At 42.8% G+C, this 72089-nt stretch overlaps 1 protein-coding gene across 10 annotated transcripts; it reads left to right on the top strand.

Annotated features, from left to right (window-relative positions):
- The first annotated feature begins 1832 nt into the window (after positions 1-1832).
- LOC134485166 (uncharacterized) lies at positions 1833-54486 on the top strand. Of its 10 annotated transcripts, XR_015655321.1 has the most exons (11): positions 1866-2057; positions 12525-12728; positions 13966-14097; positions 14445-14544; positions 14649-14785; positions 19717-19874; positions 46349-46464; positions 49204-49341; positions 49708-49791; positions 50920-51131; positions 51273-54486. XR_015655321.1 is itself a non-coding variant. In XM_087610319.1 (10 exons), the coding sequence occupies exons 6-10, from the start codon at positions 19777-19779 to the stop codon at positions 51294-51296; spliced, it is 528 nt and encodes a 175-aa protein (XP_087466445.1). In that variant the 5' UTR covers positions 1866-2057; positions 12525-12728; positions 13966-14097; positions 14445-14544; positions 14649-14785; positions 19714-19776; the 3' UTR covers positions 51297-53002. The 10 variants fall into 10 exon arrangements, 7 of the variants coding, with proteins under 7 accessions (XP_087466449.1, XP_087466442.1, XP_087466451.1 ...); XM_087610319.1 differs by lacking the exon at positions 49204-49341 and having other exon boundaries at positions 19714-19874; positions 50926-51131; positions 51273-53002; XM_087610328.1 differs by lacking the exons at positions 12525-12728; positions 46349-46464; positions 49204-49341 and having other exon boundaries at positions 50926-51131; positions 51273-53002.
- The last annotated feature ends 17603 nt before the right edge of the window (positions 54487-72089 follow it).

Consider the following 72089-nt stretch of genomic DNA (forward strand, 5'->3'; position numbering starts at 1 on the left):
GTTTTACTGCAAAGGCATTTACAAAGTAACGATTTCTAGATAAAATATCCAGAAATATTTGAAAGAACGTACTTTGGAAATTTCTAAGACTATAGCGCCTTCCAATTCTGGGATTTCTGTTGACCTGAATCCTCTTGGTAACCGTCAGGGTTACTGCTTACCTGATCTTTCGCTTGGTGTTCTTAGGTGCCCAGTTAAAGCAGCAAGTGTTTATTACATAAGCCAGACCTTTTAACCAAGACCCCAGGGGCTTCTCTGAGTTCTTTTCCGGTTAGGGGGGGATTTTATTGTTTCAGCTATTGACTGCAGCACGTGCGTCACTGGCTGGGAATCTTAGGCTAGAGAGAGAGCTTGAGGCTTTATGGAAATAGGATTCAAGCGGGTCCCGGGGTGCATTACAGTTGGTCGGTTTTGCACTTGGGTTTATAAGGTAATTATAGTCCTACTGGTTTTATGCCCTCAGTGGATGATGGACTTTCTAAACACAGGAACTGGCTCTCCTTTTTTTCCTGTCTGTCAGTTCATCTGCTGGAAGATACATGGCCACCTGCTCCTGGGCTACATGGAAGCCTCTTCCTATCCTTAAGACTGTGTCCTTTAAAGTTGTGAATTTGTAGCTCTGCTGGTGTGAACATGGCATCATCTTTTCCTCCCACTAGCTTTATCTTCAAGCTTAAATGTATTACTTGTCTTGACTGTATACTAATAGACTTGTCTTGACTATATACTAGAAGAATGTTCTAGAAAAACCCCATATTTAATCATAGTTATACTATATTTAACTTGAGGATGTTACTTTCTGTTCTGTCTCTCAAATCTTGGCCCAATTCCTATCTCATCCTATTACATACATAGCTCCTGTCAGTAGTTTAGCAAGACAAATTTGAGCATGGCATTGTGGTCAATGAAAGCTCCAAGGGAGAAGATTTGAGACTGAAAGCATGGAGAACTAATAATCATGAAAATGTGGGCGGATACCAAGAGTATGTTTTCCTCCTTCCCATCAGCTCACACATTTGAAGTTATTTCATTTACAAGACCCACAGTAAAGAGCAGAGACAGCTAAGGCTCTTCCCAGAGTGTCACAGGGACCTCCCACTCAGTGAACTGGAGCTACCAGTTCCAGGGCGGCATGGTTCAATTACAGCTCTGTGAGGTGTGTGTTTAGGAGTCTCTATGGCTCAAAGTATAACAGGCCATCGTTGCCCCTAATGCATTCCATATGTCCTGTGGGAGAAAAACATACGAAGGAAATGTGGGTCCTTCTCTTGCAGTCTGAGCTACAACAAAAGGAGGTACCCAAATAGGTGTGCCTGTAACCAAACCATAATGGTAGAAAGCAGAAAGGTTTGGAGCATGGGACATGAATGGGGTGGGTGGGGTGAAGGCATCAGCCTGGGGATGAAGTGTTAGAGTCAGCTGATGTGGAATGGGCAGCTCTCAAAAGATGAATACAAATGGGCAACAAACAAGAGAAAACATGTATTAGTCCTTCTGAGGGGGTTGACTTAATTTGCTGAATATTATTGTCTCCAGTTGCATCCATTGTCTTGTGAACTATGTTGCTGCATTTCTTTCATGTCTAAAACGAGCTCCTTTGCCCGTGCATACCAATTTTCCTTGCCCATGCACACTTCTCAGTTGTTGGACACCTAGATTGCTGTTATAATTTAGCCGCTTGCATAGTGTTGCAATAAACTCTGATGTGCAAGTGTCTGTGTGCTGGGTTGACCTGGAGTCCTGTGAGGAAGTACTCAGGGTTAGAGAGCCTGGTGGTGCATAGAAGGATGGATTTACTTATGCTCTTACTGAGTACTTGGCACCAGGCAACAAGAGAAGGCTATTGCTGCTTGGGCAGAGAGAGCAGCACAAGCTGTGCCTTCACCCCAGGCAAGAGGTGGAAAAGAAACTGGAGACGGGAAGCAGAGAAGGGAGGGAGGAAGGGGCTTCGGGTGGTAGTAACACACCTGGGAACTCAGCCTTAAGAAGAGGCAGTGCCTACAGAAGGATTTGCCCTCGTCCCTTGTCGTCCTGGAGGTGAGGACTTCTGGAAGGAAGTGAGTGTCAGAGCGGTTCCTTCTTTATTTACTTTTTTTTTTATTAGTTCAATGTGGGTATGTGTTGTATGTCTAGTTTGTGCACAGGCTTGCAAAGACGTGCACACGAAGGCCAAAGAAGAGATCCATTTCTTCCTCTATTGCTCGATACCTTGGTGTTTTAAGACAGACTGTCTCCCTGAACCCAAAGCTCACCACTTCAGCTCAGGTGCATGGCCAGAAAATTCCCAAGGTTTGCTTCTCTCAGCCCCACAGTATTGGAGTTACAGGTGTACACAGTCAGGCTTGCGTTTTTAATGTGTGTTCCGGGAATTTGAACTCAGGTCTTCTTGCCAGGCCAGTATCTCAGAGGGCCCAGGAAGGAGCGAAATGGCCAATCTTTGGGTGCCAGTGTTGATCCGTGGAAAGCCTGGGAAGGGAGGCTGTAGAGACGGGGGAGGTGAACAGCGTGAGCCCTGTCCCTCAGGCTCCACTTCTGGTTGCCAGGCTGTTTGGTTTGGCAGAGGCAGAGTACTTAGCCAATCAGGCCAAAATACCTCTGCCAGACACGAACTTTAATAGTCACCAGAGCCCAATAGCTGGGGAGAGAGAGTTTATGCATTCCCATACTTATACACAAGCCACGAAACTGTTTATTGAGGACTTTTGTTTTTTCAATTAAAGCTGCAGGTGAAGCTCTGCCTACGCCATTATCTTACTGAGTGAATTATGTCTCGCCCCATCTTTTTTAATGGGCCGCAGTTGCCCTGGTCTTTTGCCTCAGGATCAGGGGATTGTTGTGCTAGAAGAAGTGTCCAGCTTGGAAGAGGGCAGCCAGGCTGAGCCAGGCTAGACCACTGATTGGCTGAGCTGATGCTGGAAGCTTGGCTAACAGGCTCAAATTGGTCCCTAATCAAGTCCAAGCTGAGAACAAGTTACTTCCCTGGGTTGCCAATTTCCTTCTCTGAGAGAAATTGCTGCTGGGAAGGATTTTGTACTACAAATGGCTGGACAATGGTTAAGGGCAGGAACACAAGCCCTCTACAGAGTCCATTAGGATTTGTCACCTGCTTCATTCTGGAAGAAATTTGTCTTCATTCCTCTCTGGGTTTCCTGGTGCTAAAGTCTCAGCCTGACTTTGGAGAACTCCAAGGTCTGCTGCTCAGTCTCCCCTCTTGCATTCAGATACGTCAGAGGACTCATCCCATATGTGGACCCAGAGACAACTTGGTGTGAGGACGTAGGAAGCTTTACAAGCCTCCAGTTTTCAGATTAAAGAAAACTCACATTGTAGAGTTTGTGGAAAATCTGCATCTGACTGATGAAGGAAAACTCACATTAGTCCAAGAACCTGCCCAAGACCCACAGCAGGCGGTTCAGCATGGAGCTGGGCCAGACTCCCAGACCCTGGCTGCTGGACCGACCCTGGCTGCTGGACCGAGCGCTTTGTCTTCGGCAGAGGTGCAGGTGTTTCGGCACAGGGTAAAATGGTTCCTTGGTTCCAGGCTGGGGGCTGCAGTAGAGATATGTGCTTGAGACTCATGGTGGCCTCTAGAAGGGAGTTTGACTTTTGGTCATGGCACATGGGTGTGGAGAGGAGTAAAGATGTAGACATTGTTGCCAGGCAACTGATCCTGCACTTTTGCAGTTACCTAGGTGATGATGGAGCGAAGAGTGTCTACGTAATGAGAGTGAATATCCGTTTCGGGACCCTCACCATGTCTGTTTCGTGTGTGTGTGTGTGTGTGTGTGTGTGTGTGTGTGTGTGTGTGCGCGCGCGCGTACGTTGTAGGGATGTGTCCACCTTTTGTGATATTTCTCTTGTGTCCACTTTGGTCCTCAGAGAGTCACCGATTGTGCCCCCTCCCTCCAGCAGCCATCCTCCTTTCCTTTATCCTAGCAGCAAATCTTGTAGGTTCGTTTTCTCAAGCTTGCTTCAGCATGTGCTTCAGCATGTGCTTCAGCATGTGCGTGTTGGAAGACAGGGCCCATGTGGCACAGCACTTGTTGGTTTTCCTTGTAAGTTGCTAGAAACCTGCCCTGCGATATCATACTCATTTCCGGCTCAGGCTGACTTACAAGCCTATAGTGTGTATGTGTATCCCTTTCCCGGGACATGACACTCAGTTGTGCCATACTGGAAATGCCATTTTGGGGGGTGTGACCATGAGAGTACTCTATAGAAAAGAGTTAATTTGAAATCCAGGCATTTGTTGCTATTGTCCAGAATCTTGTGGTGAGACATTACTAGAAAATCAATGTGATCCTCTTTACAAGTGACAAAAGTATTGATATTTCACTTCAAAAACCTTGATACATCATGAGGATAATTAACTTGTTCCAAGACATCCAGGTAAGAAGGAGCAGAGTCACCATAGCAGCCACAGTCATCTGATCTGAAGATCACTGCTCTTGAATGTCGCTGCACTAAAGGTGCAGATATTCTGGGACTACACGTATCCATCACAGGACTCTTCGGGACAGGTTACAAACCTGGGACACTGTAGTGTTTGAAACATGCTGAAGACGTTCTTACTATGTGACCCAATCATCACCGTGTGAAGTAAATGAGACTCATCAGTTCCACCTGAAGTTGAAGAAACTGACTTAGTGAGGTTAATGAGCAGCCCCTGGTCATGCCAGTAACTAATGCTAAGTTCCAGCCTGGCCTCTTCGTTACATGATGCTTGGTTCAGATTTCCTTCTATTACACGATGCAGCTTTCAGCCTCGACAAAACAGGTTTAAGTCATTCTCTTCACCTAAAGTCCAATTTTAATTTTTGCTCTGCGTCTTTAAAAGAATATTTGGGGGCATGGAAATAGGCTCAAGGCTCTAAAGTATTTGCCATGCAAATGCAAGGACTTGAGTTTGATCCTAAAATTATGTTTTAAAAAGGCCAGGCATCAGTGGACGTGAAGGTGCTTGGTCCTGTAGAAGTGTGATGCCCCAGAGAAGGGGGTGAGGCAGCAGTGGGTGGGGGAGCACCCTCTCAGAGGGAAAGGGGAGGGGAATAAGGTAGGGGATTCGAGATGGGGAGACTGGGAAGAGGGATAACATTTAAAATGTAAACAAATAAAATGATTAAAAAAAAGGATAGGCATGGTGACATCCACTTGTATCCCAGCATGGAGTGACACAGATTCCTGGGACTTACCAGTCAACTAGTCTAGCCCAGTTCATGAACACCAGGCCAGTGAGGGAACATCTCTCAAAAAACAAGGTGGTCAGCTCTCATGAGGACCAACACCTGAGAATCACTTACTCCCATTCTCCATGCTCACATTCATAAGTGCAAGTGCGCACACATGCGCCCGTGTGTGCGTGTACACACACACACACACACACACACACACACACACACACAAACACACATATACATGCACACACAGGAATTTGGGGTGTATGATAATGAAACATTCTCACAAGAAGAATTTACTAGAGAAAACAAAAGATTTACTCTAGTATTAGCCTATAGTTAAATCAGTCAGGTCTCTGCTTCTTTCTAGGCCCTAATCTATCATATGGGGGGAAGGCAGGAAAAGAAAAAAAAGAAGTGAGAGAAAACAGGTATCAGCTAGATGAAATGACTTAGATATTCAGGGTCCTTATTCCCAGGTTCCCATCCTTTCTAAAACCACACACATTCCTAGACAGTAAGGGATGCTCTCAAAAGGACCATTTCTGCAAGTGGTGTCAGCTTAGAAATATTTCAATTCACCACGTCCTCTGTACCAGTCAAGATGAAGATACCTGGACACATGTCACTCTTATCAATGACCTGGATTGAAACAGAAGGCTTTCTCTCCAATTCTGAGTAAAATAGGACAATATATTAAAGAAAATGGCAAGTTCCAGAGATTCTGGGTAACTTGTGTCAATTGAGAAACATTGGGCTGTGGCTGGAGATTGCAGTACAGTAAGTTTGGCACCCAATGGGCCCCCAAACACCCCAGGGGCAGAGTCATAATGCTCAATGGCAACTCTGCCTGGCTCTATTGTGACATTGGGCAGATCACACTGTCTTTGGTCAAGTCCATTTTCTACCTTTTCTTGTGACATGGAATAAAATGGGCTACAGATAGTTGATTTTAGAATTAAATTAACTGGGATGCCTTTTCGAATATGCAAAATGGATGCTTAATAAGTATATCCACTAAATGCTTCTCTGACACATAGGCCACCTCACAGCTTGCTCTTGAGGAGCTGGTTCTCTGCCCTTTGTCAAAACTCCATGCAGTGGGTTTGGTTCAGCGATCCATCTGATTGTCCCCTTCTTTGCAAGTCTGTTTAGAGAATGAAGCTATTCTGTTTCCACCTCCCTAGTGGCATAGTGCCCAGCCTGCTTTCTGCAGGCAATGATGTGAAAACAATGTTAATAGTCAGTTGTGCCCTAGAGTGGCCATGGTTTATAATTTTCCATGACTTACAAAGCTCAGCCTCTATTACTCTTGACTGATACATATATTTTGAAACCACTTCATTAATAGTGGTGCTTGGCTTCTGTCTTCTATTTCTAATAGAAATCTACCATTTTTCATTTGATTTTTTTTTTTTTGCTAAGTGAGAAAAAGCCACTGAAAGTATCTATGGGTAATATGGGCAGAAAAATGTTTCCTAAACTAGTATCAGTGACACAAAATAATGACCTTCTGGGCTATTATTATTATTATTAATTGTTATTATTATTATTATTTTGGAATTTTCTTACTCTTTCTCACCATGGCATCTGTTCATCTTGGGCATTTTGATCATATTCTAAGCTCATGCATTACTTTATTAGCACAAAAAAGTGAGTTCAAGAGCAGGGAGAAATGTTAAGAGAGTTAAAACCTGTAAAGGTCTTTACATTGTCCCTGATATATACATGGTTTTCTTAGGTCTCAGGCAAGAGGATCACCAGACTGAATGGGTAGAAATAAGACTAGGGGAAGCAGAAATGAGGCACAGATTATCTCTGGGGCATTCATCTCCCCACCTTCGTATTTCTTCACTTTCTAACTCTGTTTCACTTGAGCCAAGTTCTAAATATGTTCCACACATCTCTCCCGTGTAGTCTTGTCCCCAGGAAAGACTCAAATTTACTCACAATGACATGTCACGGATTCACATTGTTTTAGATGATTCCTTTTGTTAGGATTTGAATATAAAATGTGCCCAAAGATGACACTGTGTTTAGGAAATCATGGAACCTTTAGAAGTGGGTAATAACTAGAGGAATTGGGCCACTTAAGGAATAAGTCTTTGATCTTAGTCCCATTTCTGGCCTAAACTCTCTGTGCTGATCACTGAGATGTACACATGTAGTCTCTACAATACCCATGAACCATCATGAACTCCACTGTGCCTTCCAGCCATGATGGATGATGTTGTCTTAACCATGAGGCCAAATAAATTCTTCCTCCCTTAAGCTTCATATTTTCAGTGTTTTGTCACAGTGACAAGAAAATTAACTAATATACTGGGTGAGGATTATAATGGATCTGGAAGGTTGCCTTTTTAGGGAAACAAATACCACTGATATGTCAAGCTCAGTTGTAGGAATTTATATCTAAGAAAGGTAGGCAGAGTTGGGGAATAGACTAAAAGTTACTGCACACAATTCTGTTGGCTGATTTGAGTAGTCCTGTGATGGATGAGCTCTTGGTGTACAAACATGAAAATTAGCTGCCCTAAGCAAGATCAGGTGAGGCATCACAATTCAATGTCACTCAAATGCTTCTGTAAATGACATAATACACTCCTCTTCTATGCTTTAAACACATCAAATGTCTTACTGATGTTACCTGGTATTTTGTAACACTCTTCCTAGGGAGATGTAAGCAAGTGTCTACTTCCTCCAAACAAGGAATGATGGCAGAGCAAAGGAAGGGTTCCAAAGTTGGTGAACCAGCGAGTCTTACTGGGGCTACTTAGGGAATACAGATGAGAGGTTACTTACAGAAGAAATGATTATAGATAGTTACATCACCAAAGTCCATGCCAACACGGGCCATGGTTCCCAGAAGTTAAAACCCTGGTGCTCCTTGCTCAACTTACAGATAGCTTGGCAGGTAGGAGGATGTCTTTCTCAGGTAGTCCAGGTAGCCTGAGTCTCTTCCAAGCATCTTGTGTTGTCTGAGAGTGTCTCTGAGTTGTCTTTACTATTTATTTATGCTTGAGAAAGGAGGGGCCTAGTATATCTGCTCAGTTTCAGGGACTTCCTGAAGCCTTTGAGTTATACATTATCTGCAGGAGCTTCTCTTCAGGAAGGAATGCACCATTACCTCCCCATTAGTACATCCTGCATTTTAAGGAGCATCTCTCTAAGGTGAGGTTTATCTTGAAGTAAATTGCTATACAATACCTGGCTACTATTACAGTTTCCTCACTTGCCTGATAGAGCTTTAGAAACACAACTCTAAGAAGAGCTTACCCAGACATACATCTCTTGGACATTAGCTTTGAAGACATGGGGTCAATGGAACCCTTTCTGTAGGCCTTTGTCATGCAGCAATTTCCAAATGAAAACAATCCCAAGCAACCAGTAGAGTAAATTGACTTCTGCAAACTTCTCAGGTATAAAGGGAACCTTTTTCAGGCTCTGTATCCTTCAATCCTATATCAGTCCCTGCTCTCATGGACTGAAGCCAGCATCCAGTAGAATCTACAGTTATTTTTGCTAGCAGGCTCAGTTTACTATGAGCTCTTGATAAAAACCTGGCAGTGAACTATAGCCAGGGTATGGCTGGCAAAACCTGACGATTCCATCTGTGCTCGCTGTTTGTGAAGGATGTGACAAACTGAGAGGGGCTCATTACTCAGGAGTGAGGAAAATGAATCAGAACTCTGTCTGCCTCTGAGCCATGTGATGTGGACATGCTCCTGTTCTCTGTCTCTGTCTATCTGTCTCTTTGTCTTTCTGTCTCTATCTGTCTCTGTCTCTCTGTCTCTTTGTCTCTCTCTTTGCCTCTCTCTCTCTCTCTCTCTCTCTCTCTCTCTGTGTGTGTGTGTGTGTGTGTGCGCGCGCTTTGTCTTTCTGTCTCTATCTGTCTCTGTCTCTCTGTCTCTTTGTCTCTGTCTTTGCCTCTCTCTCTCTCTCTCTCTCTCTCTCTCTCTCTCTCTTTCTCTCTCTCTCTCTCTTCTCTCTCTCTCTCTGTGTGTGTGCGTTTTGTCATGGATTTACCAGGGGTAAGACCCTGGCCCAGTGCTAAGACCATGGCTTCGGTCTCCTGGAAGGGTCGCAGACAGTCAGCTGACATGGCAGAAGCAGCATAGGACATGGAAGATTTTGACTGCTTTTCTCTGTACCTTATGAACCCATGCATAAAAGCTTCTTGAGAAAGACTGCTCTGGCCCCAGGTGAGATTCTGAAGAGGAGACCCTTGGGCTGAGTATTAGACCAGATTGTGGAAGGGAAATTGATAAAAATTACAACTGACAGGCCACAGACTTAAACATTTATTGACTCCCACTAGCTGTGCATACATATTCCATTGCTGCACGCATGTACTTTGATCTCTCGCACACACCCTCTCAAGATGTCACAAATGCTTGGATGCTACACACACTCAGCCAGTTACACAAACACACCCATGCAGATGTTACTTGTAATTTCTCAGACTCACTTACATCCCACTCAGGTGTCCCAGGCACTTGGGCGCAGGGTTGACACTCTAGTTCTGTCTCACTTCGAGGTGTCTTAAGTGCTACTGGGTACAGAAAGGCAAGCCCACTCAAGCCAGCTTAGCAAGGAGATTTGTTGGAGAGATTAAAGCTATGTCATAGAACTCTGGTGGGAATCACTGCCAGGTCCGCTGAGCAGCTCAGGGGTCAGGGAGGGACATTTTTCTCTTTCTGGTGAGGAATGTAAGCATAGGCATGGTGGCTTTTGTACTTCGCCTCTCCGAGGAGACGAGTCATCTTTATGTTTCTCCCCTGGCTAGGATTATTTTATTTATTTATTTATTTATTTATTCACGTATGTATGTATGTATGTATGTATATATGTCATGCCGTGCATTCAGCTCCCCATAGATAGTCAGTCCTATATGTCACTTTTTAAATAGCATCAGAATGGAACACAGTCATCTCTGTTCTCAGAGGACACTCATGTGGCACCCACTGGCCTTTCATCTCCATACTCTTGAGACGAACTTTATGTGATTGTTTTTCACCAGAAGATAAAAAATTTAAACAACAAAAACAACAACAAAACATTTAGAGAGAAACTTGATAACGCAAAGAAAAATCAGATCTATTGTTAATAGCTCTCAAAGATAACCTCAGGGGCTAGGGACAAGCCTCGGCAGTGAAGTTTACTCCTGAGTTTGGTTCCCAACATCCATATTGGGTGGCTCATGAGTACCTGGAGCTCTAGATCCAAGGGATCCAATGCTCCTTTCTGGCCTCTGTGAGCACCCCCACCCCACGCACATATGCATACACATGTAAATAAAAATAAGTCTTAATAAGATTACTTCAAGAAAAGTTTGTTTTCTTCTATTCATTTGTATGTGGTTGTTATTATTACTGTATTCATATAAATAAATAAAAGGGTTATTTAGTAATACCATCTTTATGACTTTCAAAGGAAGGTACCTTAAGACAGCTCTTAGGCTGCCTTTAAGCACATGGTCTAAGGTGAACCATTCAAAGGGCTCTGAGACATGCTTTTGCCCATCTTGCTCTCAGCAAGGCCATATAAGTTTTGAAACTGACTAAGTGTGAACTCCTCAGGCATCTTCCTTTCGCTGGCAAATGCTACCCGAATGCTCAGGATGCAGGTGCGCGCGCCTTCTTTGTCTGGCTCTGGCCCCACTCATTCCAGATGCAACCAGGGCTTTATGCCTGAACTTGAGGGCCTCAGGGACACACTATAACTCTATGCCACATTTTGAATTTGTAGTTTTTCTGGAAGAGGGACTTCAAAACTTTTGCCAAATCCTCAAATATTTATGATCTAGAAAATTCCAGAATTGTCTAGTCTGTCACCCCAGCCTATAGGAGCCTCTTACTTCCTGAGTCTCAGTCACTTACAGTCGAGCCCCAGAGGGGAAGTGCAAGCAGCAAAAGAAATCAGCTTCTCCCTTCTCTCCAGTTTTTTTTTTTTTGACTTTTGTTTTCATTTTTGAGTCTGATACACATTATTCTAAACTGTTAAAAGGGGTGAGAACCTTCCCACCCAGAAGAAAATGGAATTGGTATGCAAAGTAAGCCTGGTCTTGAATAATTAATTCTTATTTGCATGTTCAGATGAGTCTGAGAGCTGCCCTGGCAGTCAGGAGTAAATTTATATGCAAGGAAAAGGTGGGCAGTGTGCCCAGGCTGGGGGAAGCTGGCTTCCTGGGGAATCTCCACTGGCTTCCTTCTGCCTGCTGAAGCTGTAAAAGCCCTGAGAGGAGGAGAATGGCTACCCAGGGAGAAGCATCTTGCTTGTACTCACATAGCAAGTTAACAACATGAAATGCTATCTCATGGTGGGGCTCAGTCACATAGCTTCTTTAAGCCTTGGTTATGTCATCTGTAAAATGGGAGCAAATGGTAACATTCACAGTACAGAGTAATTGGAAGACCCAGAGACTGGGAAGGACAAAATACCGCTTTCCAGACTGATGGAGTCATTGTACATAGAGCCCACAGCAGTTGTGGCTGCATACATAAGAGCTTCATAAGATCAAGCCAGCCAGAATTCTGGGGGTGGGAGTGGGAGTTGGGGGGATAAGGGAGGGGTCCACAGAGTCCCGTGCACAGCTGAGGAGCTGTTGGAAGTTGATTGCTATGGGGAGAGGAAAAGTCCGTTTTGTTCAGGGATAAGACCCCTGGTAACTTGTCCATATTACAGTGTGTGCTCCTATCTATGCACATTTACATGCTAACAGCACTTAATGGACTCAGTGGATAAAAAAAAGAGTACACAAAATTGGGAGGGAGAAGTGGTATAAAAATCGAAGGGAAGGGAGTAGGATGGGTTTGTTTAAAAACATATTGTTCTCATGTATGAAATTAAAAAAAAACCCAAAAAAACAAAAAACAAACAGAACAAAACAACAACAGTGAAATGCAAAGGAATGATACCCCTGAACAAACAAACAAAATCAAATTAACTTGCCTGGTTCTCACAGCCACAGAAGAAATGGTGGTGGCTCTGCTGTAGTTCTCAATACCAGAACCACCACCTTCTCGTCTTTCTCAAATTCAGTGATGAGGCTAGAGGCTAGCCTCTGCCCCTCGGAGGTTGTTCAGGGCCATAGTAGTACCCTGTGATGGTGTTTCTGAACAATACCAGCAATATCAGTAATGATAATAAGACGCTCCGCATTCCACTCCCTTCTGAGTTATTTACTAACAGTTTTGCATATCTTGATGGTTCTGAAGGAGATGATTCACAGGAACCCTGGACCTTCTTGCTGCAGACAGAAAGAACCATGTGACAGGATAGGACACTGTCTGGTACATCTGACCAACAAAGGGTCAAGTCTGACCAGAGATATGCTGTCCTGTTCTTCAGCTCCACTTGCAGAGAGGGCCAGTCAGGCCATCCCAGTCTTTGACATCTGGCTGTGTCACAGTCTACAGGATTGAGATCTGTCCTGCCAGAGCTCATCGAGAAAACCTTTAATAGACTCCAGGGACATATCCCGATGCACAATGGTCTTCTGCACCTCTACCATCTAATGGGGAGAGAACCCCATGGAGACTCAGTGATGTGCCGGTGGGTAGCATCTAGAAGGAGAAATATTTTTACCCCTGTTTTGTTGTGTGGAACAAGAATTCTCTACACCAGTGATTCTCACCTTCCTAGTGCTATGACGGCTACAGTGGGAGCATATTACTACATATTAGAGTTTATCTAGGCTGGTTGGGTGCCTTCTCAGACTTATCTCTGCTCTTTCACAATGCAAGTGGATAGAATGATATCCCTTCCCCAAAAATCTGAGGTTCAGAAAGTTGAGCACATTGTCCAAAGTCACAAAAAATTGAGTCGTTCCTCATGTTGTAGTGAACCCCAATCACAAAATTATTCTTATTGCTATTTCATAACTGTAATTTTCTACTGTTTTAAATCATAATGTAAATCTGTGATTTCCTATTTGTCTTATGCAACCCCTATTAAGGGGTTTCTCCATCCCCAAAGGGGTAGCGGCCCACAAGTTGAGAACCACTGTTTTACACAGATGGAATTCATCATCCTTGAGATAAATTCCTGGCCATGGAGAGTTTTTCCTATCTCTGGAGATGTTGCGAAGAGGTTGGAGAGGCTGGTTTTTGCAGTCCCCAAGTATGTAAGAGTCTTTGCTTCTAGACTGGATAATGGAGCACCCTTGGACTCAGCAGACATAGATCCAGTCTTGTGTCCACATCCCTTAAGTCTCAGGAGACATCAGCCATGAAGGTATATATGCTTCATGCACCATGAAAAGATACAACCCTCTCTATTTGATTCCTGACTCCAAACTGAAACTACTTTCTATATATGTGATAGGTTTAGCCCCTTTGGACCTGGAAAATCACTGTCAGAGGCAGCACAATGCAGTGGGAGGTTAGACTCACAGTGAGATGTCCCCAGTTAAATTCCAGGACTGCTACTCGTGTGTGTGTGTGTGTGTGTGTATGTGTGTGTGTGTGTGTGTGTGTGTGTGTGTGTGTGTGTGACTTTGAACAATGTGCTAAACTTTCTGAACCTCAGATATTTTTTAAGGGATATCATTTTATCCACTTGCACTGTGAAAGAGCAGAAGTAAGGCTGAGAAGGCATCTGACACAGCCTAGGTAAACTCTAGTATGTATTAATATGCTGGACTCAGATACAAGGTGTGCTGACTGAACGAGTGGATGAACGTGTGGGAAAGCATGGATGCCATCTTCCTTTCCTGAAGACCTTTTGTTATGCTTGAGTGGTCTGTGCCCTATGGGATCTTCTATTCAGGAGCCTAACATCTTTCTCTAAGCTTTATTGGCAGACACCCCTATTCTTGCTGGTCTGGGTGGAGATGCCAAGCCAGGAACAGGAGACTGACAGAAGATTTGTTTGAATGGAAAGGAAGAACATAGTCCAATGGATGACATCTTTCTACTGATAGGTGTGACAATTTTAAGCATCCATTGTAAGGTCTCCTACAAGAACTCTGGGTCTGTTTGTGCCAGTTGAACTAGTACAGTGAAGGGGGAAGAAGAGAAAACAGAGTGACAGAAGGAGGGAGGAGAGAAGGAGAAAGAGAAGGGAGTAAAAGAAAAGGAACAGAGGAGAGAGGAGGAAGGGGAACTGGCAGAGGAGAGGGAGAAGAGGGAGGAGAAAAGTAAGGAGAAGAGGCAGGAGGGAAAGAGGAGGAGGAGGAGGAAGAAAAGGAGGAGGAGGTGGAGGAGGAGGAGGAATAGGATTCGGGAATTAGAGTAAGAACTAACCCTCTTTCTTCCTCTAACAACTCAGTGTCACCCTGCCTCCATTTCTCCTTCTGCAAATGGGAATAAGATACTTTGAGGGCTTTTGTCACAGCTTCTCTGAAACCACAGACACTCAATGGATGCAAGTGAGTCCCGTTTAGATGGTTGAACTTTCTGGATGGGCAAGGCTAACCTTTTATACATTTAAATTCTTTGAGAATATTGTGAGTCTTTATGTTCTTCTTTCCAGAGGCAGCCAAGTGTGACCAGTCTTGTCTTGGTGACTCAGAATTAACATTATGAACACCAGATGCTATGCACTGAGGCCATGGGCATGAGGAGACAACAATTCGTCTTCATGAAGGATGGGTGAGGAATGGCTACAGAGTAAGTTTCTGCCCTGCCACTTCTGCTGAGGCATCTCTGGGCTCTGTCTTTTCTGCAGCAATTGAACTGATTGCTGTTCTCTTCTGGGGGCCTAGGAAATGACCTCTAAGGATGTCAGTAAAATGAGCTTCCATGTGTGCAGAGGGCTCCCTGTGGATAGAGTACACGGGTCAGGAACAGCTCTTTTAGCAGTTCTAAACCTCGTTTATTTCCTTCCTTGGACCTAGATGTGCTCTGGACACATGTTATAAGGCGTGGCCTAGCCTCAGACTGGAAAACAGTCAGTGGATTCTTACGGCTCAGGCACGGCTTGTCTGGCAGGTGCAGGGACGGCTGAGCAGCTGTAATGAGTTCTTCACTTAGCCCTGTGTCCTCTTCCTGTGCCCCTGCTCCTCCCGTCCTCCTCTTCCTCTTATTCCTTCTTCCCTACTTCTTGTTCCTCCTCTTTCCAGTTCCTCTTTTCTCCTCATATTTCCTTCTCTCCTCTTTCTGCTCCCCTTCTTTTTCTCCCCTTCCTTCTATTCCCTCCCTCCTTCTTTCTCTCTCCACTTCCTGTTCTTCCTCTTCCTTCCTCTCTTCTGGTTCCTCCTCCTTTCCCTCCTCTTTTTCTTCCTTCCTCCTCCCTTCTTCCCGTCTCCTCTTTCCCCACCTCCCACCCCTCTCCGTCCTCTTCTACATTCCTCACTACATTAGTGTCAGAATTTACTCTTTGGTGTCTGTGTACGTGTGAACAACTCCATGTGGCTGGGCTACAGCTAGACTAGAAGTTACTAGGGTTGGCAGATTTTTCTCTGTCTAATACCCCCACTTCTAGAAGGTTGTTTGGCGATCTGGGATTTGAAGAGTTCTTAGATACTGAACATGTGCTCAACATTGGAGGATAAACCCATCCTCTACCTGTGAGGACAGGACACTGATGGAGACGGGGCAGTCTGACTTACAAACCTGGTTCAGATTCGGAACACAGGTGACAGATATTCAGGTTCAAAGTTGTTGACTTCAGCCCCTGAGAGTCACCTACAATTGCTTATTTAGCAATCCAGTAGAGATGATTTTAGTCTTGAGGCATTGCTAGAGAGGGGGGCACCATGATTCTTAGACACTAGACCTGGGTATTAACAGATGCACGTGTACACACATAGGCATGCATACAGATGCTGTGAAAAGCCCACATGACATACACTCAGGTCTGTGTATGCATAAAGGCACCTAACTGCACCTTCACCAGATTCTTTCTTCTCCCCAATAACTGTGTTTTTAAGCCCTAGATGCAATATCCGCTGAAGCATTCTATTTTAATTAATTTATATTATCCATGGCAGGTTTACATGCCAAACCAGTCTCCTCTCGGTGTCAGCACTGTCCTGATAAACTGGAATTCTCAATGCACTCAAGAGGAGAGCCCTGACCAAACTCTTGAGCTCCTTGAGCAAGAGATGCTTTTGAAGGTTTCATGACCTTTGCAATTCATCGCTTTCTAGGACAGAACAGATGCTCAATGCATAGTGATGGATGGATAGAAGATATAGAAAGAAATACAAATCAACCCATAAAGTTATCATCCCATACCTATTCATAAATATATAGGTGTATATGTAACTGTGATGTGTGTGCAGAGTGTGGTTCACTCAAGCATACCCATAGATCCACACGCAGAAATGCTAACACACATTCTTCCAAGCAGTTGAATGCACCCATACACAGTCCACTGGAGTACCATTATAAATATTCCACAAGCAAAATAAACCCAGACACACACACACACACACACACACACACACACACACACACACACCCCTCATGCACCTCTAGGAAGATAATTTCCTCTCTCTTATGCTTACAACCTGTGTACGCAAATTGGATTTTCAGAACGTTTTAATCCTTTGTTGACATTTATTAAGACAAAACAGAGGTGGGCAGACACAGCTTCTTGGCTGGGTGGATGTGTCTTGCCTAGGATGTAATGTCAGAAACTGTTGATGCAGAATTAATACTCACTTTTACGAGTTTATCTTATGTCATAGAGTTGGAAAAAAAGCCTTGGTGTAAATATTCATCATATGGCTTAATTGGTTTGATGTACCGTAGCAACAAGCACGGTGCCAGACGCTTGCTACGGAGGCCTCCGCGTTGTTTCAAAGTCTTTATTATTATGACAGCAAAGTCTTGTTCATTAAAGTTTCACAATCCATTTTCATTAGGTTGAAGCTGAGTCTGTAAACGAACAGTTGCTCTGAAAAATCTAGCCCTCACAGCTCTCGCTGGGGAGGCAGCGCGTCTGTATTAATTATCAGAACGCTGGTGTCGATCGACGATGTTAATTGCACTGATGGCTCGTTATTTGGGGAATTGCCATGCATTTCATGCAGGGATAATAAAAATGAATTTTTAAACAAAGAGACTTAAAATAATATCAAATCTGCAGAGAATACCAACATCAAAGGCGTATCTCAAAGCTTTGAATTTTATCTTTGTGGTCCAAAATGTTAAAGAGGCGCCTGCAATGCAGTTGGTTCAAGTTCGCAGTGAAGGAAAACAAAACAAGAGTTAATTAACTGTTATTACAAACCTTTTCAACTTTAATTTGACTTTCAAATATTAGCATTTATCTATGAACTGTGCTTCTGGGTTTGACAAATTAGTTTTCACAGAACAAGTTTAATTAGGCGTCATTGTGCTTTCATGTCAGTTTTCAGAGCGGCAGACAATGAATGGATTAACTTATTAAAAGTCATCTGTTTAAAAGACTTTGTCGAATGGCAAGGGGTGGGCACGGTTGCTTGGCTTTGCTAGGAGATGGGGAAATGATACTGCCACTTGGGTGTCAGGAGACTTGTAGATAAGATGACAAGAGGGCTAGCCTCTCTACCAGCTGAGATCTGCCTTTTGTAGACTGCCACTTTTTTATGCCCTCTGGTGGGGAGAGGATCCGAGGTCATGGCCCCAACACAGTATTTGGGAAAATTGCATTTCAAAAGGTGCCATCTTGAGCTGAGGAGACAGTTCAGTCCATAAAGCAACTTGCTGTGCAAGTGTGAAGGCCTGAGATCATTTCCCCAGAATGCATAGAAAATAAATCTTGGAGTGGGGGAGCATGCTTGTAATCCCAGCAGTGGGAGGTGGAGACTGGCTTATCCCCAGGGCTTATTGGTATGCCAGCCAGCTTGATTGGTGAACTTTGAGTCTCAATGAGGATCCCTGTCTCTAAACAAGGTGGACGACTCTTGAGGAATGGCACCTGAGGTTGACCTCTGGTCTACACACAAACGCAACACACACACACACACACACACACACACACACACACACACACACACAACCATCATGTAGAGAGAGTAATAAAGAATGCTTATGATAATGTTTAGGATTTTCAATTGACTGTATATGTTATATGCTAGGATGCTCCCCATCAGAGGTCAACAAACATTTTTTTTTCCGTAAGGGACCATTCAGTATATGTTAGAACCACTCAGTTCTTCTTTTGTCCTATAAAAGCAGCCATAGGTAAACAAATGGGATCCCTGGTGTTTCAATCAAATTTTATTTACTAAAACAGAAGTCAGGGCTAGGCCTTGACCCAAGGGTCAGAGTTGGCTGACTCCTGTTTTGTTTTTCTGGTCACACCAATCAGAATATAGTCAACAAAAGAGTACTACGATTTCTCTGCTGTCAAGCATTTTCTGATCCTATCTAAAGATGTTGGGAGGCTGAGCACATGGTCATGTAGAGATGGCCTTTTACGAAAGTGTTGTGATTCAAGGTTACATTCTTATAGCGGAACTTTTCCTTTACAGTTTTCCTATTTGGACAAGAAGATTTATTCACTTTGATTTGTTGAATTAGATCTATTGAGGTATGTTTGTTATAAAAGAGAGAGGGGGAAAGAGAGTAGTCTTCTACTGCTCCCAATATACTCTTTGATATGAACCAGAGATTTCTCACACAGACCCTGGAAAGTGGGGGGGGGGACAGGACTAGAGCCATGATAGGGGCTTCTGCCCACCTTTCCTTCCAGAGCCTTGAAATTGCCCAGTGAGGCTCAGACTTAGTTTTAGTTACTTCAGGTGATAGTAGTCAGTCTGTATGAAGTGTGACACGTAGGTCCATCACCCCTACCTACCATTCCTCTCTAAGAGCATGCCCTGTGCTGATGTCTATAGATTTCTGTCTTTCAGACTCTGGTCTCAGGTGTCACGGAGACCCATTTGGCCATAAAATGGTGATAGTACAGGGGAACAGAAAACATCAGAGGGAACCTTGCATACAGAATGGATGAAACATTAGGCAGTCATTAAAGCAGTTCATGATGGCTAGGCCAGGCTTCCTTTGGGTTTCCAAATCTACGATTGCTACATCAATGCACTCGGTCGCCACCATGTAATGAAATCATAATCATTTCGCCATTTCCTTGTGGCAATCTTTCAGTCCTCTTGGTCCCACTTTAGAGGTATGTAAACTGAGGCCTGAAGAAGTAAAATCACTTAGATTGAAGATCTGGTAAGTGCCAAGTGTGATATCATGAGGATGCTTTTTCCTGGTTTTCTACAGCCTGGAACCTTGTTAGGAAGATTCTGGCCTAGGGCCCTCTGGAGAAGCTGAGCCCCCAGGGCACCCTTTTTTTTCCTTGCCTGGTTGGTCCTGAGCAAAACAATGACAGGCTGGTGCTTGCATGCAAATGGCATCCCTCCTCTCACTGCTGGAGCCCTGAGCAAGCACTTGTTGTTCATTTCTATAAATGTTAACATATCAGGATGTATTTTGACACGCTACTAAGATAAGTGCTAGAGCTGACAATAATAATGTATAATTTATGTCTCTCATATTACCTTCCCATCACTGTGCTTACATTATTACATAAATTAGTTTAATGTATCTGACATTCATCAGATAATTTAAGCATTTGTTCTTTTGTCTCGTCTCCTGCTCAGCAGGCTTCTAGGCTGGGGATCATGGTGCCATTTTGGCACTGATTTGAGGGAACCCTGGAAAGTATGGGAAGATTTCTGACAAGCACAAAGAAGCTTTATTTGGGGGTGAGCAACTACATCATAGGGTACAGATGGTCCAGGAAGAAGCCCTCAACTATCAGGTAGGTTGCAAAACTGAGCAAAGATTCTCCCTACCCCAGTATGGTCATTTATTGATGACATGACTACTGAGATCCTCCCATCCAGAAGTGGAATCTATTTCTCTTCCTTTTGAATCTTAGTTTGACTGAGTGGTAGCTCTGGACAGAAAAGCATTAGTAAACACATGCCTGGTAACTTGCTGTGATTGGAAACATGCTATTACTATCATGAGAGTAAAATCTACTTAGCCTGCTGACTGATGATACTCAAGACCCAGTTTGGTTTGGTTTGCTCCAGTTTACCTTCTTTGACCCCGCTGATACTCAGCTGACCTACTAGTCATGTTGTGTGAGGTCGATCATCAACTATTCAATGACTGCAGCCACGAGGTCAGCAGAGGCCAGTCATGACCCCAGCCCACATTCTGCATTCACAGAATACCGAGTTAAATGCATGATTTCTATTTTATGTTTTAGGACATTTGGAGGTGGTTTCAGTACAACAAAAGATGACAGACAGCCAAAGTTGATTGACAGAGAGTCTTTCTTATAGATGTCAAGAAAAAGAAAGTACTATTTCATGAATTCCAACTATATACCTCTGTGGTAGTTTGAATAGGAATGACCCCTATAGGCTTAAATATTTGAATGTTTAGTCATAGAGAGTGGCACTAATTAGGATTAAGGGGTGTGGCTTTGTCAGAGTAGGTGTGGCCTTGTCAGAGTAGGTGTGGCCTCGTTGGAAGAAATGTGTCATTGGAGGTGGATTTTGAGATTTCAGAAGCCCTAGCCCCAGACTCACCAGACTCAGTCTGTTTCCCTCTCCCTCTCCCCCTCCTTCCCTCCCTCCCTCTCTCTCTCTCCTTCTCCCTCCTCCTCCTGCCCACAGATCTCCAGCACTATGTCCGTCTGTATGCCTCCATGCTTTCTGCCAAGAAAATAACGAACTAAACCCCTGAAACTGTGAGCAAGGCCCAGTTAAATGCTTTATTTTACAAGTGTAGCCATGTTCATAGTATCTCTACACAGCAATAAAACACTGACTAAGACACCCTCAGTCTAGGTTGGGAACTGGAATTTATAGTGTCTCATTTCATTTCTCTCTCTCTCTCTCTCTCTCTCTCTCTCTCTCTCTCTCTCTCTCTCTCCTCTGTGTGTATGTGTGTATTTTATAGTCAAGAAAACCTAAGAGGCTGAACATGGTAGCACATACAGAATTTGTTAGAGACAGGTAGCCATTGTGAATTCAAGGTCATCCTCACCTAAGTAGTAAGTTCCAGGCCAGTAGGGTGAAGATATTTAGACATCTTGCAAAAGGTCATAAACTAGTCAGTGTTAAATCCAGGATTTTTAATCAGGTCTATTTCCTAAACACCCTAGCTAAGATCACTTCTTGTGATATGTAAAAGGAGACTTGTTTAAACAGATGATTTCATGTGTGCATACCTGTTTCAGGATAGGGGCATCTATGAAACAACTCCCAGAGTTCAGTATAAACATAGTCCAAGGGACATTAGCATGGTGTCTGCTCTTCAAAGACTTTTCCAGCTCTGCAATCTATTCTGTCACCCCTGTCATCCCTGCTTTGTGAAGTCAGTGATATCAGCCCATTTCTAGATGAGGAAAGTGGTTCCAGAGACCCCAGAAGTTTCAATCCCTTAACCAAAACAGAAGATGTTCTCCTTACAGGTTATCTAGTAGAACCACTGTAGACACTGACAGACATAAAGACAGTGCTTGTGAGTGGGTCTCTGCCCAAGACCCCATAGTTTTTCAGAGATATGGTTCCTACCCATATGGGGCTCACAGTCTGTCAAGGAGACAGCAGCCCCTATGGTACATTGAACCTGGATCTAGCAGTAACATTGAAGTGTCATCGAAAGAACTGTTATATGCGTTTCTTCTTTTCTGGTGATGCTGACCCATGTCCACTTAAATAAATAAACACATCCATTTCCACAGTTGATGCATGAGCTCCCTTGGGGCCCCATGGTTTCCATCCAAAGTGTTTCACTCTGTTTCTATGCTCATAAGTGTTAAGATGCAAAGATCTAAAAGTGAAACGTCCAGTTTGGGCAAAGATCTGAAGAAGATTGCAGAACTGGCAAACTGAAACACATTTTCCTGGAAGGTTACTTGGATTAGATACAAAACACTTAAGTTATTCATACATTTCACCTCGGAATTCTAAGAAAATTACTTACCATAAAAATATGTAAAAATTGCTTTCTATGGTTTTTTATGACATTTAATTGAAAACAACTTCAATGCCAATATTTTTCCAATAATATTATAAAAGTCTTACAGTAGACTATACCCAGAGAGTCAAAATGATGCCTATTTTAAGATTGTGAAATATTATTAAAATAAAAGGAAGGCTATAAAAATCAGTATTGTGGAATGAGTTTACCATGTAAACAACATATTTATGGAATATTCTGGAAGGCTAATGCATACAAAAACATTAACAATTCCTTGGTTATTCCTTGGAGATGGATTAGGACATAAAATTATTTCTTATTTTCTTCTTTATGTCTGTATTTTCACTTTCTAAATTAGTGATTGTAATATTTGTGACTTTAAAAAAGGGCATGGAACAGATTAAACTGTATTGAGCAGTTTAAATAAAAACTGGGCAATCTTTGTCTATTAAATTTTGGATATCTAATTTTAAATCAGATTGAAATATGGTGTAGGAGTGGAGAGATGGCTCAGTCATTAAGAGTACTTGTACCTGTAAAGCACAAGGGTTCAATTCTCTGCATCCACTTGGTGGCTCAAAACATTCTTAACTCCAGTTCTGGGGGATCTGATGCCCTTTTCTAACCTTCATGGATGCCAGTCATATATATAGTACACTTGCCTACCTCTAAGCAAAATACTGATACACATAAAATAAATAAATCATGTTAAATGTTTTAAATCTAGGGACAAAAATTTAAGTTATGAACAGTGGAAGATGTCGGAAGGATTTGAAGACTGATGCACCCTTCTTTGTAGCCTACACCCAAAGCTACTTCTTCTTTTCCATAGAACTTTCTCTTCTATTTTGATTCAAAACACATCTAATCATTGTTTAGCACAAAGAGAACAGACTTTTGCATCAGACAGACACAATGGCTGCAGTCCTACCATTTCTGCCTGTGTGATATCAAGGAATTCACCCACATCTCTGACCATTTAATTTTCTTAATTATGGGTATATAACCCAACATTGAAAGGGTTAGCATGCAGAGTCAAGCACAGTAGCTGCTCTTTAATTGATGTACAATAAATTATCGTGCTATTGTTTTGGTAGTATTATCTCGTTAGGAACTGAGGGGGATATGAATCCCATGCCCTTATTTCTGATAGAGAGACTAAATCACCAATAGGGATAGCATGTGGAGTCTCATGGGTGGTGTGAGAATTCTGGTTAGCTGTTGAACCCATGACTGTTTGCCTCCTTGGCAGTGCCACTTTGCACAGACTTCTATACACCTCCCAGAGCTCATCTCACAGCATTCTCATTCCCAGGAGAGTCAGTTCTCTTTGTAGATAGGTATGGATTATTACTTTACAAATAGAGGGGAGTGTATGGTTCAGCCTCGTGTACCTGTATCTGAGACAAGAATGGGGCATGCTGCCAATCACAGATGCGATTGATCATGGTGCTTTCACCCGCTGTGTCTTGGCATCTTGAGTTCTTTTCAGTGTGATCACTAGTGCTAATCAGTGGTGCCCAATAAATGGAACCCATTATTACTTCTGGCTGAAAACAGGGTGTGGGAAGGAGGTGAGAGCTAAGGGTACATCTATGTCAACCTCCTAATTTATTTCTTGTAGGTTAGCGTCTTTCTTCTCCTGAGCTGTACTCTCCTCATGGAGGTGATGGAGTATTAAGGTCACACCAGGGCTGCTGACAGGTCCCCCTCCATGTATGCTCTATATTGTTTGCTTAGTGTATTAGTGAAGAGGAATTTGTGCAAAATTATTCAAAGACCATCTCCAGAATAGGCCAGAAAGGGTGCTGTAATGGATTAGTGATGTCTGCTGTGGTATGGTATGAACTGTGGGGCAGAGCTCCTTGTATCAGCACTTTGCATTGCTGGGTTGGATGGCTTTTGAATTTCTGTGGTTCAGAGGGGAAGTGACTGGTTCAGAAGAGTTACTGGCTTGGCTCTCAGTGTTCCACTGGAAGGAATACAAGCTTTTCAGCAATGATGGCTGTCAGTCCTATCTTCCCTAGGGATGAGTTTGCTGCCCCAGTGGCTCTGTCCCCTCTGGTTATGCCTCATCTTTATCTTTGGGTTTTCCAAATGGGGTCCTTCAGGCCTGTCTGGGGGTCTCTCTGTGTGTCTTTCTTTAAAAGCTTAAGGGAAGAAGTGTTTAGACCCAAATCCTTCCCCCTAGGGTAGAGTTTGGGAGTTGCAGGCATTTCCCAGAGTAGGGCTTTGGCTAGGCAGGGGGTTCAGCTAAGAGCTGCAGGGAAGCAGCAGGGGTTCCTTAAATATGCAGAGGGAGCAGCTGCCTTTGATCTCTCCAGCCACAGAAGCAGCCCTTCCCTGCTGAGCTGGAGTGTGCATGTGTGCCTGAGGGTGGGCATGTGCATGTGGGTTCATATGTAAATGAGGGTGGACCCAGTAAAAAGTGTGCTTTGAGCATGTTTGTGTGTGCACATGTGTCTACACAGAAACCTCTATTAATGTACACATGTGCACATATGTGTCCATGTCTGCAAACATGCCCCAATCAGCATGCAGAAGTTAACAAGCATGTGTTTCATGTATACGCTGTGGTTAGTTGAGCCAAATGCATGTGTGCACAGTGATTTATCTATAACATTTCTATAACATAATGGTATAGCATGCCCAGAAGATTTTTTTGTGGGTACTCCCAGCTCCTTTCTTTATCAACACTACTGCTAGAGCCACCACAGAGGCTCAATTGGATCCTGTCCTGTTAGTCAAGGTACAGATTTGTTCTAGAATCTCTTAGCCAGTCACATCTGGCTAGGAAAAGGCAGACCATAGTAGTCGAAGTATTCATCCTTCATTCCCACTGTTGATATTAGACATGGCCAGATGAGGTACTCTGGCTGTTGGGATGAGAACCCACAGATGCATGCTACACTTCAGGTGTTCTAAGGGCACTTACATGGTGTGTCACCTCGTCTGCTGTCTCTCTTGTCTGACACTTTTGAACAGGTCATCCTGCGTCCCAGATAAGAAAGAATGAGACAAAGCCACATCTAGCTCAAGATAAGCATGTAATATAATGCAGTCTTTATGGAAGCAAGCCACGGAGGTTAGAGAACTTTTTGTCAATGCAGTCTAACCTGCCTGGAGCTACCTGAGACGTGTGGGCACCTGGATCTACCCGCCCTTGGCTTTTGGCATAGCAACCAGAAAACACTCTGGCAACTTGATTTCTTATAACCTGTGGTCAGAGACAGAGATGTACTCATTCTCACATTAGGCTATATAAAGGCTTTTTATGTGAAGCTACCATGGTGAAAAATGAAAATCAGAGAAATAGACCAAAAAGGGTAGTGAAGTTGATAAAGGCCACAGCTCAGTTTAGTTGTTCTTCAGGCCAAGCTCTTTCTCTGTTTTTATCCCAGGTTCATTGTTCTTCGTCTTGATTCTCTCAGGTATCAATACCCCTACTATGTAAAGCCAACTGAGTTGAATGTCTGTTGTGAGCATCAAGATTCTAATGTAATATGAACACTTTGGTGCGTTTACTCACATGTGCATATTGTACTTCTGTGTTCACATAATCTCTGTGTATTTGTATCTGTGCTTCCATTTGTGGGATATATATCTCTGTATAGTCCAACATATATTTTGTATATTACTGTATGTGTTTATTATATAGGAGTATGACTATGACTTTGCCTGGCACACAATGGAACAGATGTTTCCTGTACATCATTGTATAGCCAGTGAGTGAGAGAGAATGATGCGGGAAGAAGGGATGTACTGTAAATAGTAGAATTCTGCTGCAGCATCTCCTGGCTGTAATTGAAGTCAGGCAGGGATGGTTTTCAAGCTTCTATTCTTTCCAGATGGCTGATGAAGGTTTCCCATAGGATGTATATCAATGAGACTCTGTTCTTAGTCCTTTGGCAGGCAAAAGAAAAGAAAGAGCCTTACCACACTCTCTGATGGTTATAGGGAAACATTTTTGTAAAGACAACCTACATAAGTCTAGAGTCAGGTGGACAGATGTCAGTCCCTGTCATCGGCTGGATCTTTGGGTCAAGTGTCCTTTGTTATAATGGGGACTTTTAACTGTAGGCTGTCTGCATTTGTCTTTGGTAGTTTTATGATCAGGTGGTGTGACAGAAATGGGAAGACTTGATATCTGCCATTTGCACTTTATTGTCATGTGTTAAGAAAGTATTTTGCCTTAGTGAGGTGGAAAGATTGAACAGACAGCAGTGAAGGGCAGCAGAGGTGAGAGAGCGTGAGCACTGCAAAGAAGGTCAGTCTGATTCTTGGGGGCTTTCAATGTGAGAACCGGAGACTCACGAGTTCAAAAGGACTGTACAGCCCAGTTGGTCTAATCACTACAATACCAACTACTCTATGTTAAGCACTCTCATGTGGTCTTTCCTGGAGTCTATTTCTATTCATGGCAAACCAAAGAAAGGATTCCAACCCATGTTTAGCTGTTTGAACCAATGAGTTCACTGCAGTAACTTACAGAGTGAATATAAGAAATGGTTACTCCAAGAAGTCCAGGAAACTGACAGGCATCCACACCACTGAGGAGCCCTCTCTCCTACCTCCATTCTCCCAACATTTGTATATTCTCTTGGGGAGAGCAGGGGCCTCATTGAGCCAAGGGGACTTCATTGTAGGCCTTGGATTTTCACTTCTTAGTTGTCTGATTGAGTATTAAGTGACAACTATTCTGAGTTACATTCTTTTCTCTCAGTTAATTTACCAGGGAAAATTGTACCTGGTCTATGAGATTCCCACAGATGAAATACTCAGAGAAGTATCTCATTGCATGGAGAATCACAAGGGTTTGCCATGTTGCATGCAGAAGGTATCCCTTCTCCATCTGAAATAGTGGTTCTTAGATGTGCATCATTTTGCTCTTCAAGACTCTGTGGAGGTACTGTCACAACAATAGAAAGGGTTTGCTACTGGCACCATGGATTGAGATACTTTAAACATCTTACACTATACAGAATACACATCACAACAAATGGCCAAAATGTTAACAGATTTAGAGGGATCACATAAAACTTCTCAAACTAAGAAGTATTGAATTGAGTTCACAGGGATGGATGAATGAAGGGTAGGGGGGAAATGGACTTTTTAGAAAGAAGGGCAACATAGCCCAAAATCTGGGAGTAAAATGGAATAGGTTAAGAATGGGCCCACCTTGAAATCCAGAACAGTAGACTCATCACAGTTCAATTAGCCCAAAGAGCCAGGAGGCGAAGTTCCCAACATACCCTTTGAGAGATGCTGTGTGGGCCTTGCCTAGCAGAGCTATAAGAAATGACCCTACTAAAGCCTTAGGGAGGAAATCCAGAAGAACCTTTACCCCAGAGAGTCCACAAGATAGAATGCAGAGTCAACAAAGATGGTTCTCAAGGCCTATGATTCCACAGTACTGGCAGTTGTTGAATTTACATGGCACCTCTTACCTCCCCCATCGCTTCCATTCCTCCTTGTCACTTTGGTCCCTTCCCCTTAGATTGAGAATGTCTGTTTTGTATCTGGGTCGCTCTTGTACTTTGGAAACATGTTGACTTTTCAGAACAATTGACTTTAGGATAACCCACCTCGAGCCTTCCTATGGGGGAATGAGTCGATATTTAGATGAATTTTTGACTTAGATGTCAATGTTGATGCTGGAATGAGAGTTGGGTCAGAGTCAATATACCTGGAGTTTGAGAAGGGTGTGGACAAGATGGGCAGGGGTTGAATGGAATTGTTCACCTGTCTCTGTACAGCTCATTTGTTGAAATCTAATTCCCAATGTGATAGTATCCAGGAGAGCTCTATAGGAAATGATTAGGTCATGAGCTCAGCCCTTACCAATGGGATTAATGTTCTTACAAAGGAAGCCACTGGGAGCTTTATACCTTTTATACCCATTGTTTATACCCTTCTCCCCCATCCCATGACAACTTAGAAAGAAGGTTCCATTTTTGAAATTGGGAGAAAGCCCTCACCAGATACCAAACCTGTTGGGACTTTAGTATCAGACATACCATTGTGGTTAACAAAGGATTTATTTATAAGTTACCAAGTGTAGGGTGCTTGGCTATATCAGTTTAGCCAGAACCCAATGATAGAGCACCACCCAATTGCAAAGTTATTTGACTATTACCCATTTTTGTTTTGAGAAGGAAAGAAAATGGATTTGGTAGTCACGGGACCTTTTATATCTGTCATAGGATAGAAGGAAGAGATCATACTTGGAGACAGGAAGACCACTTAGAAGAATTAATCAGAACAAGTACCAAGATAATAACTATGCCATAAGGCTTTTAAGTGCAAAATTGATAAGACTATTATCAAACTCACAGGTTAAAGTCATGCAATCCCTCACGGGTTTGAGCAGTCCTTTGGAAGAATTGCCACGACACTGGAAGTACATGTCCTTTGACTTTGTATTTGTCTTGTTAGACTTGTCCTGAAGATGACATTGTTTCTGCTGCTCTGTGAGTTTTGTTGTTGATGCAAAGTGACAAGGTTCTGTCTTACTGAAGCCATCACTGAAGCATGAACAAAAAGTGAGAATTTGGGTACAAAGATTTCTCAGATCCTTAAATGACATAGAAAATCCTCCCATAATGGCTGTTGGGAGATGTACTGAAGTCTGGTGTATGGATCTTGAGTGAGGGACCTTTTTCATCAGAGAGTTTCAAGAAACACATGAATAATCATAGAACCCAGAGACACCAAAACTCTTGAGATACAGGTACTTAAGGTCCTGTGTCTTCTAGCAAGGCAAGACAAGGATGAGTAAAGAGTAACACATTTATCTGGGAGGCAACATTCTAATAGGTTCACTTAGAGTTTCCTCCAAACCCTGCCATTCAGTTGTGACCTAGCATATTGTAGAGGCCAATATGGTTTTGGAACCAGGTAGGCTAAGAACTAGGTTCTATCCTCATTTAATGTAATATTTAATAAGGGAGAGTAAATTAGACATGAACATGGAGTGCCTGGCAGAGAAGTAATTCTTCGTAAGTAGTTAAATCATAGGAACAATAAAGGTGTATTTGCTAAAGTTAGACTTCTTGGGTGTGAATCTTATTTTAGCCATTTACCTTCATGCTTAAGTACACTTAATCTGTTGTGCCTTGACCTATTTATCCACACACAGGTGTCTTGGTATTATCTTGAATAGATGCTTATAAGGGGCAATACCATGAGTACATAAGAAGAGTGTGTGACATTGCCATATGTAAGTTGTAAATATTTATATTTGTGTTGGTTTGAGTGAGAAATGCCTTTCATAGGCTTATGTATTTGCTGTTGGTCCCCAGTTGGTGGCTTTGTTTATTGGGAAGGGATGGGGAGTGGGGATGGGGGAGAAGGTGGTGGTTGTAGTGACACTGGTAGTGGTGATGGAGGGTTATGAACCTTTAGGAACTGGAGTCTTGATGGAAGATGAAAATCACTGTGGGAGGGGGGCGCTTAGAGAGTTTATAGTCTTGCCTTACACTCTCTAATTCTTACATGTAGCTAGACATGTGAGTGCTAAGCCTCCTGCTTCTGCTGCAATGCTTCCCCTGCCATATCGACTCGACTTCTGAAACTGTAAGATCAAATAAACCCTTCCTTCCTCAAGTTGCTTATGGTATTTCATCACAGCAACAGAAAACTAACCAATGCACTGCCATTATTATATGATTATTTCACCTCACCACATGACCACCTATAGTTTGAGGTACAGTGACATCTCTTAAAGATCTGCAGGATAACCCAAGCATGCCGTGTGTTTTTTCTGTGTGTGTTTGTCTGAGATAGATAGATAGATAGATAGATAGATAGATAGATAGATAGATACAGAGAGAGACAGAGACAGATGGAGAGGGAAACAGAGACAGATGGAGAGGGAGACAGAGATAGACAGAGAAAGAGACAGAAACAAACAAACACACAGTACACACACATGCAAAGACAGGGACAGAAGCAAACAGAGAAGCAGACAGAGAAACAGAGAAAGACAGAGGAAGGGGGTCAATGGCATATTTACATTGTGACATTAACATAAGCATTTAAAACTAAAGTTTTCATTTTGCTATACTCAATTGGCAACAGCTGTAAATTTACAGGAAAAAATACATAGCCACAGGACAGGGCTATGAAGAGCACTGGAATGGGAGAGTCAGAATCAATTTATAGTTTATTAAGACAAAAGTATTAATTCTTTTTATTAGAAAAATGATGTTTTGGGTCCTTGTCCATCATTGATCATTACTTCTATACTTCTATAGCAGTCACCGCATGACCACTCTGTCTGTGTGTGTGTGTGTGTGTGTGTGTGTGTGTGTGTGTGTGTGTGTGTGTGTGTGTTGGGTGGTGCACTGGTAAGATCTAAAAAGGAGTTTCACATTTAGTCCTTACAGCAGCCTAGGATGATGGAGCAGTTTAAATGGAATCTAATAGGTTGACAAGCTTCAAGTCACCCAGTCAGTAATGGTGGCACGACTACTCTGCTCCCAAAGGCAGGGTCTATGCTGCAGGTGGTGACTGTTAGGTCATGCCAGATGGCAGAGTAAAGTGTTTGTAGTCACTGTCCTCTCTGATGAGTGGGTCCCTTGACCCTCTGATGAACTGCTAAAAAGATGATGTATGGCTACACATCTCAAACATGAGACACCTCTGCAGTCAGAGGCAGGAAGGCACATTAAAGACCTTTTTAGCATCTGTGAAATATTGATTTGAATCTGAAAAGAAAGCTAAGTCTAAAACACACAAAATGTTTTGATTTTAGGAATAAGGAGGTCAGTTGTTTTACTACATGTAAGCATCATGCCCAAAAGCATCATGACACACTGTGTGTCAAAGAATGGACAGGAAAAGAAGCATCTGACCAGAAAGAAACAAATTCAAAACATAAAACACTCTATCACCCACAGTTGTAAAGTCTTACTTACAATCCTCCTTGGACTACTGTGACCACTTGGATGGGTCTATGTGTACAGTTTCAGAAGTATAAGAACATCTTTCTGTACTGCAGGATGAGAGAGTTGAGCTCAGGAATTTACTCTCTGTCCAATGCACCCTGACGATTACTCAAATTACTCCAACCAACGTGTCCAAGGAGAGAAGTTAGGTACATGCCCCTTTTAACTGGGCTCTAGTTTGTCCCCGGCCCCAAATTGTCTAAAGAGAAATTTTCTTCCTGTGTAAAACTAAAAGGCAGGAGGCAGTGCAGTATGTCATTCTAACAATGCACATGACAGTGCAGTAAAAACAGAGTCAACTGCACACTCTCAACCCTTTTTCTCCCAACAGCTGTCTAACAGCATAGGACAATTATTCCTACGAGGTAGTAAAAACTTAAAAAGTCCCCTTACAAAGCCAGTGATACAGGGACGAATTCATTAACACTTTATTACCTTGAACTCCATTGTAACAGCAAAAAAAAAAAAAAAAAAAAAACCCATATGATGTAATTTGTCACTTTTTTTTTTCTCTTCCCAGTTTTGTTCCTGTGACACATGAAGACTTGGGTGCTTGCTAGTGTGTTGTGATCCCACATTTAATGATCTTAACAGGGATTTAGGAAGACATTGTTCGTTTCTCCTGCGCTATCCCTGAGAGAAGTGTTACAGGAACAGCGAGACCCAATTATATTATAGTGTAATTTACAAAGGAGGGAAAAAAGTTCTTTTCATGGCATGTTCCCCAAGGAGACTGGGAGTACGGCAGCAGTTTCTTGGCTCTGCTTTGCAACAATATAATTAGCTATAATCTGAGCATTTGCATATAGTAAGAGAGCAGGAATAATTCCCCACATTCTCCACTCGCTGGCTTAGGATGCAGACTGTCTTTAAAAGACTTTCACTCAGCTACACCTAATTTTACTTAGCACATTTGCATGTATGTTGTGGCTGATCATCACAAATGGAAATTGTCTCTCTCAATATGGAAGAAAAATGAGGAAATGCACGATAATGGAAGGTATATATATATACATATATATGAATATATAATATATATATATTTCAACACGGAGACTTTAATTGAGTGCTTTTTATGAACTCAGGATTGGGGTAGAACTTAGAAGTTTTTGAGCTTAGAAAGCTGGGTTTTATTTTAAGGGTCAACTTTGAATGGCTGGGATTGTTTCATACTTTGAGGACGTCAAGTTTCTTAGCACCATGGCAACTGGAGCCTTCAAGCACAGGTCTTTATTTCCATCAAGAAGAGAAAGTTTATGAAATTGGGAAATGGAAAAAGAACTTTCTAGTTTGTTATCTCTTTCTTAGCTGGCAATCAGGATTGATCATAAATCCGCCAATGAGTTGATTTCATTTCAAAAGTGAGGATCTGGCTCCAATATGTAAGACAAAGCATACTGGGGTCAAAATAACCTTTGAAAAATCACCTACTTTACCTCCAAGAATGGGGAGAATCCCCGTTATGAATGGCCTGTGAGAGGAGCAGTAGACTCATGGCATCTCTCAGTCTCCTTCTAGGGCATCCCTTATAGAGGGTGGAATGTTCATCCTATGTGCTGAGTTTGGATGTAGAATGTCCCCCACAGGCTCATGTACTTGACCCTTGGACCTCAGCAGATGGTGTTATTTTAGGAGGATGTAAAAACCTCGGGTTATAAAGCCAATAGAGCACAGCAAGGTTTAATGTTGAGACTCGTTGATCTGTTTTGCTTCTAGCCCCAGTTCTTGGCTTCTAAATTTTCTGGCTGTGGCCAGAAGCTTCTACTACGATAACCCTTGTCTTAGTCAGGGTTTCTATTCCTGCACAAACACCATGACCAAGAAGCAAGTTGAGGAGGAAAGGGTTTATACAGTTTACACATTCACATTGCTGTACATCACCAAAGGAACTCAGGACCGGAACTCGCATAGGGCAGGAAGCAGGAGCTGATACAGAGGCCATGGAGGGATGTTACTTACTGGCTTGCTTCCCCTGGCTTGCTCAGCTTGCTCTCATATAGAACCCAAGACTACCAACACAGGGACGGCACCACCCACAATGGGCTGGGCCCTCCCCTCTTGATCACTAGTTGAGAAAATGCCTTACAGCTGGGTCTTATGGAGGCATTTTCTCTGTGATCACTTCAGCGTGTTAAAGTTGACACATAAAACCAGCTGTACAATCCTATTATGGTCTCCCACCCATGATGAACTGTATTCACTCAAACTATGGGACAAAATAAATCCTTCTCCCCCTAAATTGTGTCTGTAGGATATTTTATCACAGTGAAGAGAAATTGGCCATTATGCCATGTGTCGTTAATTCTCTTTCAGGGTCTCCTCCTATTTTAACAGCTATGAAGACTAAGGTAGCTCTGAAGCACAATGTCTTTCTTATGTTTTGAACACAAAAGTACCCCACAGTTGATTTGTTGCATTCTTGGTCTCTAGTCAGCAGGACTATTTGGGAGGATGTGGAAACATTAGGAAGTGGGCTTAACTCTAGAAAGTAGGTGGCTTGACTGTGTCCTTGGGTCTCAGTCTTGCTGTTGCCCCTTTATGTATCTCTGCTTGCTATGAAGTGAGCTTCTAGACATAGCCCCATTACCATGGTATCCTTCTTTCATCTTTGTTATAGACAAAATAGCTATAATAGAAAGGACATAATAAACATAAAGACAGAAGACAATAGACAGAAAGACACAATAGAAAGGAGAAGATAGAGACCCAGAAAGAGAATTTCCTAATGCACGTCATACTAACCACTTAATCTTCACTATGACAGAATATCCTACAGATATAAAGTTGACTGTGGACGGAAAGCTATGAACCGTGAGCTATCTCCCCCGTATGTGTCTATTGCAGATACTTTGTCACTGAGATAGAAAGTCATCATCAACACGATGTTTTCCCACAGATCCATCTTACAACAATTCAGAAAGCAGTTAATCTGGGCTACTCATGTGATGCTCCATTGTTTGGCTCATTTTCTCTGTGTAGGATTGGGAATGTGGAATCTGTACCTTTGGAATGGACTGCAGCAGACTTTTTGGCCAGCCAGCATGTATGAGTTGAATACCGGGTGCTTTTGATTTTTAGATAAAAGAGAATGGACTCCAGCTCATAGTTGGCATTGTGGATAGGAGTGCATCTCTCTGGTTTCATATGCTGAAGGTCTAAGTGTAGTGGTTAGGACTCAGAAAGTGATCTTATTTATGGATACGTTTTCTACGGAGGTCATAAAATTAAAATTATGTCATTAGGGCAGGCCAGAATTCAATGTAAACCTTATGCATGACGGTTATTGGGATCCAAAGACAAGTACAGAGGGTAAATAATGGGAAAAATCTATACAGATAGAAAAAGGCCACCTGTAAGCCCAGGAAAAAGACATAGTATAATGACTCAATAGCAGGCTGAAAAAGACCTGCAAAGCCTCAGCTTTGGTCCTTCAACCTTCATGACTTTGAGACAATAAGTTTCTTCCGTATGAGCTGTCCAGGCTGGGGTACTTTGTCATGGCACAGAGTGAACTTGAGTTCCAAATCCAGAACACTCCCAGGCTTTTTGTTTGCCACGGTAGTAGGTGCTTTAGACTTGGCTTGATTGAATACAAAAAATTCTCAGCACTGGAGAGTGTTTTGGGAAAGGACATACAGTCTATTCTATGTGTAATTCCCTCTTCAAGAACATTCTCTAAACTTAAATGCTTAATCAAGAAGGAAGGAATATATTCTTCTGGCCCAAAAAGGCTGATGTCTTTGTTCTGTGTTTCTTTGCTTGCCTATCAGGCAACATGCCTGAAGAGCATTGGTAGGAGTTTCCTACCTTGTTTGAAATTTGCTCACGTAGTGTGTGTCATAATTGATTTTCCTATTTTGGAGTGGTGACTTCTTTTTGTGGAAGTTGTGAATGGCATAAGGGAAGAGGAAAAAAACCCAGAAAAGAAGAAAGGAAGGTACAGTGTATCATTTGTTGTGATTTGCCTAGCAACCCCTAAGTTATTTATAGATTAACTTGAAGTAAATTTAACTAACCAAAAAGTTTCAAAGTAAAAGGGATTTTGCATGGCTCTCATTCAAGTTCTCCAGTGGCTGCCATTCTTCATGTTTTACCACATTTCCTTTATAATCTAAAAATACACTCCTGTTTTTCACTAAACATACCATTGTGCTTCCCAAGGGTGAGAATATTTCTCCATGCAACTGTAATAAAATGATTAAGATCAAGAAATGTAGCATTGATATAATGAGTAGACATTGCTCAAATTTCTCCAATTATCTCAATAATGTCTCTTTTAGCATCGGCCTCCTGCTCAGTTCAGAATATAATGCATGCTTAGTATTCTTGAATTCTTAGTATTCATCTGCTTTATCTGAAGGATTCTTTAGTCAGAGATATTGATGTATTCTGCAGAAGGCAGTCATCTGCTGTGTAGGCCAATCCTTATTTGCTGCTCCCCTTGGTTAGAATCATGGGACTCTCTGGCAGGGTATCACTGAGGTCTGTGGTGCTCTTCTCAGCATGTGAGACACTGCATTGTTTTAGAAGCTTCCTCTCCCACAAACGCTCTACAGGGCAAACGAAAGCCGAGGAGTTAGTAGAGTACAGATAAGGTTAGCTTTTGAGAGGAAAATTTATGCGTTCATCTATTCCTTCATCATTTATAAAAACATTTACAATTTCAAGTATCAGTTTGTTTTGTGGAGCATGAGTGTGTGTGTGTGTGTATGTGTGTGTATGTGCAGGAGTGTGTGTATATGTGTGTGTCTGTGTGTATGTATGTGTGTATGTGTGTGTATGTGCGGGAGTGTGTGTGTGTATGTGTGTATGTGTGTGTATGTGCGGGAGTGTGTGTGTATGTGTGTATGTGTGTGTATGTGCGGGAGTGTGTGTGTGTATGTGTGTATGTGTGTGTATGTGCGGGAGTGTGTGTGTATGTGTGTATGTGTGTGTATGTGCGGGAGTGTGTGTGTGTATGTGTGTGTGTATGTGCGGGAGTGTGTGTATGTGTGTGTCTGTGTGTGTGTGTATGTATGTGTGTGTATGTGTGTGTGTTAGTTTTTACTTTCTTTCAATGCTTCTAGGCAATTGTTTAGTTGAGGAATCCTTGGAACTCACAACTACTCTTTTCAATGGAGTTTTGAAAGATTCTCTCCCTAAATGCATATACAGGAAAACAAACTGCAAACATTCCCTCCCCTAAGCTTTTATATAAAGAAAGAAACAGTCTAATTAACTAAGAGGCATCATCATCTCCAAACTTCCACCTTCATAACTTTTCCTTTCGCATTTACTCTGTCTTCTCTGACCCTCTTTCAGTAGCTGAGGAACAACTAGATCTCAAGCTTTAAAATGAAACTTTTAGGGAAAAACGTCCTGGCTAAAAATTTGTTCTTCATTAACATTTTGTGTTGGAAAGATTGGAAATGTGCTGCCTGTGTTGGATTTTAGCTGCGGAATCCATTTGTGGGATACTAGTGCTCGCAAAGAGGATAACACGACCTGTGGCTTTCCGTCTCTACTTCTCCATTTGGTTTGGGGTAACTGGACTATTAGGATGTGAGGTGCTGGACTCTCAATGCCTCCGCCAAAGTCCAGATTGAAACTTAATCCTGTGCTGGGATCCTATCACTAGGGAGTGATAATTTAATCCGACTGTGGTGCTTGGAAGGGGACCTTTGGGAGATAATTAAGGTTGAATGAGGCCATACGAGAGGGGTGTTAATCCAGTATGACTATGGCTTTATAAGGAAAGAAGGAGAGGCTGAAATGGAGTGTTCTGTGATGCCACGTGTAAGTTTCTGCATGGCTCTCACTAGCGTGAACCTCACCAGATAAGGTTGCCTGGTCTTGAACTTTGTGGCCTTCAGAAACATGAACTGAACAAACTTCACTATTCACTATAAATAACTCACTCTGGCACAGGGAATGGACTTAGAGGGTACTCTTTTCTCCTGTGTGTGGTCATTTGGTGGAGTCTGGAATTGGAGATCCTGAGCTTATTGCCCCAGACCACAAGCAGTCTTAGGACTTTTTTCTCTTCTGTCCCTAAAACTATTATGTTTTTCTGTACTTGGGAGATGACTCCATTTACCAATGGAGTGCATACAAGGCAAAGTACAAGGGCAGGAATTTGATTCCTAGAACCTACTTTAAAAGTAATAATACTAATAAGTGGGCATAAAGGCATATTGGGGAGGAGATAGATGGGTCCCTGAGCTATCGCACCCCAATTAGCAAGTCTCTGAGTTTGGCTTCTGGCACACACACACACACACCTATTGGGAAAGTCTTCAGTTACCAAATTGGTTCTCTGGCTCCCAACCCAAAGCAGGTGCCTGTAACACTACCAGGGTCTCTCCCCTTTCTTCCTTCATCTTTGCTCTGTGTGGCTTTATTGAGTTGAGATCATTGCTACTCTGCTCTGGATCAAAGCAGGGGTGGCTCCACTGTGGGGAATGTTTGCAGGCCACTTTTCCCACAGCGTGCCCTGGAGGACAGAGAGTCTTTTAAAGTACTGCCTTAAAGGACACCTTGAGTCTGAAATAGAGCGAATGACAAAGTGGTGAAGGAAGAGACACATAGCACATTTCTGGAGAAAGAGGGTGAACCCAATCCTGACAGGATTAGCAGGTTAATTAAAGAATCTGTCCTGATGAGGCTGGCACATCTTCAATTCCGACTGACATTAACTCCAGGCACAGGCTCCAATCTATCTTTTCCACCAGCTGCCATGGCGCTGAAATACTTATCCGACAAGTTGATCCCTAAGAACCTTCTAGACGTGTGCTATTGTATCACAGGCCGAAGCCCACTTTAAGAAAGATGATACGCCAGCTTAAAGATCAACAGGGTCTGGGTTATCTGACTAATAGTCGGCCACCTAGTGAGTCAGTGGATAAAATGGAATAGGAAAAGATGGTTTCGATAGAGTGAATGAACTGCTTCCTACTGTCTGTCATGTGCTTGGCACAGTGTCGGACACATTGTACCACTTAGTTCCCTCATTGTGCTGATTTGAAGAAGCTCCTGTGTTGTGGGGATGATCTGGGTCTAATATAGGCATCCCCATGCAATTTCTTTGTGACTCCGGGTAGCTTGTTTTTCATTTGATTCTTGGTTGCCTCATCAACCAAACAAGGACAACAATAACTTTTATATTCATTATTTTCGGTTTTTTTTCTTTTTTTTCCCGGAGCTGGGGACCGAACCCAGGGCCTTGTGCATATTCATTTTTTTTCAGAGATGCTGTAAGATGATACCACAAGTTTGGTGGTTAAAAACAACTGAAATGTCTTTCTCTGTCATTCTGGAGACCAGCAATCCAGTAGCATGCTGCAATTAGCCTTGGGTTCTCTCCATAGGCTTTTGGGGAACTCCTGGCATTGTGTCTCCAAGCTTCCATGCTCCTAGAACAGTGCTTCTTAACCTCTCTAAACCTTTAATAAGTTCCTCATGTTGTGGTGATGCCCCCAACCATAAAATTATTTTCCTTGCTACTTCCTAAATGGAAAATTTCTACTGTTATGAATTATAATGTAAATGTCTGCGTTTTCTGGTGGTCTTAGGCAACCCCTGTGAGAGGGTTGTTTGACCCCTAAGGGGTTAAAACTCATAGGTTGAGAACCATACTACTCTAGACATTGTTTGGCTTCTGTCTGCATTATCCCAAGCATCATCTCCTTCACACAGCCTTTACCTGTGTCCTCTCGTTTCCTCCCAAGCACTGGCGATTGGACTTACAGACTGCCTGGGTGATTCAGGTTGTTCTCATCTTGGGATCATTAAGTTGATTGCTCTGGAGAGAAGACTCAACACTATGCAGTCTGAGAGACTCACGTACATGTCAAAATAGGTTCATTCAAGTTTGTCACTGTGCCCAAGGTTAAATTAGATTTCCTATCCAGTGACAAGTAGTCACAAGACACTGTGCTTTCGCCCATCACTGTGAAGACTGCACTGCAGCTTCCAACCCAGACTCTGAAACAGAGGTACCTTCAATGCAGACCTTCAGACCAAGATATGGGTAAACACTGGTTATTTGGAAAATGATCTGGGAGTTCAGTAGATGATTGAGGAAATGAGCAAAGAGAAGAGAGAAAGTTGTGGGCGTGACATTGTAGTGGATGCCTGAGCTCTGTGGGTATAGGGACCACTCTCATTCATGCTGAGACGTTTGGGAAGATGGTATGTATGAAAACTTTACCAAGACCCACGTGACCTATAATGTAGGACAAGAGGATTGAAGAACAGCACAAAGATGATCTTTTACCAATAAGCACCTCTATGCTGACAAAGGTCTTGGGGAGCTGAGAATGGGATGGAGGACACTGAAGTAAAAGATTGAAATTAACAGTAGAAGTCAACTCCGATTTCTGGACATCGTTTGGGCAACTCTTAGAGTTCTGATGAAGTCGTAGATGCTCAGTGCTGGCCTAGACCTTTTCAATCAGAAGTAATCCACATGGCCTTTGATTTGTCCTCAGTGTTTATCTGTAGCTTTTACCTGGACTTCTGTATGACCAGAGGGCTCACTAGCCCCTGGCATCCTGTTTTATTGATATACAACACCAATTTAAAAAGTCTTCTTATTTTGTTCACAATTTGGCTCCTCAAGTCTCCTATACATGAGCTCTAGTTCGTTCTCAGGGTTTGCTTGTGTACTGTGTTTGGCTCTACAGTGCTGGTTTGTCCTTGCCCTAAAGCTGTGGCTCTTTGGAGACACTATGTCCAGCTCCTGAAGGGCTGTTGTTTATAATGATCTAGGAAGTAACTTAAGTGGTTTTACAATGAAATATAACTGAACCCTCAGGGGCAACTGGAACATATGGTGTGGTAAGAGAAGCATCAATTCAAGGGATGCTGAGTAAGCACTTACTTTGTGTGTCAGCTCTGCGGCTGAGAGCATGTTGGGAGAGTTGGACAGAAAATGACCACCTATGATTCCCAGGTAAAAATCCTATGATATCAGTTTGTAAGGGCAGTTTGCATGGTGCTTATCAAAGCTCAGAGACAACCTGTTCTGAACACTTCGATCTCAGAAGGTGAATTGGAAAAGCTCCTTGTAGGTAGCATTTGAACTGGGTTTGGCTGGCTGGCTTGTGTTTTAACGGACTTTGTGAGAAGCAGAAAGGAATTTGAGAATATAGGGATATAATCTGAAAAATGAAGGCAGGTCTGCTGCATTCAGGGAATTCTGATTTATCAAGCTTTCCTCGAAGTTAGGGTAGGTATATGTGTGCCTTCATTTCATAAATACGTATGGTGAGGGAACCACCTGGTTCACCCACTAAACTGTAGGGAAACGTTCAGAGGTTTATTGTGTGTGGTGCTTAGGATTGAGCCTAGGCTTCTTTGTGCCTGCTATATAAGAACCCAACCACAGATCTATATCCACAGTCTTCTTTTCATTTTGAGAGAGCATCTTACTAAATTGTCCAGGCTGGCTTTGAACTCACTCTGTAGCTTACAACTCATGGACTTGTGGTTCTTCTATCTTAGTCTCCCATGTAGGTCTATGCCACCAGGCTCAGCTTCGAATGCTGTTTTCACGGGGAAGAGAAATACTTGCTTTTATTTTCATTTTTAACGTGGCATTCTAATACTTCTTTGGATAATAGGCAAGGTTGTAATTGGGGTAACTGAGGACAGAAGGACTAAGTAAGATCAACTACAGATATAAGAATTCTCCCTCCCCTTCACTCTCCCCTCCCCCTTTCTTTCTTCTGTTCATCTAACTTCCATCTAATATTGATATGCACAGCTAGAACTAAGCATTTATTCATTTATGTGCTAGAAGTAATCATTGTGCTAGAATTAAGACTTTAGAAAAATGAAGGTATTTTCTGCCTTCAAGGGGTTTATGTTATACTTGGGCTGGGGAACTAGAGAGGAAAGGGATTATAAAAAGATGACTTAGAATTGATCGATGCAGACTTCTTCTCTGATTTTACAAGGATGGAGATAAAGAGGAAAGGCAGAAAGTGGTCCTCACACTGGGAAGGGCAATGTGACTTCTGCACTCAGTTATTTGATGGCTACATTGTTTGATGCTATGCAATATCATATGCTGGCCATGTGATCTTGGACCAGTCTTTTTATCTGGGTCTTTTACTTGTCCACACACTTTGGACTGGGTAATATCTTTTTCTGGTATTTCACACACTACAAATCTATTATTCTAGTCCTGTGCATTAGTAAAAATAAGCAAAGATTAGGAGCTAGTGAACTGTGCGCTGTTTGGAGCCTGGTAAGTAGGATTCTGTGAGGATGAATAGTTGAGTAGGGACAAAGGTTGGAGTTGGGCATGGAGAGAAGATGTAGATGTCAGAATGACAGGACATGTCAAGTTTCTCTGCACTAGAAGTACCCTTGTGCTTCTGACTCTCACCTGTGACACAAACAGCAGTCCTCTGGAACAAGATAACCAGTTTCTTGCACTCTTTTCTTGACTGTGTCTGGGCTCACATTTGGGCAGTGGAAAATGTGGACTGAGGGGTTTTTGCTCAAGCTCATTGGTTACCCTCCTCTGTGTGCTGGCTGCCTCCCACTCTAGGCTAGGGCTTCCTCATTTTTACCATTTGGAATTGTATACAGCTTAACAAAGAAGAGATATATATTTAGGGACTCTAGAAGACACAACAGTCATTGATTCCTGAAGCCTAGAAGCTATTTAAAGTCATACCCTGGTACCTCTCTGAATTCTCTGAATTCTAGCACAGATCCTATCTATAACATTCACAGAAAGAATGATGGACTGACTGACTGATTGATTGAATGAATGAATGATTAGATTCAAAGACATAGAAGATTAAGTTCAGCGGGGCTAGGTGGCTGCTAAAAAGAGCCCTGGCTTTTGGGTCAGGCAGTGCTGGAGTTGTGTCTCAGAGTCACCCCTCTTGGTAGTAGCTATTTAAAACAGAGACAGTGATGCCTGCAAAGACAGCAGGTGCGAGGATCCCAAGGAGACTGCAGATAGAGCTTCTAGAACGGGGCTGAGCACACAATTTGCACCCAATATTTTTAGGCTCTGGCCTGGCCCAAAGCCTCCCAGAGTGTCAGTGACAATCCTCTGACCTTTGAGAAGTTTTACAACCATAGGCAGCTTGGTCTATCTAGGGCAACTCTGGATACAACCTCACAAGACAGAGAAAGATGGATTAAATGACCCTGGGCTCTGTCCAATCCCTTTTGGGTCTTCAAACCAAGGCTGTACTTCTGATCCTGACCATTGGATGGCACCAGCCCATCAGCTTAGGTAACTAGATGGTGGAAGGCTAGGCCCCCTTGGCTACCCAGCAGGGGAGTTGGAAAGGGGGCTGTGGAGTGGAACCAAGAGAATGGGTGGGGGAAGGAGCAGCTTAGAGAGTCCAGGTGTTTGTGCCTCTGCCTGACTGTCTGTGTGCTTTGTGTGGGGGTGGGCTCTATAAACATGAGGCTCAGGAGGTGTGTGTGTGTGTGTGTGTGTGTGTGTGTGTGTTGTCTTTCTTTCTCTCTTGCATATGTACAAGTAATCATTTGATCTAAATGAAATTGTTTGCCCAAAGGATATTAATTTATGGCTGTGGGTAAAGTGAGTCTAGGGGACATGGGATTTTCAAGATGTGAAAGGCATTAAAATTTAATTGACCTCCTGAATTTGCACATGGAACAAAATGGGATTCTAACTGGTCTGGAGATCCTGGTTCCTTGATCTTGCCCACCACAGTCTCTGCATTGAACAAGGAACTGGACCAACCAAACATGGTGAGTCACCCAGAAAAGAGAATCTGGACCAAAGTGTGAACCGGAACCCCCTTATTTAGCCTAAACCACGTGATCATCATGGTTTCTCTCCTTTGTATTTTATTCATTCCATCTGGATTCTAGAGCTAGCTCACACTGGCTGCCATACCTCAGAGGACAGCTGTCCTTGCTCCAGAGCCTATGACAGGTGACAACTGAGAACAGGAGTCTACATTTCTGCTCTTTCTCCCATACCACTTTCCTGCTGTTAGTGCTTCAGTTGTGTTCTCCTGGAAGCAATGTCTCCACTGTAACCAAGGCGTCCAGCCTCTGCAGGAGTAGCACATTGCTTTCCCCTTTATTCAGTACCTCCCAGGCATCTCCCTTCCTTTTAATAAAGACCACCATGAGGCGTGCTCTAGATCTGCTGATGGCAGCAAAGTCCATGCACAGAGTTGGCTTGCAGTCCATAAACATGACAAAGAGCCTTTGCCATCCTTCATTTGGTTGACTCTGTCCTAGGTGACAGGCGAGGTCATTAGAACTAAGTTCAGATTCCCTGTGCTTCTATGTAGGCTCCTCAGCTAAGCTGTCCTATGACCTCCAACCAATGACTTTAGTCTTTAACCTTTCAGTATCGACCTTTTAAAACTGAGCTGAGCCTAGTGCTCCCATAGGGGATTGCTGGGATATTTAAGTGAGTTGACACTTACAAAATATGCAAAATGAAGCTTCAATAGGTTATTGCTTATTCTTAGAACAATTCTATACCAAACTAGCAAAAGGCTATTCCCACCTTACAAATGAGGAAACTGAGACTCTGGGAGGTGATGGATAAAAACAAGTCAGAATGATAGCTGATTAATAGTGGGTCTCATTGAAGGACCCAAGTCAGATTCAGACTCTATATCAAGCATCTAAACATTCTTTATTGTCTCATCATCAAGTCTAGGTATTGGGATAGTTGTTTTAAAAACATTCCAACAAAATCAGAATTGAATATTATATATACATACACACATTATATATATATATGTATATATATATATATATATATATATATATATATATATACACACACATACATACCACACAGTTGAAGAAAGATTGAAAAAATGAAAAAGCTTCAAAAAGTGACTTCTTCCTAGACCTAGCCCCTCTGTCAAGCTCTGGGTCTTCCTTGGATACTGACAAAATACTGGAGGAGAAGAACCTTTCTCCTTCCTGGTCTGCTGAAGCCCTGTATTCCCAGAAGGGAGTCTGACAATCTCTCTTTTGTCAATTTGAACCCACCCCATATGGGTAGTGGGACTATGTGGAATGTACCATGGATTTCTCAGCTCAGTTCATAATCAGAGCCCCTTTGTAAGCTCTGTTGTTGGTTTTCTATAAAATATAATCATGAGCACTCACTATGGCTGGGTGGTAGTAGTTAGCATAGGAATCGTGCAGTTGGTATGTTCAGTGTCAGGCCACTAATGAATGAACCTGGAAGCCAGAAGGTCCCACCTGGCCCAGAAAGAAGCCTCTAGGAAGCTTCATTCCAGCCATCAAGATAAGGAGATGTTTTCTGGGTGTCAGATTCTTTGCATCTTTTCCCATGATTCTTCTGTCTGTGGAGGACCCCTCCAATACAGTCTAACAGAGAACATTCAGGACCTTCAATCCATTCATTCACAAAACCCATCACTTTGAAGTTTCTGCTTTGACTTAGTGAATGGTGTCAACTTCTACTCTGCCTTCATCTATCTTGGGACACCTTTGGATTTATGAGTGACATTGTGTCAGAGTACTGCCTTTTGGGGACCCAGAAGACCCAGTCTATCTCAATTTGTAAAGAGTCAGTTGTGCAGATGGGGAGATAGCTGGAGTGGCCAACAGCAGGTCAGGCCGAGTCTTTGAAGAGTGTTATAAATTACCCTGACATAAAGCAACTCAATGGAATAAGGGTTCATTCAGCTTAGAAGTCCACACTACAGTTCATCATTGAGAGAAGTCAAGATGGGGACTCGATACAGCCAGTTAAAACCATAGAGTAGGGAGAATGAATGGATATATGCTTTTGCTCAACTTGATTTCTGCCCCTCCCCCCTTTTTTACACAGTTCAGGGCCCAATCCCAGGGAATGGCATACTCATAATGGGTGAGATTTCCCACATTGATTATGCAGTCATGACAACCCTCCCATAGACATGCCCACAGGCCAACATGATCTAGACAATCCCTTATGCCGACTCTCTCCCCAGGTGATTCTAGTTTGTCTCTTGACAACAATTAAAACTAACCTTCTCAGGGAGCCTTGCATCTGGGTGGAAGAAGATCATGTGAGTTGTGAACAGACATTCTGGGATCAGAAACCAATGCTCAACTGTTTAATAAGACATTTAGCAGAAAGCAAAGGAAGTCTCCTTGCTTCTATTTTTTTTTCTTTTTCTTTTTTCTTTTTTTCGGAGCTGGGGACTGAACCCAGAGCCTTGCGCTTGCTAGGCAAGCACTCTACCACTGAGCTAAATCCCCAACCCCTGCTTCTATTTTTTTAAGAGGATAATTTAATTCTTTCATCACATTTCAATAAATTGAGTGTGTGTGTGTGTGTGTGTGTGTGTGTGTGTGTGTGTGATTACACAGGCCATGGTGTGAATGTAGAGATCAGAGGATAGCTTGCAGGGATGGGTTCTCTCTTATGGCTGTGTAGGCCCTAGGAATTGAACTCGGGTTCTCAGGCTTGGCTGCAAGCACATTAACACGCTGAGTCATCCCCCTGGCCCTCTATGTTTTCAATTTTTTGTTATCTACAATTCTTTTTTCACTCTGTTGGCAGAGGAATCTCCTAGACTCTTCAACTATGCTAACTCCCCCTCTTGTTTGAACCTCCCCAATGGTTCCCCCACTATTCTATAAATATAATACACAAAGAAAACACAAGACCTTTATAGTGATATGAAAGGGACAGTCTCTCTCCTTCTCCTGTTCCCAGGCCGTTATCATATTCTCATTATTTTCCATCACAACCCTTCACACTGCTCCTGCTAACTAGACATCCTTCTGTCTCTGGGAACACTGTCAAGCTTTCTCTTACCACGGAACCTTTGTACCATTTTCCTGTCATCATGAAATACTGTTCTCCCTGGTGGTCCGATTCGTTATTCAGCTGCCAGTTGGCACAAAACCTCAGGACTCTGGCAGTAATGGGAGTGCTGGTCATTTTGTTTTAGAGTTGGTTATGGGACCCTGGGATGTGATGTAATTCCCAGGATGCCTATATTCTATATGTCACACAATTAGAGTTGTTTACAGGATGTATATTCAGAACGGTGGTTGGAAAATAGAAGTTTGCATGATGCATTTGGATTCTTATAAAACAGTATTATGAGAGGTGGGCATGGTGGTGCACACATGCACACATACACACACATATGCATACACAGGCACACATACACATGCATACACTCACAGCTACATAGGAAGCTAGAACACAAAGATTGTGAGTTCAAGGTAGCCTAGGAAACAGCAAGATCCTGTCTCAAGCAAAACAAGAATCATATTTTATTAATATCTAGATAATTAAAGAGTGAAAATTGGCTCATGACCTCAATGCGTCAATGGAGTAAACAGATGTTGTGCTTGGCCTTTCTTCTAGGCTTGGTCCATACAGAATGTTCATGAGCAAGCCATCATTCTACTTGGAAAGGGCCTATGAGAACTTTACTGTGTGTCAGTGCCAAGTGTTAGGGGAGGACTTGCTGTGTTCTTCAGGTATGTAATATGGTCACTGCATTTGGAACCTGGCCTTCAAATTTCAAGCCTTGGCATTTAAAAGCCTTCTTACTGACAAACTTAGATTGATACCAAACTTGATGGTGCACATCAATATCCCAGCCTCTGGGAAGTTATAAACTTGGGATGTGGCAACACATCTGCTGACATAGGGAGAACTTATTTAAATAAAACAAAATAAAAAATTCTAAAATGGGAGTGATAAAAATAATACTTTAAGAACCAAGATAAATGGATACTTCATGGGATGTTATAGAACACCACGTGGGATAAGGGAGATGAGAGGAATCAGCTGATATGATTGCTTGAAGGCAAAGTGACTTTCTGTTGAATAATTATATTGGCTTATATGAATTGAAAATAAAGAGTTGGCTTAACTGTGACATTTTCATTCATGTTTATAATACTCCTTGATAACATTTAGTCACCCTGTTGCCTACACTTTTGTTCACTTTCCTGTACTGTATTATTACATTTTTGGTTTGTTTCTGGAACAATGGATTTCATTGTGACATTTTCATACATAAATATAATTGCATTTTATCCACATTCACATTGCTCTTTGATGTCCTCTCACCTCTTATTGATTCCCCTTTTCCATGGAAGAAACTTTGTCATATTTATGTACATATATATAAAGTATATATTTAAATGTAGATTACATACATAAGCAAAAATCTTTTTATCTCCTTTATCCTTTCATTTGTTTATCTTTCATATTTTTAGACTCTATTCTTCCCCACATAGTTCTCCTCCTGCTTTCTCATAAGAGAAAAATATCTCTGTGTGTTATAATATGTATATAGTTTATACATGTAATACACACACACATTTAGATCTAGGTACTGCAATGAGAGACATGAAGTCTTTTTGACTTCTACTTTATTTTTCTTAAATTGATATATAGTTGTATCCTTTTAAATTTAAATTTAAATTTTATTTATTTATTATTATTTTACTTATTCACTTTATGTCTCACTCATTGTCCCCCTCCTGGTCACCCCTCCCACAGTCCTTCCTCCATCCCCCTTCTCCTTCTTGAGCAGGTAGGGGTTCCCTGGGTATCCCCTTACCTTGGCACATCAAGTCTCTGTGTCTCTAGGTGCATCCTCTCCCACTGAGGCCAGGGAAGGCAGCCCAGCTAGAAGAACATATCTCACATACAGGCAACAGCTTTTGGGATAGCCTCTGCTTCAATTGTTCAGGATCCACATGAAGACCAAGCTTCTCATCTGTTACGTTTGTGTGGGAAGGCCTAGGTCCTGCCTGTGTATGTCCTTTGGTTTGTGGTTCAGTGTCTGTTAGCCCCAAGGGTCCAGGTTAGATGACTCTGTTGCTCTTTCTGTGAAGTTCTCATTCTTGTAGGCCTGCAATCTTTCTTCCTATTCTTCTGTAAGAATCCCCAAGCTCCATCTATTGCTTGGCTGTGGGTTTCTTCATCTGTCTGAGTCAACTGCTGGGTGAAGTCTCTCAGAGGACTGATATGCCAGACTCCGTCTGTAAGCATAGCAGAGTATCATTGACAGGGTCAGGGATTGGTGCCTACCCAGGGGATGGGTCTCAAGTTGGGACTGTTATTGGTTGGGCCTTTCCTCAGTACATTTCTGCTCCATTCCCCCATTCTTGCATTTCTTGTAAACAGGATAAATTTTGTGCTGAAAGTTTTTGTGGGTTCATTGTATCCATTTTTTAGAGGTGCTAAGTTTATTTTTTTTTATCATTTAACATTTTGCTTTACAGTTCTTTGTGTGTGTAAATAAGAGGACAACCTGTGAGAGCTCTTTTCATTTGGCATGTAGGTCCTGGGTGTGTACTCGGGCCATCAGACTTGGTGACAATCTTACCTTGGCTGAGTCATCTCATCCTCAGCAGTCCAATTTCATTCATTTTTACATAGCTTTGTTGAGAGAGATACAGGCACTATGGGGGACAAGAGACTGCTGGAGAGGGCCAAGGAATGTTTGTTGCAGGAATTTCTGTCAAAGTAAGAGGATGCCAGTAGGGGTGAGGTCCTTTCCCTGTTGACTTTGCAATTTGTCAACTCTGCCTTTGGACACGTGAATAAACCTGTTCTGGGGACTAAGTGTCGTCTCACTGGGGCCAGGAGATCAATGCAATGACACATTGGAGGTGCTGCATCACAGCGGGCTGGAGGGAAAGAACAGAGTATGCTTGCTCCATGAAGCTACATTGTGACGCAATGCTTCAGTGTGCGACAGCCAGTCAGCCTTCTTTAGGATTGCTTTAGCAGAAGAGAGATGCCCTTCCAGGGTAACATGTCTTTGGGGGGAAGTCTGATTCTGTTTTCTAAAAATCTAGGAAGCCCGAGGACACCATGAATGGCACACAGCTCAGGTGCTTCTGTCGGGTGAGCTGAGGTCCTATCATGGTTGTGCCACCTCTGCTGTTTCCTGTTTCCCTGTCTCCTGGTGTTGTCTGGGCTCCTATAAAGGAGCATCACTCACTCATTGTCTTAAGAAACGGTAATATTATTGCAGCTCTAAAGGTTGGAGGTCCAAGGTCAAGAAGTCAGCAGGCTGTTTTCTGGCGAGGTCTCTTTCCTGGTTGCCAAGTAGTAGCCTTCTGTCTGTACATGGCTTTTCCTCTCCATGTGTGCAGGAACAATGATTCTGGTCTCTCTTCTCTAGTTTTCGTAAGAAAATCAGTCTTATGAGATTATAGTTCTACTCATATTTAACCTTAACTCCGTTCTTAAAGATCCTATGTCAACACAGATTAGAACCGAGGTTTCAGCTTCAGCATATGAACTTTAGAGGCAACCAACACCATTCTGCTTCCCAGATACGGATCCTTGAATAACATCCTTTACATGTTTGCCTCAGCCTTTTCATTCCAGTGAGTCTGAGATTTGCATTCTTCTAGTCTCTCTCTCTCTCTCTCTCTCTCTCTCTCTCTCTCTCTCTCTCCTCTATCTCTCTCTGTCTCCCTTTGTCTCTCTGTCTCTGTCAATCTTTCTCTTTGTCTCTGTCTCTCTGTCTCTATCTGTCTCTGTTTCTCTCTGTCTCTGTCTCTCTCTTTCTCTCTCTCTGTCTCTCTCTCTGTTTCTGTCTCTGTCTCTGTCTCTGTCTCTCTCTCTCTCTCTCTCTCTCTGTCTCTCTCTCTCTCTGTGTGTGTGTGTTCATTTATTTACATGTAAGTGGAATCTAGAGGTCAATGTTCAACATCTTCCTCAATTTCTCTCAACTTTATTTTTGAGACAAGGTCCCTCACTGATGTGGCTAGACTGGCTAACAAGACAGCTCCAGGTGGTCCTCCTTCCTCTGTCTTCCCAGAGCTGGGACACAGGTATGTTCCACTGCACTTACCCTTTACTTTTCTGTTACCCATGGGTTCTAGAGAACTGACCTTCATTCTCATGCTGTGTGGCACACACTTTACAGAGGGGCTATTTCTCCAGACCCTGTATCGCTTATACATAGCACTCCAGAGATAGCACTCATTCAGTGAATGGGAACTGCACGTATGGTTGTTTGGATCTGAGTTAGAGTGGATCACTCAGGGCTGCTGTTTGCTGAAGGCTAGAGAGAACAAAATCTTCCTGTGCCCTTATGAACTTGTTTAAGTACACAGACACCATGAATTCGAGGGCCAAGAAATTTAACTGATTTGAACAAACGCTCCTCTGGTAGTTTTAGGTCCTCTGTTAAGAATGTTGCTGTTGCTGGAGAGAGGACTCAGGGGTGAAGAGAACATAATACTGCACCCACATGATGATTCACAACTCCCTGGATCTCCAGTTCCAGGTTGTCCAATGCCCTCTTATGGCCTCTTTAGGTAGCTGCACTAATGGGCACATACCAACATGTACATGCACACATATAGTTTAAATTACATATAAACTTTTTTTAAACAAAGGAGAATGTCTCCAAAGATTTGACTATCAACTGCTATCTGTATCAGAAGCTGTGTCGGCCCCTTGCTAAGGCATGCTTTCCCCAACTGTTTGGTGAAGAACTCTTGTTTTGTTAATCCTATTACATACACTCAGAAACTGAGGCTTCCTGCATCAGTGCAAACAGTCTCACCACCGAGAGTCCTATCATCCCATAGCCTCAAAATCCGTCAAAGGAGGGCATATCTTCTCTCCATCAGCAGATGCATCCTGCTTCCCTCTAGCTTCCAGGCCCCACCTCAGCTGCTATTTCCCAGAAGCCTTTGCAAGACTGAGGAAGCAACCTCTGGGGATATGGCTGACACTGGAAGTTAATGACTATCAGTTGAAACAAAACACTTGTTTACATGTTGCCATCATTAGAGGCTCCAGCCTTACCTCTGCTGGGCCTCCTGCCAGATGTTTGGAGGGGCTTTTCACAAGCTGTGCAGTTTACTAAATACAAAACACACTTATTAAGGCCTTTTAGTATTAGGCGGTGCAGCCCTGATAACCGGTAATTGAATTTCTTCATCTGGGAGATAAAGGACCAAGACAACTCTCAGAATCTGCTCAGCTGGGAACACAGATGGTTGCTGGAGACTCGGAGCTCCTCTTCTTAAACTCCTGCAGAGGAGGGCAGCGTGGTTCAGTGGTCCTTCATGGCATGTGGCTCCTGGCAGGCGAACAGTTCTTCCTGAGGCAATCGGGGGAGACTTCATGGGAAAAGTGGCTGGAGCCCTTGATGTTGAAGGTAAGTGGAGATTCTGCAGGCATGAAAAGGACTACCTCATGCCTCAAAAGAAGGTAGATTTACTCTATAGTCCAAGATGTCCTGCCTCCTCCCTCAGCATCCCCTCCCTCCCTTTGCCCCATGCTGGCTTCTATTTTCCAGAAGATTACAAAGCTGAGGAACTGAAAGGACATACTCAGAAGCACAGAGGCACAAGAAGTGAAGCACAGAAAGCAGCTCTCATGACACCAAGGACCCCCTTGTCTGACTGCTGACCATCTGGACCAGTGGCTCCAAGTTGTAGTTAGACACCAGAATTGCTCCAGAGGCTTAAAAAGTTACTCCCACCCTGTGTTCTAGTTTGTAACCTTGCTCCAACATCCGCATGTTTGCAAAGTTTTTCACACTGTCCTAACATATGGCACAAGTGAGGATGGATCCTAGCATCTCAATGAATTCCTGCTGTCTCAGACTTTGGACAAGTGCATCTGGGAGAGCCTTTGGTTAAGTCTTAGATTCGTTACCCTGTGTGACTGCAATGCAAGGTGGGACTTTCTGAGTGCTCAGCCTTGAGGGCAAACATTTCCCTTTGGGCTAGCGAGGCGTGCGAGGCACCCCTTTTCCTGTCAGAACCTGTTAGGGAAAGAATTGTTTGCACAGGGAACTCTACTTTGACCAGGTCCAGACCCCGTCAGTCACAGCAGTAAACAAACTCCAATAGGCCTGGCGTCTTTATCTGCATCATTCCTACTGCTGACTTTTCAGCTGAAGGAAAAAAGAAATGGTGAATTATTCAAGATCGGGGAGATCGGATTTTGTAACTGTGAATTGTAAGATGGCTGAATAGGAAACTATAGTGGCCTATACATATTTTATTCCTATGTTTCCACTTTCTTACAGAAGATTTCAGTTTCGTTTCTCCCAAGCAAGACTGCTCACTTTGACATTCCCCGGGTGTCTGTAGTATGAGGCAATAATTAAATATCAGGTGCATAAGTTGCTCTTTAATTTGACATGTGTGCTCCAGGCAATAACGGCACGCAGTGCCATGTGGGAGTGTAATTGCTAAGGAATAAAATCTTGTAGCGGGTGAGATCATTGTATCAGGTACGGCGTGACAGCTCATTTGATCATTATGCCCAGGCTAAAGAGTTTGCCTAATTAGTTTCCATTAAAACTCACCCTTTAATCAAGAGTTATTCTTGCATAAAGAATGTCACTCGGTCCAGATGAATGAACAATGGTTTCCCCTTGCGATGGACTCTCGGCTGCACCGAGATGCCATATGTTTTTTTCAAACAATCCACACCCAGCCCTCAGCTGGGAAACCCAAGCTAGAATGACTGGCATGGATGGAAGGGACGAAGGGCATTGGCAGGAAAAAGGTGGAGGTTGTCAGTCTTGGTGGGTGAGTCCTGAGAATCTAGGAGGCACGGTGGTCTGGAACTCTCTCAGGCTTCATCTGTAGAGGAAACGGGGACCATATTCTCTAATTGACTTGGTCACAGCTGCACAGAGAGTACCACAAAACTCATGCTGGGCGTCAGTGCTTGTGGCTTGCAGTCCAGAGCTTGCTCTTCTTATCATAGGCCCAGTTCAGTGACTCTCAAGCTTTTTAGGACGATAGCATGGACTTTGCCTGTTGACTCCTTCACAGTCAGGCTTTAAGAGAGCAAGAGTGAGAGTGGTCACTGCAGAGTCAGCCTTCCCTTACCTGGGCTCTACAGTCTATCTGATTTTCCTCAGAGTTCAGACTCTGTATCCTAATATCTGTGTGACCTTGGATAAGTCCCTTAACTTCTAAGATGTAGTTTTAATCCAAAATATAGAAGCTGTGGTATCTACCCTGTGAATAAAAGACTCCCCTTGGATTTCTGAAATTCAAGGTTCCTACTCTTGACTTTGGATTTTTATCCTGAGGAAATGCTTACCCAATGTTATGTGAAGTGTGACTGTTACAACCCAATCACTCCCCCAAATGCATGGGCCCCTAAATACCAATGACTCTCAGATTTCTGCCGTTAGGCTTGATCTTTTTACTTTTAATCTCATATGTCTCATTGTCAATTGGATCATTCCTGTTTCAGGAGACTCGCCTGATGTGAACTTATAGCTCATCTATTTTCCATTGTTATTTACTTTCACCACGACCACCCCCATCATTTTTTGTGCTGGTGATCAAATGCAGGCCCTTGAGCATGCTGGGTGAGCACTCTTCCACTGAACTACACTCCTAGTCTTTTGCTCTCAAATCTTTAAAGGACCTTCAAATACTGAAAATTTCAAGCTTAAGATCTCAGAACAACTCTTGCATGGAAAAAGAGGAGTGGGAAGTCCTGGTGCTAGACAGGGTAGCTCACCTAATCCGGTACAGTTTGACTTGGTTTTCTCATAGTTTGAATGGAGGAAAACATCCAAGACCCTTTCTGATCTGATCCTTGCTTGCCTCTTGCATTTTGACATTGCCCTTCATTGATCTTCACAGTCTTTGCTCCTGACAACACAGGCTGCAAACTCAGAAGACATTCTGTGTTTCTACTCATGACTCCTTGATTTGAGGTATCTTTTTTTCTTCTGCCTGGAATCTGTTCCCTATCCATGCCCTTCCTTCTGACCAATTCCTACCATCTTTAATGACTTAGGTTGAATCCTTGCTCTGGTGGCTTTAAAAAAACCAGCCCTCAGAGACTCATATATTTGAATTCTTAGTTCAATTATTAGAGAGTATCATGATTTGAAAGGATTAGGAGGTGTGGCCTCATTGGAGGAAGCACATCACTAGGAGATGGACTTTGAGGTTTCAAAAAGCCAATGCCAAGCCCAGAGTCTCTCTTCCTCCTGCTTGTGGATTCAGACATACGACTCTCAGCTGTTTCTCCAGCACCAAGTCTGCCTGCATGCAGCCATGCTTGCCACCACAATAATAATGGACTAAACCTTTGAAATGGTAAACAAACTCCAGATAAGTGCTTTAAAATTTTTTTTCTTTTACAAAACTTGTGGTCATGGTGTCTCTTCCCAGCAACAGAACAGTGATTAGAGTATGTGACAAGTTTTTTTTTTAATTTTTTTTGAGTTTCTCAGATAGAGTTAGAGAGTGATCTTTTTCTACCTACATCCCTGAGTTCCTTATATTGCACAAAGTCTATTCTATATTTCATATCTCCTAGCTTTCTTTCCTGTATTTGTCTATCATTTCCTCAGAACAACCCACTAGTTTGTTGATTTGCTTTGCTTCAGTCAACTTCAGCTCTTAATGTATTTCCACTGACTTGTTTACTTTAAGGATTTGTATTGTTTACACATAATATTTCTATTTGGTATTGTTTGTTGATGCCTAATGCTTGTTTCAGACTATAAGTAATTCTCTTTGTGTATCTTTAAGCGTATTTACCATATGTTATAACTCTGACTCTTTTGCTTCAGGTGTTCTTCTATTTTCTCTCATCACAGAAACTGTATCTTCAAATCCAAATCCATTTTTTTAAAATGACATAATGTTTCCCCGAGCCTGTCAGTCAAACACTTCGATAGTGTATAATGGGGAAAAGGTCAAGGTCAGGTGTAGGTGCCATAGGAGAGAATGTGAGTATGACCCTGCTGTGTCATTTGTTACCTATTGATTGCCAGGGTCTAGTGAGCTGATCGGCTAGGGAGGTAGGCACCTCTTCTCTCCCTCACAGCTTCATGTGCTTGCATTCTGAAGCTCCTTGATTGGCTGAAGAGGACAGCAGACCTTCTCAAGAGAAGACGGAATTCTTCAATCAAGAGTATAGTACTTGCCACACTCTCCTGGAATAACCATCATAGATGGTTTTAAAGAGATGGGAGCATGAATCTCAGGAAAGAAAGTTCAAGGAAGTGGAGGGGGATGGAGAGTGGGAGGGGAATGGTGAGGGGGAAGGGGGCAGGAGGAAGAGATAGCAAAAGAACTCCAAAGCATCCATCCATCCCAGCATCCCAGACCCTAGTTGGTCCTCCTTGGTCCACAGAGTTCTATGCAAATGCCCTTTCTCCTTGACACATGCCAGTCCCAGACAGCATTCCCAAGAGGCTCACACTATACTGTTATTATGCTTGGGACCTGCGTTTTCTTCTTGCTTCTATGGGTTTTCCAGTGTTAACTTTGGTAAAGAGAGAAAGAGCTATGTAACTACCTTGACTTAAATCAAAGCATTATACTTCATAATACTTGATACAACCCCTTCAAACATGTCCATTGCCTTAGTGTGCCGATCCCATGGTTAAAAGCAAAAGCTCTGAGGTTAGACTGTTTCAGCTGTCCCTTTGCATTTGAGAAAGGGTCCCGTAGATGAAGGAGGATCACCCAAGGCCCCCAGTGTAGCCCCATGGTTCACATCTAAAACCTGTGTAAACAGGGACAAGGAAACTGAGGTTCACTTGAAAACAGCATGTTTTGTACTTCTGAGAGGAAGAACAATGAAATGCAGGAAAGGGTCTTTTTCTGTTTTAATCTTTTAATTATGAACTATTTTTTGAGAATTATAGAAGAAATGAAGAGTTCCCATATGCTGAAAGGTCTATTTCTTTCTTAAAATCCTATGTGTGGTTTCTGGTCTGAGTGTAGGTTATTACAAAGGTTTGCCTGGCAAGCCTCATGGGGATCACTGCTCCGCCAGACTTATGCATAGAGTCAGGAAACCAGAATGAGCAATTCTGGAAGGAATTTGGTCAAGGTCTCCAACCTCCTGGTCCATCATAGTCATTCCTGCATTTGTGTTCCTACCCTAGGCACTTTTGTCCTTTCTTTAGCACCTCAAGCTTTAGTCAAGGCCCTTTCCAGGCGTTCTCTCTCTCTCTCTCTCTCTCTCTCTCTCTCTCTCTCTCCCTCTGTGTGTGTGTGTGTGTGTGTGTGTGTGTGTGTGTGTGTGTGTGTTAGGATGATATAACCATTTCTCTTGCTCTGACTGTACCCAGTGCTTTACTCCTATCCGGAGTGCATGTGACTGCTGGAGCCTTGGGTGTGAGTCTCTCGAAATGCTAAGAGGGTCCTCACACCTGCTGCTCCACTTGATTCTTCTCCCAGTTACAAGTGACGAAACTGAGCTGGTGAGATCCTTCTTTTCTCAGCACCAGCTCTTCACTTATGTCACCACTGTGAGTGACTGAAAGCAACTGTGGTCTAGATGTTACTTGAATGAGTCATCAAGAGTTACAGGGTGGGAAGCTTAGTCCTCAGCATGACAATGAAGGAGTTAGAAGAACATCACGAGGGGAGACAACATCAGACATAGATTTTTCCATCACTGCACCAAATTCCAAAGGTAAATAATTGGGAGTGGGGGCAGGGGCAGTGGTTCTTCTTACTCCTCATTTCCAGCAGTAGTTCATTCAGAGCAGATCATGAACCGACCACATCATGGAACTAGTTGGAAGTGCAAGCCATCAAGAGCTACACCAGACCTACTGAATCAGCAACTTTTGGATGGCTGACACCTGATAAATGTGGAGGGCTACAGTTGTAGGGGATTATTAAACTACTACCTGTATGTATTTCTTTGATTCTTTGTAGAACACATGTCCATTTGAATCATTATCATTCCTATAGCTCTATGTGTGGATGAACCACTAAAACAGTGGTAGTTTCAAGTTTCTGTCTGCTTATAAAAAGACATGGAATGTCCACTCTGTGTAAGGCATTGTACTATATACCAGAGATATCACCAGCCTGATTTTAGGATGTTCATAATCTAGTGTGTAAAGCATATATAAAAACATAATTCAACAGCATGTCACAAATCTAGTAGATTGTGGGAAAATATTATATAGAAAAGATGATTAAGCCAGGCCTGGTAGAAAAGGCCTACATTCTCAGCTATTCAGACTTGGGTGTTGAGATTGAAATTCAAGATCAGCCTGGACTACAAAGAGAGTCCAAGGCTACCCTGAGTGATTTAGTGAAACCCTAGCTCCCATCAAAAGTAAAGAAGAGGCAGTAACATAGCTCATAGGTAAAGGAGCCTGCTTTATCTGTTGTTCTGAGTTCAATCACCAGGACCCACATGGTGGAGGGAGATAACTAGGACCCACATGATGGAGGGAGATAACTGGCCCTCACAAGTTGTCCTTCGATCTATGGGCACATGCTATCATGTGTACACATATGCCCAACACAAGTAAAACCAATACAATAAATTTATATAAAATTTAAAAAGTAGTAGAGATGCATCACAATGTCTGAAGCTTTAGATTCAGCCCCAAGTCAGACACACAGATACAAAGGCATAGACACACGCACATGCACACTCACACAGAGGGTGAGGAGAGAAAGAGAGACGGACAGAAACAGAGAAAGAGAAGCAGAGATACAGACAGACAGAGAGCTACAGAGAGAGAGAGAGAGAGAGAGAGAGAGAGAGAGAGAGAGAGAGAGAGAGAGAGTCAGCATGTTCATAATGCCTATTACTTAATACTTCTTGGCATCTATCATATGTTGGGTAGTTTTGTCTGTGTTTTGTCAACCTTTATCAAGTATAGTAAGGAAGATTCCAGTCCTCTTGCCTAGGTGCCACCATGGTCTCTGAGAAAGGATTTTCGTAAATTACAGAGTGTGTAAAGCATCAGGATTGGGAATGAACTCTTGTCTTGCTGATGCCTGTAACCCTCTTTGGGTTATGAGCCTGGCTTTGTCAGGGTCAAGGATGTAAATATAGGTGGTGAGGGAAAGCAAGGAGTGAGTTGTTCCAGGCAGAGGCACTCACCTGAGGAAAGCAAGAATCATGAAGATGTGGAACCTGTTTCTCAAAGGCAAGAGACCCACATGAGGCTGTTCACAGTGGGTGAGGACAGTGGGGGAAGAAGCAGAAAAGGCAGGGATGGCACATGATGAGGGGAGGGGAGGGTGCAAGACAAGGGCAGTACCACATTCCATACCCCTCTTGCTGCTAGCAGAAAACCAGCATGTGGCAGACTGACAACAAACTGAGAGGAGAAATTATATGGGAGTCTTCCCAGTAGGAGATGACCTAGCAAGGTAGTTAACTAATTGTTTGGGACACCATATAGAGTAGGCTCACCCCTCCCTCTTCTGAACACCACAATTTAAAACTTACTGCTTTCTATTCACTTTCTTTATCTTCAAAACTCTCTCATAGTGGCAGTACTTAATTGAGCACTTACTGTGTGACAGGTGCTTTCCTAAGTACTTTGTGTGAATTCGCCTACTCAATTGCCATAACTTTCTTCAGTCATTTTTTCAGCATTGTTTTTTCCTACATTTTAAGGAGGAAATGGAGCCATGGATAAGACAAGTCCACAGAGTGGTTGAGCTAGACAGCAGGGCACATGTGATTCCAGTCTGTCCCAGGAACCCATTACTTACTTAACTAGTCTGTGTGAAATTACTTATCTGGCAATACCAAAGTCCTGTGCAATTCATAGGTACTTTATGATGCTCAGTGCAGGATTGTACCAATAGCAAGCCTCCAAAGACAGCAGCCGTGAGGAGTGGCCACTCATGGAATGGTGTGGCTGTGGACCTGTGTGGAGTAGAGAATTGTCTATCATCTCAGTACCCTGGTACAGTCTTCTACATGCTTTAGAACTGTAATCACTCTTCAAAGGGTCTCCATGTGGCTGGACTGACAGAAAAAAAGATATTCTAAAGAGAACTATTCAATCTATTGGACTATTAAATCAATGGACCCAAAGAAGGAGACTTCCCCAGTATCTCACACTGGGCGAAGGAAATGGCACCAACTGGAGGGAGAAACTTATCTTTGGAAAAGAAATTTCACACAGTCCTAACATATTGTCAGACCAACTTACAGGGTGAGTCTGAAGCACAGACTGTCATGGGTCAATGATGGGTGGGACCACACTTTGACCAGGACTGTTAGATGCACATGTCTTTGACCCTCTATTTGAACTTCAGTCTCTCTTCAGGATTCCTGAAGTCACTGAACAGGGGAGTCACTGGGCTTCTTTGTCCCTCTTCTCAGTGTGACCACATGGAGTAATCTCCCTTTCTTGTTCTTTATTTACTATTAATTTGCCTTTTTAAATAGACTTTTGAGGATGGGTGCCTGAACCTTGCTTCTGGTACAAGCCTCTCCCCTAGGGTCAGACCCCTCCCCCAGGCTTGGTGACACCCAGTGGACCCTGAATTGTTCAACACTGTGCATCTCCAGGCTGAGTTAGAATGTAAGATCTGAGGAACAGTGGGGGAAGGAAAAAGTTCACCAAAGGAGTCAAGGGTTAGAAGACCCTGGTTCAACACCTGGTTGTGCCTCCCACAACTGCACATGATGCAGGAAAAGGTACGTCTGCTACCTGGAGTCAGAAATAAATATCCCATTCTGAAAAGGGAACACCAGTATACAAATGTCAGAATGTCCAGCCTGCTGCTTTGGCACAACACAGTGGCTTGTAAAGCTTTCATCCTAAGAAATTCACGTCCCCTTCTTCCGTACACCAGGGCTTCCCCCTTCCCCAACCTTCCTTCTTATTAGTTTAGCACACAAAGCGTTATCCAACAACTTGGAACTCGAGACTGTGTATCTCTTTCTCATCTTAGACTTGGTCACAAAGCCTGCAACTTCCCAGCTCCCAGAGTTTGAGGCCATCAGGCACCGGCTGTCAGTAAGGGTGAGGGTGCTGAGTGCCTCCTGCTCAACATTCATTCTAAGGAACCCAAAGTCCTCTTCATGCTAAAAGTGAGTCATTATAATCTATTTCTTTCATCGAACCTCCCCCACTTAGGAGAGGAAGAGGTTGGAATCTTGTAGCTCTTTTTTGTGTTTTGTTCATCTTTTTTAAAGCAGCACATAAGAACTTGCCCATGTTTATAGCCCATCATATAATGTTTTCACATGTATGCATTCTTGTCACTTTAAACACATCTACCTCCTCAAATATTTACCATGGTTTTTTTTTTTTTGGGTGAAAATCCTTTCTTTTAACTTTAAAAGCTATACACAGTACAGTGTTGTCTAGTTAGGGTTTTGTTGCTGTGAAGAGACACATGACAATGGTCACTCTTATAAAGGAAAGCATTTACAAATGGGACTGGCTTACAGTTTCAGAGGTTTAGTCCATTGTCATGGCAGGAAGCCTGGAAGCAGGCAGGCAGACATGGTGCTGGAGAGGGAGCTGAGAGTTCTACATCAGGATCCACAGGCAGCAGGAAGAAAATGCCACACTGGGAGTAGCTTGAGCATCGGAACATGGAAGCATCAAAGCCTGCCCGCCCCCCAGTGACACACTTAAGCCAACAAGGCCACACATCCTAATAGCACTGCTCCCTGTGGACCTATGAGGGCCGTTTTTATTTAAACCACCACAGTTATCGTTACCTATTGTCAGACTGTTGTCAAACCCAATAATGAGCTCTTTCCTTTCAGCTATAATTGACTACCTATTAACCAGCCCTCCTCCTCCTTTTCCCCAGTCACCATTGTATCTCCAACTTTTATGATGTCAACTTTGGATATTATGATGTGTGAGTTCCCTCTTTCCGTCCTGGGCACATGTCCTTTGACATCATTGTCCTTAGATGTCATTGTCTGGGCGTCATTGTCATGGCAGTTGCTTTCTCTGCACTTTGGGAACATGCTTATTTTTGGATTTAGCACATCTTTATTACATTTATTTATTGCTTATGCACAGTCTAACAATGTTGCACCTTTCTACTGTGAGACACATACGCAACTCTACCAATGTTACTGTAGCCACGCCCCACCAGTTTGTTAGCATGCTAATAAAGACACATTAAGAAAAATCTTCTCTGACGAAGAAAATACAATCTCAGGCCTGAGTGGAGTTTACTATTCCAGTACAGTTGGGTCAATGACCTGGCCAAGTGATCATGCCTAGGATGGCTGCACAAATTCAGTCATACAAGAGAGATGGGTGGAATGACTTTTGCTTCAGTGAGATGCTAAACTTCTCCTTCTTGAGCTCCTGCCCCATCACACCATCTCTTACAGAGCACAGCCATGCTGGCTTGTTGGTCTAACCACTCTTCTAAGTATGGCTTTTGCTTTTCTCTCTATCACTGTTCTGATCATTTTTCCTCTGACACTTCGGATTTCCCCACCATTTGGGGAATTCTTACTCTTTCTCCAAGGCTTTCCCCATTCCATCGTGTGGCTGCTTGTCAGCCATGTGTCTCACCAGCATAAAAGGCGTGACTCCTCTATATCATCTTTCTGCTCCAGGAAGCTTCTGGATAAATCCCCGCTCTGGGGGTTTATCTTTTAAAAATAATAAAAAATTTTCTCAAGCTTCCATTTGAGTCTGTTCTTAAATTTCGTTATAAATGAGAGTAAGAACTCCAAGTTGGGATTCCAATTTCCCTGATATTATCTGGTGCCCCAGATGGGACTTCCTAAAATTTCTATGACAAATTTTGACTTAGATTCTGAGTGAGAAGTTTAACTTTCGTAGTGCTAGCTTGATTCTGTATCCAGCTTCTTCTGAAGACTGAGCAAGCAAGGGTAAGAAGTAAAAAGAATCAGGAAGCATGGGAACAACTTCAAGTTGACCAGCATCACTGAGATCAATCGTTTTATTAATAATTGTTAAATTATCAAATTAATAAAATATCAAAAGCCCCTTGACACTATTGTTTTAAAAGTGGGAGGAATAGTGGGATGGAATCAAAGAGCTTATTGAATATGTCCTTGATTATTAGAGCATCTTTTGAGAGAACTAGTGCTGGACAAGCTGCAAAAATCTCAAGTCTAGGGCTGGAGAGATGGCTCAGCGGTTAAGAACACTGACTGCTCTTCCAGAGGTACTGAGTTCAATTCCCCAGTAACCACATGGTGACTTAAAACTATCTGTAATGGGGTCCCAGGCACTCTACTGGTGTGTCTGAAGATAGCTACAGTGTATTCGTATAAAAAATACTTAAAAAATTATCAAGTCTGGGATTCCTTTAATAGTTTGAAAGAAATAATAACAAATGCACTCTCCTAGACTCTATAGTTCTAACTGTGAGTGACATAAGGACAGTGGTCCCTGATGGCATGGGCAGTCTGAAGATGTAAGTGTCTGTTTTCCCTAGCATGGCAGTCAACTTCCTGAATAAAGACCAGGATGTTTTCCTTAGTCTCTTTGTGGCCTCCCAACTTGGGAGATCCAGCAGCTCCTCAGACGGTGGGAGGTGTAGGGGAACAATTTTCACCCCATTTATCTCTTCAGCATCACCATTTTCTGTGTGTTCCTGACAGCCATGGATATCATGCTGGGTAATCCTCTTCCTGTTGAGAAGGGGCCTCAGCAATTACTGGTAAAGTATTCATGAAAGATCCAAGGGGAAAGGTATTTAAGGCTTTTTATTAGTTCTACTTATCTGGAGGTCCAGCAGGAAATGGGCTGTTTTCTTCTCTTTGAGGGCACACCCTGAAGACTGTGTTATGTTTTGTGTATGCGGATGTCTATGTTTATACATTCTTATCAGTTGTAGTATTAACAATTATACTTTCAGAGGGAAATTCATGTCACAGAATTGTAGGAGAATAAGACACATCAGCCTTCTAATTACTCTTGTTTCTACCCACACTGCTGCTTCTTTCCTTAAGGTAATAAGAGTGACTGCCTTCTAAAACTTAAAACTGATAATGCGGCATCCTTTCAGGTGTTTTAGGGAATCCAGGCCTCTCTACCCATTCTACCTGGGCTTCACCATGCTCTCTGCCAGGCTGTCAGGACTTGGGCTCTCTTGAGCAAGCTTCATTCACACTAGGCCACTACCCACCTTTCTGATCTTTAGGTATACCGGTGTGGAAGTGAGCATCCCAGCACTCCTGTTTCTCAAGGGCTAACTGTCTTAGTTAGCAGGCATAAAAATGATCTACCACACTATTCCAGATCACACTTTTCCCCTTTGGATTTAAAACTTCAGGCAAGACTAGAGAGATGGTTCAGACGTAACAATTTCTACTGCTTTTGCAACAGGACTCATATCAGGCAGCTAATAACTCCAGTTTCAGGGGATCCAGGCCACAAGGCCAGGATACCCTTTAGCCTCTGTGTGCACTTACATGCACATAGTATGCATAAACTCATGTAGATCTACACATAGATAAAAATGAAATAAATACCCCCCTACAAAACTGCCAGCAAAGTTGGTCATGGTGGTAGTCACATGCAATCCTGGTGTACAGGAAACTGAAGTAGGAGGAATGTGAGGTTAAGGCCAGCCTGGGCTACATGGAAAGACCTTTTATAAAACAACAATAAACAAATAAACAAACAAGACTTATGAAAATGATAATAAAAAATTTGGCTGTCTAACAACTGGCCAGTTGAATGTGAGTGAGAGTGAAGGAGTAGTTGGAAATCTGTGTCAGAGGCTGGCAATGACCAGCTGGGCCAGGCAAAGAGGCATTTGGAGCTCAAGGTATAAAGAACTCTCTGAGATACAAATGTAGCTCACAGGTAGTGTTCTTCCATGCAAGGTCCTAGGTTCCATTCACAAAACTACAGAAATAAGGAGAATGAATGAATGGATGACTGAATGAATGAATACAATTAAATCAAGATTTAAAAGGGCTTCAGAAACCTCCCAGTCAGGAAGGTGCTTGCCTTTCAAGCATAAACTGTGTTTGATCACTAGAACTCACATTTTATAAAAAACATCAGGTAAATGATAATGCTTACTTATAATCCCAGCCCTGAGGAAGTAGAAACAGGGACATTCCCGGGATTCACTGGCCAACTGGCGTAGCCTATTTGGTGAGTTTCCGGTCAGTTGAGAAACCATGTCTCACAGACAAAGGGAAACAAGGTGGATGAGCCCTGAAGCTACTCTCTGCTTTCCACATTCCCACACACAAAAATGCATGCATATCTACACACACACACACACACACACACACACACACACACACAGAGAGAGAGAGAGACAGAGAGACAGAGAGACAGAGAGACAGAGAAAGAGAGAGAGGAGAGAATGACACAGAGAGACAGAGACAGAGACAGAGACAGAAGAGAATAAGGTAGTTCTCTCATCCTCAAGTTTATGATAAGCATGCTGTGCAGTTTATTGACTGTCTGGTCAACAGTAAATCCTTTAACTGTTTTTCTAAACTATTGACTCTATTCCTCCTCTTCACTTTTCATTCTCTGCCTTTATTACAGTTTGTTTATCTCTCTCCTGAAGGAGATCCTGAGGGGGTCATTCTCCAAGCTGTTATAGAGCTGAAGAGCCCATGTACTCCTCCACAGTAGCCTAGAGCTATGGAGATTGTGGAGGTGAATAGGGTTTGTACCACACTGGATCAATTCCTGACTCCTGGCCCCTGATCCTGTTGCAAACTTTCTTCTTGTCTAAGGTGACTTCTCCTTAGATGACAAAGACTTTCCTCCTGCTCAAAGCCTCAGATTTCCCTATTCTTGTACTCTAAATAGAGTGGTGATGGCAAATGCCCCAGTGTTCAATCTGAAAATGGTAGATTTTCCAAATAAGAGGAAGCACAGAGGTAGAGACCAAGGCTAATCTAGCCCCAAGGTTCTTAGGGAGGATTTCGACCTTGGGAAAGTTGTGTCTGATTCAAAAAGCTGTGAATGGGAGAGGAGACATTGAAGAATTGGATCTGCTCTCTTTTTATCCATGTAGAATTATTATTTCTTTTTAATATCATGAGGCTCATATGAGTAGACAGTCTAGAGCAATAGTCCTCAACCTTCTAATGCTGCGACCCTTTAATACGGTTCCTCAAGCTGTGATGACCCTTAACCACAAAACTCTTTTTGTTGTTACTTCATAACTGCAATTTTGTTACTGTTATGAATCATAATGTAAATATCTGATATGGAGGATGTCTGATCTGTGACCCCTGTGAAAGGGTCATTCAACTCCCAAAGGGGTTGTGAACATGTTGAAGAACATAATTTCTAGATACTAATTCAATCCTAATAGAGAAAGATAGGCACACAGGTAGGTAGGAAGACATCAGGCAGGCAGTGGAGACAAATGGTGAGAAAGACAGTGCTTATTTCCTGTGACCTTGGGCAGAACCTCCCTGCGCTTCAGTTTTCTCTTCCAAAAGATGAAGCAACAATAATGTTTATCTTACAGGATTATGACGCTCAGAGAAGAAGCTACATGCATTTATTGCTGTACCTTGCACATAAACACATGTTAAGCATTGGTTCCATAAATAAAGGTAATGCTGGGGAAACTCTGTTAATTCACACTTTAATTTTTAAAGCATGCATTTCTGAGAATAGTATTATGTGAATATATATGAAATATATAGAAGTGTGTAGTATTTTTAGTATTATGTGAGGAGAAAAGGGGATTCCCCCACCATCTGTCCCCTCTCCCATGCACTAGGACTGAGCCTAGGACCTCTTCAAGTGCTCTCCCTCTGAGCTCTATCCCCATCCCGCTCCCCCTTTTTTGAGACAGAATATCATTAAGCTGCCCCAAGGCTTACCCTGTAGCCCAGGATGGCCATGATTTGCGATTGCCCTGCCTCAGCTTTCCAAGAAGGTGAGGGCACATATAGATAGGTTTGTGCCACCAAGTCTTACACTGCAAATTATTTGCTTCAGTGCACACATTGCAATATCTATGGGCTTGGAAGAATTTGATATATGATTTGAAGGTGGGTGTGGCTAGTGCATACTCGGGAGCGACCTCCTACAAATAGAAACATTTCCACCCATCACTCACTGTTTTTCTTTAAAGAAAAGAAAACGAATAATTTCTAACTCGGGGAGAAAATAAACCCCCTGAGATGCTTGCATTTCAATTCAGTTGCTTACTCTCCCACCTCAGTTTCCCTTTTGACCTTGTCCAGTATGTTGCAATGCCAATTCTCCAGGACAACTTATTTTCCATACCTCAGTGTCTAAGGCAGTATATTCCCTGGTATGCACAGTTTCAGCTCCTAGGTCACTATTACGCTGCCCAGTTAGCTTCTTTCCATCCCAGGGCCCACCAGGGCCCTGTAATAAACTCCAAGACCCCTCTTCAACAGCCCACGTTCTCTAGGTAGCTGCCACTTCCAAACACAGCATGGTTGGCTGGCACCAAGTATTCAAATGCATGGGTTTGTTGGAGGCGTTTTAAATGCAAATTCCAGAATGCATGACTCAAGTTGAAGGAATATGGCTTATGAAAGTTTTACTGGAGTTTAAAATGATTCAGGTTTTGTCATTAGCCTCCTCCCCATTTTGAGATTGATGGGACCCATATCCAGTCACGGATCAGGCATCATGTTTCTGTTCTGTTGCCACGAGCGGTATCTAACTTTATGAATCTCTGTCCATCATGTTCGATTGACTGCAAAGCCCCTTCCTTTTCCATGTCTGACTAAACTGTGTTGGTTCGTTCTTCACTGTAGCAGCCAGTGAGCTCTAAGTACAGAACCTTCCGAGTCCATTTCAACTGCAGAGTTTACATCTCCCTTACTGTTTCCAGTTGCCCCTGTGGCTGTCCTTACTCTGGACAGTTCAGCTGCACAGATCATGCATTCCAAGTACACCCACTTCTCATCAGGGCCCTCCTGAACATTTGCCTGCTCGCTGTGACTGCCCTCAGGGATCGTCTTTCACTTCCAGAGAGCTCCATCTGACCTGAGTTTAGGTCTGCTTCTTCTGTTTTGAAGAATCTCTACAGTGTGGCACTGGAGCTTCCATGACTTATTGCTAGTTCCCAGGCAGAAGATCACTCCTACCAATGTAGAGATATTTGAATAATTCTTCCCCACTCTGTAGGTGCCACAGGCTATGACTGTTGCATTATTAAATATGGTTGCAAAAGCAGGCGCTCAGACTGCCCTTCTCTGTTTAACTCTGCGAGAGCAATCTCAACTTGAACTGCTTAGATACTGCTAATGAGCAGGACCGGGAAGAGACGAATCTGCCGGCTAAGCTGCGGACCTCCGATGTTTACACACAAACCTCTGGATAGAAAGTAGCTTAGTTAGGCGCAGCAGGTCCTACCTAGCAGAGGAATATTAACAGCAGAAAAGAAATGATCAGAGGAAGTACAGCCTGACTGAAGGAAAATGACCGCTCTGGTTTATTGCATCGGGAGTCAGCTGTGGAGGAGGCAGGACGTTAGCAGCCAGGGATTGAGGGATGGCAGTGGCTGATGCTAGAATGGCCGCAGCATGGGAGGGAGAAACAGCTGGATCAAGAAGTCTCTCCTACTTCAGACTTGCAGAACCATCAGACCTACATTTCTACCTCAAAAACACTTCATTCCAACATCCCCTGGGACCTTCCTCTAACACACTGGATGGTGTCTGGATGACAGTGAAATGTACAGTGGCTAGTACTTCCAGGTGCTCTATCATTTGAGTTCCTCTTTGTAGCTTCTGGGCTACATGCCTTTGGGCCTGCAGTGTGGGAGTACTATACCATGACAGATAGCTGCTTCCTCATTCTCATCCTTCCGTTCCAGATATAATATATACCTTTGCATGGACCCCTTTCTGACACCAGTTTCTCTGATATAAAAGAGAGAGTATTGGAGAGGTGCTGTCTGAATTTCCTGTTTCCTCCTTTTGGCTTTAATTTTTAATGTGTTGGTACCCAAGGCCAGAAAGGACTTGAACACCAACAAACTGGGAAAATATTTTCTCTGCTCCTGTACTGGCTGGTTTTGTATGTCAACTTGACACAAGCTAGGATTATCACAGAGAAAGAAGCATCCCTTGAGGAAATACCTCTAGGAGATCCAGCTATAAGGCATTTTCTCAATTAGTGATTAAGGATGAGTGGTGGCATCCCTGGACTGGTAGTCCTGGGTTCTATAAGAAAACAAGCTGAGCAATTCAGGGCAAGGAATTAAGTAAGCAGCACCGCCCTATGGTCTCTGCATCAACTCTTGCCTCTAAGTTCCTGCCCTATGTGAGTTCCTGTCCTAACTTCCTTTGGTGATGAACAGTAATATGTAAATGTAAGCTTAATAAACCCTTTCCTCCCCAACTTGCTTCTTGATCGTGATGTTTTGTGCAGGCATACAGATCCTGACTAAGACAACCTGGTACCAGGAGCTGGGCATTTCTGTGACAGCCTGACCATGTTTTTGGGAGGACTGTGGAAGGACTTTGTAACTTTGAGGTGGAATTGCTATTGGGATGTTAAGAACTCTGTAGGATGTTCAGTGGGATCTTGGAAGATAATGTTGAGAACAGTGCAGAAGATGGAGGCCTGGTTTGTGAAATTTCAGAGGGAAGATTAAAGACTCTTATCAGGGCTGCTGCTGTTTTGATTGTCTTCACAATCTATGGTTTTGGTTAGCTGGGGCTGAAGAATCAGCTGTGATTAACAAGGTACCAGAACTATTAAAGCTAACCTTTGAGTTACTGGGTCTATTGATACTGGTTAGCTGGAGCTAAGAAATTAGTAGCGATTAAGAAGAGACCAGCATCACTAACATGAAGTCTTCTGGGAAGTATTTGCTAATAAAGAAGCTATGTTCCAGAGGCAGCCAGGGTTGTATCTTGTGTTGGCATCAGACTTTGTAATGTATAAGAGTCATTCAGGTGATACTGGTTTTGAAACATGAAGGAGTAGCAGCTGATAATCGGCACTATGAGAGGCCAGGAGAGGCCACTGGCAAAGGTGCAGCCTCAGTGGCAGTTGAAGGCCCAGGATTGAAGAAGTCATGCAGAGAAGTTGAGGCTTAGCACCATGAAAAGAGCCTGTGAGAGGCTATTTGTGAAAGTGCAGACCAGTTGCAGCAGAAGACAGCAGTGTTTTGGAGATGTGAGAACCATGAAATGACCACCAAGAGCAGCTTCAGCAGTGGAATACAGGCAACTGGAGCCTAGAAGGCAAGTGTGTGCTACAAAGGGCAGAGCTGGAGAAGTGACCCAAGTCCTTGGAGGAGCCCAGAAGACTGTGAGTGGATCCCAGATATTGGACGGTTAGAGTTTGATTTTGCTTTTGACTGTGACTGTGCCCTGGTATTTTTTTTCTCTTGAAGTAAGAAAGTATTTTAGTGGAGCCCACAGTTAAGAGACTTTGAATTGTAAAAAGACTTGGATTTCAAAAGAGATTGGGTATTTTAAAGGGATTGAAATTTTAATATGTAAGAATTTGTAAAGACCATGGGACTTTTAAAGTTATTTAGATCTTGGAGAGGAGTAAAAAAGGGTTGAAGCTTAATAGTGATGTGTTTGTGTGTCAAGTTGACAAGGGGTCAGTTGTACTGGCTGTTTTTGTGTGTCAACTTGACATAAGCTAGATTTATTGCAGAGAAAGTAGCCAGCCTCCCTTGAGGAAATGACTCCATGAGATCTAGCTGTAAGGCATTTTCTCAATTAGTGATCAAGGGTTGGGGGTGGCATTGTGGGTGGTGTCATCCTTGGGCTGGTAGTCTTGGGTTCTATAAGAAAGCAAGCTGAGCAAACCATGGCCTCTGCAACAGCTCCTGCCCCCAAGTTCCTGCCCTATGTGAGTTCCTGTCCTGACTTCCTTTGCTGATGAACAGAACTGTGGAAGTGTAAGCTGAATAAGCCCTTTCCTCCCCAACTTGCTTCTTAGTCATGATGCTTTGTGAAGAAATACAAACCTTGACTAAGACAGTCCCCATTTATTTAAATTTTTTCTCTCTGAAACTGACATATTAATTTCGACAAGTAATTGCATTTAAATTAACATTGTTCTTTGGACCTGTACTAGGGCACAGAGAACAGACACCCCAATTTTCTTTCTGGTCTCTCTGCTGCAGACTGGGTGGGGTGGAGATAGCACTTTGAATGTTTTATCCAGTTCAGGTACTAAAGGTCTAATAGGAGTCTGTGAACTTGTTTTTGAATGTGCCAGTGCACACCAAAGGTCTCGCCTTGGATGTGACAGGGAACAACCTGTGAATTTGCTTGCTACTCCAGTTTTGCTACTGTACCCATCATTAATGGATGAATAGTGCCAGCTCTGGTGGATGCTAAGAGACTCATCCATGTTTGAACGCACCTAAGATCACTGAGAACACATACACATAGATTATTATGAGCATCAGTGGCTGAGGGAGTCTCCCTACTAGATATTTCTTGGAAGGATTTTTCCTGTCTGTTCAAGGTAAAAATTTGCTAGTGTAACTTGGACCAGAAAGCATATTTGTAAATGTAGTTAGTAAACTGGATATCAAATTCCCCAGGGAGCAGTGGCTAAAGCTGACAGATCCCCTTTTAACTCTAACCAAAACCATGTTTTGGTTAACTCTTCCCATTGCTATAACCAAACACCTGCCAAGAAGCAACTTTAGGGAAGAAGGCTTGTTTCGTCTTATGCTTTAAAAAGGGATGCAGTCTGTCATGATGAGAAAGGCTTGATGGAAGGAACATGGAGTGGTTGTGTAGTTGTAATTCTTAGGGGTTTCTTATATCTCCTTTGCTCCCATATAACAGTTGTTTCTATATATCTGCTCTAGCCCATTTTAGCTTCTGAATAAAGACACGGAAGCCTGGTATTTTCATTAACAAACTGCAAGCAGTAATATCTGGACAGTTTCTGAGCTATTCTAACTCAACTAAACTGCTAATAGCCAGACAAATGGTCTTTTATCTGCTTCTGGTCTTGCCCTGGCTTAATTTAGTCTATAGCTGCTCTCTCATGGTGACCTCATAGTGAACCATAAGTCAGGAGGTAGAGCAAGCAATCAGTTGACAGGGAGTAAACATAGGAAAAACCATAGTGAGTGAGAGGGAATCAGGATGGACAGAGAGATTCACACAAAGTAGAAGGGAGGGACTTGAGTTTAAAGTGTCTTTGAGATGGCACAGAGAAGGAGAGCTTCCTATTGGCATGTTGGCTGAGGATGAAGCTCATCTGGGTGCTCTCTGAGCTACCAGGCTTCCACTCTAGCATCTGGCTCCCCAGTCTTTAGTTGTAAAATCAAATATTTGAGATTTTGTTAAAAACAACAACAGGTAAAGTGACATTGCCATGGTAAAAAGGAAACTGCAGGAAAAGTTAAATGATGGGACCAAGGTCACCTAGTTAGAAACAGACAAAGCATTATGTTATCAAGGGACTCCACGATGGTGGTAACTTATAAATGCATCCCACTGTGGACTAAACCTCTAGAACTGTAAGTCAGCCCCAATTCAATGTTTTCCTCTATAAGAGTTGCCATGGTCATGGAGTCTTTTTCACAGCAATGGAAACATTAAGACAATCCCCAACCATAAAATTATTTTTGTTGCTACTTTATAACTGTAATTTTGCTACTGTCATGAATCATAATGTAAATGCCTGTTTTCCAATGATGTTAGGTGGCCCCAGTGAAAGAGTCATTCTACTCATAAAGGAGTCACAATCTACAGGTTGAGAACTACTGGTCTAGACAGTTACCCACAGAAATGCCCACGGGTCAATCGATATAGGCAATTCCTCGATTGAGGAATTTCCTCTCCATGACTCTAGCTGCATCATGTTGACAATTGAAGGCAACATGCACAGCCAGATAGACACAAACATAGGGTGTATTAACAATGATAACTAAAGATGAATAGAGCTACTAATACCTGAGCAGAATGATCATCAGTTATGATCGATAGTGCTGTAATGATGCTTCCACTGGCTCACTGCAGGGGCTTACTGTATAAGCATTTGAAAATTTATAATGTAATAGTACCAATTTCCAACACACATTGCATCAAATTCACAGTCCTTTCAAACTGTGGTAAAGGGGGAGACTGATTTTCTAATAATATTGGCAGACAACTATTCATTCCCACAAACTATCTACTCTATACAAACATTAGGCAACAGAAGCCAGGGGGACACTAAATACAGGTGTCTCAGGTCCTCACTTTTTCCCTACTAAGATGTATCAAGTTAAGTGATAGGGCACCAAGATACCACGATTCTGGGTAAAAGTGACTTTGAGAGCAATCTATCAAAAGCTCCCAGTGGAGGAATGGGATTCCTGATATACAGAATAGCTGGCCAATAGCATGCATATTTACCTTCTGCTATTCTTTTAAGTAGGCACATAATTTATACATTCATACAGTCACTCATTTATCCAGCAAATGTCTATGGAGT

Source organism: Rattus norvegicus, chromosome 1 (genome assembly GCF_021556685.1).
Source record: "Rattus norvegicus strain SHRSP/BbbUtx chromosome 1, alternate assembly SHRSP_T2T, whole genome shotgun sequence".
Lineage (NCBI taxonomy): Eukaryota > Metazoa > Chordata > Mammalia > Rodentia > Muridae > Rattus > Rattus norvegicus.

Bases quoted from the DNA above. Each gene is read 5' to 3' on its own strand.
- LOC134485166 (XM_087610316.1), top strand. From the start codon at position 19,777: ATGGGAAGATTTCTGACAAGCACAAAGAAGCTTTATTTGGGGGTGAGC. The intron at 46,465-49,707 runs GTATGTAATATG...TTTTGAGACAAG, and splicing joins GGACTTGCTGTGTTCTTCAG to GTCCCTCACTGATGTGGCTA. The intron at 51,132-51,272 runs GTAAGTGGAGAT...TCTATTTTCCAG, and splicing joins TGGAGCCCTTGATGTTGAAG to AAGATTACAAAGCTGAGGAA.